We start from the raw sequence: 72089 nt of genomic DNA on the forward strand, positions 1-72089 counted from the left end.
TCATTAAACCTTTTTTATATTTTTAATTTTGTAAAAAAATTATATAAATATTATGAATTTATTTTTTAAAGAAAATATATAAATATTTTACAATTTGTAATATTATACAAATATATAATAAGGACAATTTGGTCAAATATACATTCCAATAATCTTTTATTCCTCTAACCAAACACGGTAATCTTAAATTCCTGCTAAACCAACCAATCACAAAATACAACATTCCCAATAATCCTATTCCCTGATAATCTTTTATTCCCACTGGTAATCTTACATTCCGTGAACCAAACACACCCTTAAAGATAAACTCGAGAAGTACTAAAAGTGTTCATGTCATGCTCAACCTAACTGATAAACTACAATAATCAGTATACTCGTATACTGCACTCTTTACTATATGGTAGACATCATGGTGCGACTGAGGATTTTACATCTTGAAGCTCACACGCCTCTCTATTCTACAAAGAATGAGGCCTATAATCTCTACATCAGACACAACACACTCGACTAATTCACCCCTCGCGAGTGTTGGGCCTCGACCCTAGTTAGTCGGTTTAAAGTGCCTCGCGCACTACCAAAGGATATTCAGACTGATTCTATACTTCGACACCAAAATCTTACTAAAGGAATTCAGGTGTCTTGATCGTTTCCCAAGCATCAATCAAGGCGAGTTTTATGTCCCCTAATTGATCTTGTTTCTAAATGTAATTTAAGCATCATTAATGTTCTCACTTGTAGCCTTATTTGATGATATACTGAAGTGTTGGGATACCTCAAGTCAAATCCCTTAAAAATTGGACTTTTTTGCCCAAAATAGATTGTTGGTATCGATATTGATCAGTATCGATACCCATGACAATAGTTTCGATACTTTATGTAAGTATCGATACTAAAAAGGCTATTGGAAAATGGGTCTCGATACCACTCCTCGGAGTCTCGAGCCCGTGACCCCGATATCAATATTCTTGAATGAGTATCGATACCACTGCACAGAAACTCATGATTTTGCCTAGAAAATGAAGAACATTCTCAATACTGGCCCTCCAGTATTGAGACCCAACCTGCAAAGTACACCATTTAAGCATGAAAACTCTATCTTCCTATCCCAAAGACCCTAAAGAGGTCCAAATCATAATTAATGTTTTATGTATGAAATAAGGATAATAAAGAAGACTTTATAACACACTTAAACCTCATAACTTGAATTCTACCATAATCATTGTCAACACACATTTTTCGTCCTACTAGGATTCGAACTCCTAAAAATAGGATATAATTTCAGGATTCAAACTCCTAAAAATAGGATGAAATTTTGTTAGGATTCAAACTCCTAAAAATATGATAGAGTTCTACTATTATTTAAATTCCTAAAGATAGGATCCACAAACACTATAAATAGCCATTGTAACTCACCATTGTAACAGAGGATTTACACACAAAACACAGAGGAAAGCACGGAAAATACAAAGGCAAAGCTATTGTAAACGATTCGAAAAGGAAATAAAAGGTAGCATCTTTTTTTCTTTTTTTTTGCATGTGCACGTTATTTTTTTGAGATTTGGTTCGAATAACCTAAAACGTGGGTTGCGCCGATGACCGAAAAGGGGTGGGGTTTCGAAGTTTCGAACCTAGATCTACTCCCGAGGCATATTCATTTTTTTTTAGTATTTAATATTCCCCCGATTACTTCGAAATTTGACCCCTGATTTTTTTTTGTTCCAATTTAATCCCTTCATGTTTTAATTCCTTTTATTGATTTCACATTTTTTTACCTATTATAATATATTTTATTTGTTATTACTTTCACTAACAATTATATCTATATATATTTTATATATTATTATTTGTTTCTTCCTCTTCTTTTTTATTCGTATATATATATTATGTACATATAACTACATATATGTATTTTAGTGTTTCATTCTAACATCTATTTACATATATTACCTTTTATCATTATTATATATATTATATTTATTGCTTCATTTTCTTTATGTGTATTTTATTTATTTATATATATTACCTTTTTTATTTTATATTTATACTATTATTTACTATCATTTTTCTATACTTTATTTATTTATTTATTATTTTATTTTATTTTATTTCTTTTTATTTTGGTTGAATTTTATTTATTTTATTTTTTTTATTTTTTTATATCTAACATGTTTCTCAACTCTTTAAGGGTACATTTTCAATCGAACATAGGTAAGTTTTGGATCGTTATTTTTACATTTTTAATTTAAAATTACAATTTTATTAATTAAGACAACTGAAAATTACATAGTACCGAAAGGGCGGTTCAAGGTTGCTAATTCTTCCTTGATCGTAACCGACTCCCGAGCCCGACATATTTCTGGAAAGACGCAAATCAGTTAAGAAATAAGGTATCCGATCAACCCATTTATTTTTAAATAAATGATCGGTGGCGACTCCAATCCATTTTCCTAAGTCGAAGCCCAATTCTAGGGCCCAACCGAAAGACGGTTGTGACAGCTTGGCGACTCCGCTGGGGACACATGTAAGTGAGTCAGGCTAAGGTAATTTTCAGTTGTCTTTTTAACGAAAAGGTTAAGTTTAAATTTTAAGGTAACATTTCGATCCTATTTGCTTACTTTTGATTATATTTCCGAGTAAATAGTTTTACTAACCGTTTTCTCAATGATTTCAGCATTTAAAGTCTTTTTCATCTAAGGCTCTATACCTGAGCTCCGAACCCTATTTAAGTGGGGGTGAAAACGACGCCTTCGTGTGAATTTATTCACAGTGCGGGCCTAGCAAGTAGCCTTCGGGATTCATATACCTTATGTCTTCGTGTGAATTTATTCTCCGTATGGGCATAAGGGAATGTTTCCTCTCGAGTTTAACTTAGTCCACACAAGCCTGTGATGGGTTTAGGACTAAGGGTCTGGTAAGCCTAAGGAGGCACCAGCAAGGAGAACTTGGGTACCGTTTTTTTAGAACCTAACTCGGGAGACTACAAGGAGTTAGAGCCTACCTCAAAACCTCATTTCAAACCCTAGGATGTCGGAATTATTTCCTGCTTTACTTTCTGTTCAAAGCATGCGAACTAGACAAATATGCGGTTAGGATTTGTGTGGAATTAGCATGCGGGATAGAGATCATGTCCGGGTAGGAATTAAAGCATGCGGGGTAGATATCATGTGGGGTAGGATTTTTCGTTTTTATTATTGTTTTGATTTATCTCACTAACTCTATTTTACTTTTGTTCTCTTTTATTTTGTTTTCATTATTTGCATCATTTAAAAGAGGTGTTGATCCACCAAAAACTTGTTTGTTAAAACATGAATAATCTGCATTAATGGACAAAGGGGTTGTAATACAAGAGATAAGAACACAGGGGTCCGGCTATGGTCCGAAAAGGCTCAGAAAGAAAATGAGGACAATTTGCAAGACAACTATGTGTCACATTCATGGTGCCCACAATCAAGTACATCAAAAGTTAACTTTTCAAAAATAGGTTGACAAAGGTGGCAGGGGCAAGACGAGAAAAAGGTTACTGACCTCGAGAGTCCATTCAAAGACAATAAGAACAAGATGGCAAGTCACTGTCGACAAATTCAAGAAACAAGCAAATGAACTTCGGATAATCCCTTTGATGGAGGATTTCAATGGAATTTCCGATTCAGCAAAGGATGAAAGCCAGAGATGAAGTCATTCGACACTTTTTGGGAACCAATACAAAAAACTCAACATTTTCACGGTTCATCCAGAGAGGTCGGAGCGGTTCGACAGGTTATTCAACCGGTGAAAGACGAAGGCAAATGATTAGTCAACGGGTTCCGGGCCTAGAGGATTTAGTCCGGATGTACCTTTAAATATGTTTATTGTCTCTTAAAAGATAAAACACTTTTGTCCCAATAAAGGTTATTTACAATAACAGACATGTTTTTGGATCAATGCCTCGAACATTTCATGCATTTTTGCATTTTGCATATATATTTCATTTTTTAAGTATTTTCATAAACATGAAATTTCTTCATGGAGAATTCGATGAAGTGGTTTTAACCACATGACACCACATGGAAGCAAGATTGTAACATCATAAAAAAACTATCACAATGAATGAGCCCAATCAGCTGGTTGTACGACTAAACCTGCCAAGATGATCTGAGAAAAAAATCCACATATGCTAAGGGCTACAATGTTGAAGCTATTTGTAGTTGCCACATAGGATGCTCCAAACATTCCTCTGAGAACTATAAGGCGCTGAAGCGCAAGATCCAAAACCTGATGGATTCAGGGGCATTGACAGCCGAAGAAGGGGGCATGGCATATACCATTTGCACTTAGAGGATTGTTTTGTTTGAACAGGTCACTGATATTTCATGTTCGCTTAATCTTTTAAACGATTGAATTTATGCTACTTTCTAAGGTGGAGCAATTAAACAAATTTTAATCTTTAGTTCTTCGAATATTAAATGAATTAAGGATTCTTTTAACTCTTCAAGAATTATAGATTTTTGACATATGACAAGATTAGACATTTCTTATCATGTCTCAAACCCCAAAATGAAATACCTTGATCATTACCAAAAAGACCAAATTTTGACATAACTTCCCTTTGAAATTCTTGAACATTATCTTTATCTTTTTGATACACTCATACCTTTCTTTGAGCCAAATAAAGTCACACCATTGTCTTTTTAGACTCAAAATTGACATTTTATACCCAAGGCATTGAGTTGTTCATTTGAACATGAGCATTCTTCTAAGACACAATTTGGGGCATCTCGCCGGGAGCCTAAACATTGAGATATGTTGGGAGCAAGGAGCAAAAAAACAATTTATTCGAAATAATTCTATCACGCATTAACTACACTGTTTTCATGTGAATGAAATTAATCCTGAAAATCTATCCCCCTGGGGATACCTCTTCTGTGAGGACTTCCATGTATGAAATGATGAACGACTTTCTTTCTTTATCCCTTTACAACAGGAGAAAATATATATCCCTTGTGTCCCCTTTTGAGCCTATAGTATTTTTCTTCTGATTCAACCCTAACCAAGGATCACCCTCCACATTGGAGGGCAAGGTGGAAGAAATCTGCTCACATGAGTGAAGACGTCAATCAAAAGGAGACACCAAAAGGTGGACCAAATGGCAAGTGCGAAGATCCAATCAAGAACAAAAAAGAAAAGAAGCAAAAAAGCAAAAAAAAACAAAGAAAAAGATAAACAAGAACAAAAGGAAAAAAGAGCAAAAATCAAAAAGAAAAAGGGACAAAAAGCACATGCAAAGATTCCCTAAAGACAAATGGCACATCAAGCTTCAAACTATGAGATTGATCAAGCACAATCATTCTCGAATCTCTGAATCACTTCACTCGAAGATCATGGAACATCCAGAGAAAATCCAGAGAAACACATATGAGCAGATCCAAATTGAGCAAGACAGGATTGAAGGCATCAGAATGAATTGATCCTTGGTTCAACACTCTGAAACACTTGTTTGGGCCTATTTATCCTTTTTTTTTCATAACCATGAGCCATGGCCTACATTACGTGCCTTAAAAGTCCCTTCTAATCATACATGGATTTCTAAACAGAAGAGACTATCTTCAGATTTCATCCCGCCCATCAGGATTAATCTTTGTTTGCAAAAAATAATGTAATTAATGCATGGTAGAAAAAATAACAAAGGGGGGTTCAAGACGTAAATCCTGAATAACTTCTTGAAACCAAAGGAGGGTTCGAGTTGAAAACCTGAAAAGACGGCTCGAATATAAAAATTGTGCAACTGAGGCGATCACACAAATTCCTTGATAAGGCATCGCACAATCTGTGTGTGACAACGAAGGTTGGGAGTCAGAGAACACTTCCAGCAGAGGAGCATGCAAGCTACCCCATCAATCCTTTGAGCATCAAATACCAAACCTTTGAGCATCAAATGCCAAACCCTTGACCAAACACAATAACATGAGACTTTTTATCTTTTCCTTACTTAACTATTTCCCAAAGATAGCTTTGATCTTGACACTTGTCAAATAGCTATAATTTATTGAAGGATTAACATTGTAATTAATTCTTTGATATCCGTTGAACTCTAGTTTTATGATTCGTCTCAATTGTAAAACCGTGAAAGTGACAATATTTTCAAAACTCTTTTAATTGATATTTTCATAACTTTGAAAATAGAAGAGAAAGAAAAACATTTTTTTTTCAAACAAGACAGTCTCTCTAGAGTGGATATTGGTAAATGACATGTGACTCTTAGACACAAAAATCATGCTCAGAATCAAGGCTGAAGTAAGAAATGAGGAACATTTGGGGCATCTTTGAAGATTCAACATCAAATATTGGGGCATTTTTGGATATTGAGGCATCTTTGGGGATTCAGCATCCTAATGCGAATTATCAGACCTTTTTCAGGAGATAAAATATAACCAATTCATGTTACATGCATCTTATGCATACATTTTAGAGCGTCATATCTATCATTTTCTTTCCACGTACATAATTTTTACAGCTTTAGAGTCAAGTTCGACTTCAAGACGAAGGATACTCGATTCAAAAGCACCTTTACAGATTGATGTCGGTTGCTTAGCTCAGCAGCAAGAAGCTACACTTCAACTAACTCGACAGATAGAAAGATCGACATTCATTTTCAGATTCGACATTTCCAATATAAATTCTGTCTCGCTTGAGACAGTCTCATTTAATGCAGATGATTATCTCACTTGAGATTGCTTTTTTAAAACAGACTTTGTCTCACTTGGGACTGTTTTACTCGAAAGAAGATTTATTTCACTCATGATTGTTTTTCTTAAAACAAGATTTGTCTCGCTTGAGACCGTTTTCACTAGAAGAGTTTTGTCTCTCTTGAGACAGTTTCCCTTGAAACAAATTTTGTCTCTCTTGAGACAGTTTCTCTTGAAACAAATTTCGTCTATCTTGAGACAGTTTCCCTTGAAATAAGTTTTGTCTCTCTTGAGACAGTTTCCCTTGAAACAAAATATTTGAATATGTTTTCTTTGAAACAAATTTCGTCTCCCTTGAGACAGTTTCTTTTGGAACTAAGTTTTGTCTCTCTTGAGACAGTTTCTCTTGAAACAATTTTCGTCTATCTTGAGACAGTTTCCCTTGAAACAAAATCTTTGAATTTATTTCCCCTAAAACAAATTTTGTCTCCCTTGAGACAGTTACTCTTGAAACACAAAATCTTCAAATTTATTTCCCTTAAAACATAATTTTGTTTCCCTTGAGACCGTTTCTCATGAAACAACATATATCTTTGAGATCGTTTCCCTTGAAACGAATTCTATCTCTTTCAAGACAACTTCTTTTGAAGCATCATCTGAACCGTTACACTCAGCTCAGGCACATACTTGAGATGGTCGAGAAGCATTTCTCAAATCAAAAATAGAATGTGCACATCAGATTTGAACATTTGAAGAATTCAAGATCAGGGATCAAAATTTGAAGATTCAAGAATCAAGATTCCAGACAGGCAACTGGAGATCGAGATTTCTCTCTAGAGCCCAAGATAACATATGTTGCATATGCATTTTAGGCACACCTAAGAGCATTGCATCCATAGCATCACATATATGCATAACTTTTTCAGGTTTTAGCTAGAGTCAATTTCAACTTCGCGGCGAAGGATATTGAACTCAAAGCGACACGATTTGCTCGAGAGTGGATTTCAACTTCACGACGAAGGATATCTAGCTCGAAGCCAAACTTCATAATAAATGGGTCTCCACGGTTTCAACTTCACGGCGAAGGGAATTGTGTCCACCCGCAACATACAATACTTGGATTTCAACTTCACGACGAAGGATATTCAAGTCAAGGCTCAACTTCACAACGAAGGGGCCATCCGCGATTTCAACTCCACGACGGAGGATATCGTGGCACTCGAGACAACACAAGTTCAACTTCACAACGAAGGGACGGCTAGTTGTCAACAAACAACTTCTCAATTTCAGAGCCAATTTCAACTTCACAACGAAGGATATTGGACTCCAGACAACGCAAGTTCAACTTCACGACGAAGGGACCGCTGCTTGTCAACAACAACTTCTCAATTTCAGAGCCAATTTCAACTTCACAACGAAGGATATTGGACTTCAGACAACGCAAGTTCAACTTCACGATGAAGGGACCGCTGCTTGTCAACAACAACTTCCCAATCTCAGAGCCAATTTCAACTTCACAACGAAGGATATTGGACTCCAGACAATGCAAGTTCAACTTCACGACGAAGGGACCGCTGCTTGTCAACAACAACTTCCCAATCTCAGAGCCAATTTCAACTTCACAACGAAGGATATTGGACTCCAGACAACGCAAGTTCAACTTCACGACGAAGGGACCGCTGCTTGTCAACAAAATTTCATTCAAATTTAATTTCAACTTCACAACGAAGGATATTGAACTCGAGACAACACAAGTTCAACTTCACAACGAAGGGACGGCTGGTTGTCAACAAACAATTTCCCGGTTCCAGAGCCAATTTCAACTTCACGACGGAGAATATTGGACTTGGAACAATGCTACCTACTTGGATTTCAACTTCACGACGAAGGATATCCAACTCAAAGAAGGATTATCTGCCATCAAAATTGTCGAGTTCAACTCTATTCAGCTCGATGACACATCAATCGCACTACTTTCCGGTTGTAGTCGAGGTTTTCAAGTCGAGAAGAGGACCTGGGTTAGCCGTGCCTTAGTGACAAGCAACCATTTTCAAACAGCATAGCTTAAGTCAAGAAAAAGCTATCTGTCAATGAAGATTTCTGAGTTCGATTCCGATCCAAGGTCTTTAAACCGAGAAGAAGACCGAAGGGTAACGGGAAGCCACGTGCTGATTCAAATTCCGAACTACGGCTTTAATTTCATATCATTTCAAGATGAACTCGACTTCACGATGGAGGAGTCATCCGTAACTCAATTCGACAGGGAGTTATTGAAACATCAGAGTTAATTTTCAACTCCACTGAACAAAAAGTATGTCTTTTAATCTTTACCCTATCCCCGTTACACGACTATGGGCAAAGAGGGGCAGCTGTCAACACACATTTTTCGTCCTACTAGGATTCGAACTCCTAAAAATAGGATATAATTTCAGGATTCAAACTCCTAAAAATAGGATGAAATTTTGTTAGGATTCAAACTCCTAAAAATATGATAGAGTTCTACTATTATTTAAATTCCTAAAGATAGGATCCACAAGCACTATAAATAACCATTGTAACTCACCATTGTAACAGAGGATTTACACACAAAACACAGAGGAAAGCACGGAAAATACAAAGGCAAAGCTATTGTAAATGATTCGAAAAGGAAATAAAAGGTAACATCTTTTTTTCTTTTTTTTTTTGCATGTGCACGTTATTTTTTTTTGAGATTTGGTTCGAATAACCTAAAACGTGGGTTGCGCCGATGATCGAAAAGGGGTGGGGTTTCGAAGTTTCGAACCTAGATCTACTCCCGAGACATATTCATTTTTTTAGTATTTAATATTCCCCCGATTACTTTGAAATTTGACCCCTGATTTTTTTTTGTTCCAATTTAATCCCTTCATGTTTTAATTCCTTTTATTGATTTCACATTTTTACCTATTATACTATATTTTATTTGTTATTACTTTCACTAACAATTATATCTATATATATTTTATATATTATTATTTGTTTCCTCCTCTTCTTTTTTATTCGTATATATATATTATGTACATATAACTACATATATGTATTTTAGTGTTTCATTCTAACATCTATTTACATATATTACCTTTTATCATTATTATATATATTTATTGCTTCATTTTCTTTATGTGTATTTATTTATTTATATATTACCTTTTTATTTTATATTTATACTATTATTTACTATCATTTTTCTATACTTTATTTATTTATTTATTTATTATATTATTTTATTTTATTTCTTTTTATTTTGGTTGAATTTATTTATTTATTTTTTATTTATTTTTTTTATATCTAACATGTTTCTCAACTCTTTAAGGGTACATTTTCAATCGAACATAGGTAAGTTTTGGATCGTTATTTTTACCTTTTAATTTAAAATTACAATTTTCTTAATTAAGACAACTGAAAATTACGTAGTACCGAAAGGGCGGTTCAAGGGTGCTAATTCTTCCTTGATCGTAACCGACTCCCGAGCCCGACATATTTCTGGAAAGACGCAGATCAGTTAAGAAATAAGGTATCCGATCAACCCATTTATTTTTAAATAAATGATCGGTGGCGACTCCAATCCATTTTCCTAAGTCGAAGCCAAATTCTGGGGCCCAACCGAAAGACGGTTGCGACAATCATGTTTTAATCTCAACTATTATGCCATCTTTTACTTTTAATGACTCATTAAAAGTATAAAAGAGTTGTGAATGTGTTACCTTGCTTCTTTGATAGCTAGACTCTTCCCAATCAACCAAGGGTCAATTTTTATTTTTCTCTAGCTTGAGAGCTTTCTCCTACCTCCTTCACTAAACAAAGGTGAGAAAATGGATTATCAATCCATCTAGGGGTTGGATACAATCTAAATAAACTCCCTATAACCCAAATCCACCCAAAACATAGAATCCATATATTCCCATAAACCTCTCAAAATGAAGCTAGAAGGATGGTGATTAATAATATTACCTTAGATTGACCCAACTAGGCTTGAATTTCTTTGAGTTTCTCACTTTAGGAAGGAAGAAGAAGATAGAAAGATGAGAAGATGGGAATAATATTTGGTAAGCTAAGCGAGGTGGTGGTTCATGTAAAATCATATTATACCATGGTTTTCAGAACCGGACCGGTTAGCGAACCGGCCATGCTATCGGTTCACTGGTTCAACCGGTCGAACCGGTCCGATCGATCGGAAGAACCGGACGACGTCATAATTATTTAAAAATTAAATAAAATACCAAAAATATTTAATAAAAAATAATTTTTTATATCACAATTCATATTCAAATCAAGTCATAACATATAAGTTAAAAACCATAAAATCAAGTGAAACAAAATGATTCAAATTAACTACAACATAATATTTAAGGTAAAACATATTAAATAATAAATATAATTATATAACTATAATTAAAAAATGAATTTGGGGCTAAAAATCATAACAAAATGATATTGTTTGGTTTAATTTTTTTTTAAACAATCTCACGTGACTAAGAAACATAGAAGATCATCCCAACTAACTTCTATAAATAATAGAGGTAATTTGACATTCAAAATCATAGAGCCTTTTGATGAGCATTGAGTGAACTATTCTTTCACTTCAATCAAGCTCGAATTTTAGGCTTCAATCGAGCTTCTAAATTTTTTTTGAGTTCAAGCCTTTTCGAGTTCAAGTTTCAATATTATATTTCGAGTTCGAGTTGAACTTGATAATTTTTAGCTCGTGAGCTTGAGTAGAGTTGAGCTTACTTTTAAAGTTTTCAAGTTCGAGTCGAGCTCAGCAATACTCGAGTTCGACTTTACTCGTTTAACAAACAACGTTGTTTGATTTAATTTTTTTAAAAACAAAATTGGCATTTTTCCCGGTTTTTTCCGGTTTTCAGCCGGTCCGGTTTGAACGGTTCAACGGTTTTGGCCGGTTCACTAGTAGCGGTTGAACCGGTCGGTCCGATTTTCAAGAAACTTAATTATATATAGGGGATTTTCAGCTTTCAAACTATAAAGGGGAAAATTACACTTTTAGTCCCTCAACTTTCTATTTCATAAAACATTCATCCTCCGACATAAAACTCTTGGGCCCAAACTCAAGCCGACAAACATTAAACTTGGTCCAACTATTTTAATGGGTCACTTGGCTCAACTTTATGGATCTTGGATTGACCCGAACTACTAATCCGAGATTCGGGACATTACATTTTTGGATTCAAAATTTGAGGGATGGTATTAACATTTGACAATTCATTCCTCTCATTACTAGTATTAGCCTAACAATATTTTAAAATTATATTATATACATATATATGAATTATATATATATATATATAAAGGATAGAAAACAACATCGTTTCCTGACTTACAACTTTAGGGTTTCTTCTCCTCGCTTATCAGCTTCAATCATATGTAAAACCGGCGGGTCCTTTAGTCTTCTCTCGCCTCTTCTTCCCCCAAGGCTAATTTGGCAAGACAGTCTGCGCATTTGTATATGAATAGTATGCTTGGTCTTTCCTTTGCTTTCTCATGATATTGAAAAATAATTCTATAAGACATTGATTGGCTTGGTTTTCAATGAAAATAGTTTGGTCATACATACATTTCCCTATTTTTGTTATGTCATATTCATATTTATATTTTTAGAACTCGTATTAATATAAAAACATGTAATTCAAAGGGTAATTTCTTTAATATATTTTAGTATAAGAGAGTGCTGAAATTCAAATCTAAGATTTGAAACGTGGAATCAATTTTATAATGGAAAATCAACTACTCTAATGATTATTGACTCTTAATTTTGAAAATAAAATTAACAATGTTATAATAATTCGAAGGCTGTTAGTTTAAATATATATTTAACAGTATAACATCAAATAGTTTGAGTAATTTAGAAAATGTATAATGTGAAATTTACACAAAGTTACCTAAAGAATACAAAATTCAAACTAAAATAAACATTTCTATTCTCAGTTAAAGTATTGTTGTTTAATGTTTACCCAACAAGCATAAATCGAGATAGACTGAGAGAAATGATTGGAATAGTCGTCTTAAATTTAAATTATCATATATTTAAAAAAAATTATATTTTTATAATAATATTTTTTATCTCCTAAAATTTTATTAGTTGATTCTCTTAACATAAAATTCTATACATATCTCATAAATATTAATAAATAATTAAAAATATTATTTACTTGGTTTTACTTTTTCTTGGCAAAGACATTGTGGTTTAGAAGCGAAGGTGCTCAATAAATGCAAGTTAATTATTTTGAAGTTTGGAAATTGGCTTAAATGCATATTTTCCCCTAACTATATTTAATCGAGTTGTCCCTTAAAATATTTTTTTATATCATTTTGCCTTCTTAATTAAAAGTAGTTATCTTTTTTATTCCAAATATGTAACACCGTTAAAAAATTTTAAACCAATCTAAACATGGTACATCATCATTTAATTTTTATTTTTTTATCTGAATAAATGAAAATTAATTAAAATAAAACAAATAGCATGCCTGCGACTTGTTAAATGGTTCCTGGGTGGTGGTCGCAGGCGATTCCCAAGCTCCATTTTTCGCCTCTCCGTGTGAATTTGACTTTGGGTCCCTAACCTAGAATTGATTTGTTCAAAAGGCAGACTGATTACAACATTTTTATTGATGAAACTGGTGTGACATTGGCTTTTGTTTGGTGCCTTATGTTGTGAATTTGACCAATTCCATGGAGCAAGACCTTGCTTTCGGTGATGTTGCGGTGAGTAGGGGTGTGCATTATTGGATATCGGATATTATCCGATCTGAATTTTCGGATATCTGAAAATTTTGAATACCTAAAGTAATGATTCGTATCCGATCCGAAAAAACCGAATATCCGAAATTTCGGATCGGATATCTAAATATCCGGATCCAAATTCAATTTTTGTTAGAACAAAAAAAAAAGAACAAATGATAAAGGGGGCATAATAAGTTTTTTATGAAGGGGAGATAAAAAAACATAATAGATTTGTATCCGGCTGAATTTCATTCTGAATATTTTAATATGTATATAAGAATTAAAGATAAAAAAAACATGGTTTTGACTCGTCATCTTCAAACGTTGAGAGGGAAAATCTGTAAAAATATGTGTAATTATGTTATTTGTGTTTATAGAAATTAAGAAGATGCATGGATTGTTCTTCCCATGTTCATTGCTTTTGAGTAAAGGTTAATAATATATTACACACTTACTTTGACCAAAGATTAAAGTTCCCTTCTTTGTGTTTTAGTTAAAATTAGTTAAAATTAAATTTTTCAAATAAAGGTTAATCATTCATGTAAGGCAAATAGTCAGGAGAAGGGAACGACGAAAATAAAAAAAAAAATGAAATGAGGGTTACTATGCACTTCACAGTCTAAAAGGAGGTGGAGCAGGCAAAGAGTTCAAGTTGGGTGATTGACACTCAAACAACTCTCTAACACAAATGAACTATCGCACTAGGGAAATTAACTTTGGCACAAAGTAATGCCCCTTCTCTAGATATGAAAGAACCCATACAGCCCAAACAACTCTTGGCTTGAAACCTACTAATATAATTCAAATTTTTTCGGGTTTTCGAATAATCTGAAATTAGATTTTTATCGATCCGTATATGATCCGAAAATCTGAGGGTGGTGTTGATGGTGGAGAAAGAAAAGAGGGGTAATTTTGGTAGTTTATTTATTTTATTTTATTAATTAATTTTAATTTATTTAGATAAAGAAAATAAAAAATAAAAGTTGATGTGGCGTATTCTAATTGGTCCATAAACTTTTTTAATATTGTTCACTATTTGGGGTGAGATAATAATTTTTAGTTAAGGGGACAAAACGGTATGAAAAATATTTTAAGGGTCAACTCGATAAAAAAAAAAGTGTAAAATTCAAGGGGAAATATGCATTTAAACCTTTGGATATTTCTATGGTCAATGCAGGCGTGGTACATAATTCTATTTTTTCTCTTCTGAAAAGACGTTTAGTTAAATTTGATGATTTTAAATATAAAATTAGTTATTGAATTAAGTCTAAATAATTTTTGACTCACAAAAATCATAATAAACATAGACTCGAATCTAAATAGATTACTTTAAATGATGGGAAGTCAAATTACTATTGAATTAGCACTTTCATTATTGTAATATCTTAAAATCTATGAGTTTGACTATACTTTCATTAAAGATTATATATAATTTAAACATTATAATTTATAAGTTCAAATAAAACCAAGTCTAATTATCGTTATTATAAATCATTTAAACTCTTAAAACGAAATTTTAATGGAAAAAAGTCTACGTCAGCTTAACCTAATAATTAATTTTTCTATAATTGGGGGAGGTAGGATGATAATCTTAGAGTTTAGAGGCAAACCTTCAACTTATTTGTTATTTTAATTTTCTTTTACAAGATATATATCATTTTTATATTATATTTAGAATATTAAAACTATTTCGTTTCATTTTATAAATAGCATATATCTGATAAAATGAAAATAACAAACAAATGAGGGTCCATTAAAGAGGGCAGGTAAACCATGTTTGAAAACCAGGCACATGGATGGAACGAGGAACCGCACCGTGGCGTGGAGGGTTTGGCAATGGAAAGTCAGGCTGTCAAAATTATTTTGCTAGTCAAACAGACTTCTTCAATCAGTTGGCTGCCTTTGTTATTTTTAGGGGTGGCAATGGGTCGAGTTTTTGGGTCGTCTGACCCGATCTAAATATATGACTTAGAAATTCGATCCGACTCGAAATAATAAAAAAATATTTTTATTCAATAAAAATAGTGACTTAATTGAAAAAAATTATATATAGAGGGGTAATATTATAATTATCCCTAATATATAGGGTAAAATTATATATTTTTTCGGGTCGGGTCGGGTTGGATTTTTTTCACCCTAAACCCGACCCGAACCCAATTTTTTTTTTAAAAAAATCTGACCTGATCGGGTTAGGTCGGAATCCGTCGGGTTCGGGTTGAGTTGACATCCCTAGTTATTTTAAACCCATCAATCATATCAGAACACGCAAAAAAAATATAGGGTAAACTAATTATTTAGTCATCTGCCTATCCTTGTAGTTTTATTTTGGTCACTTAATTATTGTTTTAAATTATATCTATGGTTACATGATGGTTTTGTTTTGATCATTCTGCGCTAAAAAATATTAGCGTGTTATCATAATGTATTATCATGTCATTATTAGAAAAATAAAAATTATTATAATATCAATTCTGTTAATTTTTAAGAGTTTGTAATTGAAACATAACAAAAATATAACATTACACATAATTTAAAAAAAATAATTAAGTGAGTAAAACATAACCTCAAAATAAGTGGATTGCTAAATATATAATTTACCCATAAATCTATAATCCCATATAATCATTATCCTATTGTATTTTATGTAAAATATATATAACTTGGATTTTATCGACACACTCCACATATACTCGGTCTTATCTGGTTGATGTGATGAGTTTGTGTTGGGAGATAGTCAAGATTCAACAGAGCGTCGGACTCCTTACATTAATGTAGTTCTATTCAACCACTTTATAATGGCTTCCAACTATACCAATTACCTTCAATCAAGTCTACCTTCTCATACCTAATCCTTTGCTTTTCATTGTTTTTAATCTAAACCCATCATTTCCTAATCACTGAATCTCCATAACCAGTTTCTTTGCAAGAATGAGCAGAAAAGGGAATGCCCAGAACAAGTTGGTGAAGTTCATCACGATTCCCTTCAGAGCCTTGGGAAAAGCGAAGGATCTTTATGTTAAAAGCCTGACGAGTTGCGCTGCGAGTGTGAGCTTCGGTCAAGGCTGCGGCGATTACGCGGGGCAGTACCGGGACTGCCGAGGAGCATTAGCGCGAGCTCCGTGGCATCTAGCCATGATAGCGAGGATCTTAGGGATCTCATCAGGGCTGCATCGGTTAGGAGCTGGGTCATAGGAACGAAGTGGAAATGTTGTTGCGAGAACAGCTGAAGCAGATGAGAGCAGCTAAAGGGTTGCCCAAGAGTTGCAGTGTTGGCATGGGAAGAATCGATGAAGATAAGCCTTTTGAAACCCAAGAAGAAGTTGAGAAACAGATTCTATGTTCACGAGAAGTAAAACCTACGGTGTCACGAAAAGAACTAGTGTTGCTTTTGATTCTTATTGATTTTTACGTCATCTTTTGTTGGCATGTGAAGGGAATTAAAACAAAGGAAAACTGTCTCTCTTGTGTTTTGAGAAGGTTTTATCCAACCAGTGTTTCCATGCTAACTGTTTTAAAGCATCATCTGCCATTTGGTCTTGGTTTTATCCTGTTGTGTGGTTGATATTTCCAGATTGAAAGCAAAGGATAGCATGCTTTCCTTGTTTTCTTCAACAAATCTATGAATATATTGACATTACTCTCTCTTGATACAAATTCAAGAACCCACACGTATACCGTAAATAATACTGTTGGCACTTGTCAGGGACTCGGGGGAGCTAACAACTTCCCTGCAAAATCATTGCAGTGACTAATCCAATATAAACATAATAAAATTTTTCTCTAATATAATTCATGCATGCTTTTTATTTAGGTTGTTACTCGTATTACTTAATTTATGATTTGGTCTTATTTTTTTCAAATCATAATTAATCTTACATTTTGGTTCTATTTTGATCACTAGCCGTTAAAAATTTAACGATGTTAACATGACCTTTTTTAATTATTTTTGAATCATGATATTGTATTATTTTATGATGATACATCAACATCACTGTTAAAATTTTAAAGATGAGTGATCAAAAACAGAACCAAAAAGTAAATGAAGTGTGATTTAAAATATATAGTAGTTATATGACCAAAATAAAAAGTAAATAATTTATGACTGACTCAATATTAATTTCCTCCTTTTTGCGCATTGGCGGGTAAGCTAGGCTTGGATCCGCACCTGCTCATTTGAATTAAATAGTTACGTCTGTCACAAGTGATAGATCCAAATATATATATATATATATATTTAAAATTGACACATATATATTAATAATAATTTTTTATAGGATAGACACAAATAAAATTTTATGTTATATATATATATATTATCAAATATATTGTGTATATCTTATATTTAAGTATGAATAACATATATTAATACATAGAATTTATATTCACTTATGGGAAAACGATGGTTTGTACATATAGTTAGTTTTATATATTTTAATGGGTCGTAGTCTCTTAGAAGATGATTTGCGATGTGTGAATAGAGATGGTAGAAAAGGAAATAATTTCAAGCTTTTTTTTCTCAATCATTTATGTTGAAATTTATATTAATCCTTAATGTGATGAATGAATTAGAACCACAATGATTACTCATAAGTTGACTGGACAAATGAATATAATTGTCTAATAATAAATTCGGCTCTAATATATTACATGAACTTGTGGAAAATATTTAGAATAGGTAATAAATATCTAAAATTTAAATATTATTTAATTATTTTTATTTTTATATTTATGCCACTTCTACAAATTTTCAATTGTAATAATATTGGTCTCTTTGATTTTGGTTGTCAGCTTAAAAAGCAGAAAACTTACTGGGATGATTAGCATTATAAATCAATGATAATATACAGGCATTATCAAAACATGTATATATTCAACAGCACGAACCATATATCTTAAAAGAATGATTATTTTTAGAGGTTTCGAATTTGAATGCTAAAAATTGTAACATGGTGATTGAGCGATCTTTGTAATCACTTAACTTAATATAAAATATTTATTATTTACCATACTGTCTTAACTTTTTTTCATATCAATACCCTTAGTAATAAACTTGAGTTCCAATTTCAGATTCATCACTATATCATTGATTAAATGCTTAAACTAATTTTAAACCCCAAGAATAACTATACTTAACACAATAATATAAGTATTTTTATTTGGGTCAATTATTATTTTCGCCGTTCACAAATATTTTTATTTTAGTATAAATAATATTAAATATTCTTCACTTTTGAATAAAGTGGGCGCTTGGTCTAGTGGTATGATTCTCGCTTTGGGTGCGAGAGGTCCCGAGTTCGATTCTCGGAGCGCCCCTTTCGATTTGAAATAAGTTTTCACTAGTGGCCATCACTTTCTCAAATCTTGTTCATCGACTCTTTCTTTGTTTCTTAGTTTTAAGGGTAAACTACAAAGATGACCCCTTTTTTCTGTCTTACTTTAAACATCAATTTTGAAAAAAATACGTTCTGATCATTTTTTATTTTCAATTTGGTTTATTTTGATCACGAGCCGTTAATTCTGGTTAGTTTGATGACACGGTACTTATTAAAAATGAGTAATTTTTAATTTGATCCCTAAATTTTATACAAATATTATTTTTAAACCATAAACTTTGGATAAATACTAATTTAACTCTTGAACTTTAAAATAAAATATCAATTGACTTATGAATCTATCAAAGTCCCCACCTCCGGCCGCAGCTCATTAACGTTGTTAATCAATTGATTGTCGTCAATGGTGATCATTGTACCACAAAATTTAAGTTCATTATTTTTTACCTCCTAAACACAATTTGATATTTGTTTCAATAAAAAATATCTCGAACTTTACAAACCTAATCTAGTACCTTCAAATTATTTTAAAAATAAATATATAATACATTTTATATTTTTAAAGCTTCTTACATTTTATTTTGTTTGTTAAAGATTAAATAAACCTTTGAACTTTTAATTAAAATCAATTATTTTTTCGAATTCAACAAAAAATCTACTAAGCCCTTTATCACATCATTAGTTACACATTGACTATCACATTAATATTGTAGTGATTAACATAGGTTAAAAATAAATTAATACAATTAAATGAGTTTGATGATAAAATTTATGCATTAAAAACTTGAAAATTAAGGACAGTTACCAATTTGAATTTAGGCAAAATATAAAAATGACATTTTTAATTTGTACCAAAATCAGGAGGACCACAGGTGTAATTAACCATTTTTATTTTGAAAGGCTGAATACCCATTAATTTGGATGATTTCACGTCTGATTACTCCTTTTTTTCTCAACTTCTCCTCCTCCTTCATCTTCAAATTTCTCAACCTAAAACCATCCAGGTGATAGCTTGTGGCCTTACAACCCTAGTTTATCAATTTGAAGGTAAGAATCTTAATCTTCAACTCCATAGCTTCAATTCAAGCCCAATCTCTCCATTTCTTCAAGTTAGCCAAAAGTGAGTTTAGTGGGGGTTAAGAAGCATAAGTGAAACTAGCTCGTTTTGGAAGATTCCAACCTCTAGAAACGTTTTAAATTCTTCCTAAGATTCCCAACAACGTTAGTAACCCTTGCATTGATTTCTTGCTTAGTGAGAGAAGTTAGGGAAAGCTCCAAGGCAAGAGGAAATGAGAAACTCACTCTTGGTGAGCTTTGGACGTCCACAAACAGCTTAGGAAGTAAATGTAACTCATTTCTAACTCAACTCTTCCACATGTAGCATTAGGTGTGTTTTGGTAGGTGCATAAGTCATAAAGCATGTGCATGGTAGATTTCAGTCTTTGGGTGTTTTCAACATGTTTATGGACTCTTTATAACCCTCATTATCAAACACAACACTTAACATCAGTTGGGAACCTCAAGGGTATTTCGGGTAGAAAGATAAGATTTTCGTGCCTAAAACAGGGCATCTCGAAGCACGAGTATCGATATGGAAGAACAATACTGATATTTTCTTCATCCAGGGTAAAAACAAGAGAGTTTTGAGAGGGAGTATCGATACTCGTTTAAGGAGTATCGATACTGCAGGCCCGATTTCGATACTATAGGGTAGTACGATACCGGGGGTACAAATTAGATTCTAGTAGTCATTTTTGGTATCAGTACTCAAGGGAGTATCGATACCCAGGGTAGAGTATCGATACTCCATACTCCCAAAAGGAGTATTGATACTGAGGTATTTTTCAAAACATCGAACCTTTTTAGTATGATACTCAGTCCAGTATTGATACCCAACCTCAGCGTATCGATATTCATCTAGGAGTATTGATAATACCTTACCCAATCGGCCCATATCAGCTAGTAGGTATCGATACCATAAGTGGGTATCGATACTCAGGGTTCAGTATCGATACTGAAAGTTCAGTATCGGTACCAACAGTCATTTGGATAAATAATCTAATAATTAAGGGAATTAGACTTGAAGGGCCCAAATATATCAGAAAAACAACAAATAAAACTATAAGGAACAAAAATTAATATCAGAACAATAGAAACAGTAAGCTAGGACTACATAAAACTAGCATTGGCTGACACTCGGGAAACAATTAGGACACCCGAGTCTCTCTAGAAAAATAAGACAGTCAGTTGTATCCAGTTAGTGCCAAGACACTTTAGTAGTCGACTGGTGCAAATACCCCAAGACTCGATGGAAAGTTGGCGGGTGTATTTTTCGATACAACTCCAAATCACCCAAATACTCGAGGGTATTTTAGAAAGGCTAGAGGGTATATGAGCTCCGAGATACAGAACTCTCTGCCTCACTATGATGCCTACTCAGCAGTTCATTGTCAGTAGTTCACATGTCATATACTTATTCCACTCGCATACTCATCTAGTGAATGCATGTAGTACAATACATTTATTAGTGTGGCACTGAGCTCGCAAGCTCAGCATATGAAATGTGTTTGTGCACATGTTCATAGGTGATATGTAGCAGGGCATTATCATCGACATCAGTTCCAGATCAGTCGAAGCACCCAGAGTACGTATTGGATTCTTAGAGGGCATGTACTGTTATATAGACCCTTGTATATTCAGTTGTAACTCTATTTTGTAAACTCAGTACATTATTATTTTTGATGTTTTGGGAGCTCCCCATATTTTGTAACTCAAATTATTATCACATTTATTTATTTACATGGATGGACTTTTATCAATTGTTTTATAATCAGATTTTAAAAGAATATTTTTGGGTTAGCCATTTCGGTAGTCCCGTGTGACGTCATGATCCAGTGATCTTCGTGTCGGACTGGATTAGGATGTTACACATTCCATCAACAAACAAATTATTCTTTAATTAATCACAATTATAATCTATACAAAACTCTAAAAAGAAAGAAATAGTATCACTCGCTTATAACCCATCTAGCGATTTAAGTGGTTAGGAGTATTATTTCCTTAGATATTATGAGTCAACTGCGTTTAGAGGTGTGTGTTGTCAATGACTAAGAAAAAATATGAATAAATACTATTTGTAATCGTCTCAATCTATTAAAAAATAATATCAGTCACAAATTCAGCAGAAACAACATAGATGCTCTTGTTCTCCGTCAATGTTTGCAGGGCAGGTAAGGCTAACAGAAATCGACATTGTCGTATAACCATATAAAGAATTGAATGTTGTAGCTTTGTAATTTATCCTACAATGTACCTCTGCTTATCTCATCATATCGGAATGTGTTGATAAACTATTGAACACAAATACGGTTGTTTAACAAATGCAAATGAGAATATAAAGTAATGCTTCTATCTTATAGAGTTTTGGTAAATTATAGTCCCCTGAAAGTCTAGTAATGTATACTTCAAAAGCTTTGCTCTTTCTATCTGTCATGCGCCAAAACCGAAGGTTTAGTCCACGTCTCGACCGTGGTCGGCAGTGATGGCAAAAACTAGCTTCTCCCCCCTAATTTCACCAGATTCCTTCCGGTCTAATCCCACCAGAGCTCGACACATTCCACGGCGACGGTGTCTGAACCTTGTGGCAACAAGGGGCATTTCAGCCACCCTGTTATCGTACACCCTCAGAGTGGCCACTGAAACCAGATCATCATTTTCCTCCAGAACCGCAGTATAGAATCCTTTGGAATCCAACCGTTTAAGCTTTGAGACTCGGTTGAATATCACGTCTTCGACTAAATCTCTCCCCGTCTCGACAGATTCGCTCGGTTCGAAACACTCATGCATCACTTCAAGCGCAGCTCTCAACCTACTCTGATTCTCTTTCTCTGCAGATGACTTCATGCCGTGCACATGAGCGTGATGATCAGATTTCAGCAATGTCCAAGTCAGATTGTTCCCAACTGGAAGTGGCTTCACTGTAAGTTTCTTCAATCCGTAAAAGATCCTTTCACAGTTCTGGCTACATAATAGTACCTTGTTTTTCTCGATTTTCGTCTCACTCGGTTTCTTGGAATTCAAGCAATCGACATGGAATTTAAGCTCGCACTGATGACAAGTAAGAAAAGTTCTATCCTTTACAGACCCGATGCCACAAGTTCCACAGCAGCAAGGACGGCAAGACCATTCGCCATTGGGGATTCCATTAAGCCAAGGCATTCATATGGAATGCTGAAGGGCAGCAATCACAGCAAATTAATTCTCCCCCATCTGAGCAAGCAGAGCAAACTCCATCGTACTCGTCTCGAACGAATAGGAAGGCTTCACAGTTTTGGGAATCTCTATAATAGAACGACTCATGGAATCACGAACTTGTCTTTGACAATAGGAAAGTGACCTGCCACTGCCATCGTCCAGGATTATGTTAGCGGCTGGCCAGTGATTGGTACTTCGAGCATGAGCTTCAAAGGCGGTTAGAGTGAAAACCTCGGAACAACGCGACACTGAATCCCATCACGAGTTACCCTCCCTTTCATCAATGGAGTCCCCGTCTTACTTCGATAATACACATTTCCCAGCATCGAAAACCCCTTGTTATCAATCAAGCACGAGAGAGAACGGTCCGAGGGTTAGCGTTAGAAACCGGACCCTCTCGCACTTTTTGCTAGATCTTACCACCCGGTTTTCCTTCTTCAGCAATTTTCTCCTTTTTGGCGGTTCTGATCGAACAGATTTCGACTTTGGCCGGATCTCCAGACCCAGCGGCTTTCTTTTTTTAGGTTGCTTGGGCTCCACGCTTCCCATCCTTGCTTGTCCAAAAGCTTGATCGATATAAGCTTTGCTAGCCATTTTGGGAGAAGAATAAACTTTTCCGGTGGGAGATTGATATCGGAGTTCTTGTTTTCCGCTTTTAGGGGGCATACCAGAAAACCCATCCCTTAGACGAAAGAAAGCTTTTAGCTTTGAAGGAAAGTTCACATGAGTTCTTGGGTCGACCTGAACCTCCACTTTGTTACCATTTCAGAACAGCTTCATCTTCATTTGCAAACATGGTCGATTTCTCCTCCATTGTTGATTTCTTGAAGCCAAAGAATTTTTTTTTGAATAACAGAATAATCTATAAATTTTGGGAATGTCGGTTTGCCTAGGGTTGCATTTATATTTTTCATTTGATTATTGTAAATTTGATATTTAATCAATTTTATAAAAAATAATTTGTCAAATTAAATTTCATGAACTTTTTTATTAATATATACAATATTTGAAACAATTTTTAACTTTTTTTAAAAAGATTTTTTAATAAATAATTTGAATAAAATGTGTACTCTAGCATTTTGACAAATATTAAATTTGTAAACTAATCCAAAATCATCATTTGAAATGAAACAGTTAGTTCAAAAATCAAAATGTACACACCAATCCTTAAAATATCAATCTCTTTAACCATGTATGATTCAAAACCAAGAAATTAAATGATGATAATTACTATGCTTATACGATAGTTCACGATGTTTATTTGACCATCTATAATGGTGATGTGGACTACTACATCAACATCATAACTGTCAATTTTTAGTTCCATTAGTTAAAGGTCAGATTGATTTTTTCTTTAGTTTAAAGATTATATTGAGTATTAAAAAAATTTAATGATTACCTATCGATACTGATTTGATATCAAATTAAGTTATTTAAAAATATTTATTTATTAACTCAATAGTTGATTTGACATCAAATTATTTTTATCGATGTGATATAATAACACATCATTGGTAAATATTTATTATTAGTTAATTAATAATTTTCATCTAAATAAAATGATTTATTGATCAAACGATAATACACCATTAGACCTTAATCTTAATAAAGAACTATTATTTTATCAATAGCATTAGTTATTTTCGGAATATTTATGGACTCTTATAACCCAATACACTACTTGGAAGTACCATGAACATGTTACCTCTAAAAATGATTAATATTTAACATACACTAAAAAATGTTTATTTTGGGAAAATATAGAATAAGAAAAAAAATATGACAGCGTGTCAATTATAAAATTATTACAATATATAACCTAAATTGTATAAATTTTGAGGTTTAATCCTTTTCTTAACATATCTGTGACGGAGAAAGATAGGCTTTGAAAGTTGTGAAATGTCATTAAACGTCATGGCTCACATAAGCCCACACATATTTGTTTCTGCTTTTCTGTCCTTTTACTTGGCCTTTCCAATTCAACCAATTACAGAGGTCTGTAAGTTTATTTAAATTGAAATGAATGTTTGAATATTCTCTCAATTCAGAATAAATATTGTTTTCTCAGAATATTATATTCAACATCACCATCTGTATTTTACGAAAATTCATAACCAGAAAAGGAGTTTCACCAACCTGAAGGGAATCAGAGAATGGAAACAAAGGCAATGGTTAAGAGTGTGTTGAGGTCCAAGTATGTGGTATGTCTGGTTTGTTCCATAGTTCTCAATCTGTTGCTTATCATCAATCTTTATGTGGGTGCTCAATGGAGCCTGACTCGGGGTTGGACCTCGAGAGCAGCGGCGGAAGCCGAAGCAGTGGCAGAAATAGTCTGTTCGGGCCACGGAAAAGCTTACTTGGATGGCTTCGTCGGCGATGGAAATGAACCGGTTTGTGAATGCAACACGTGCTATACAGGCCCCGACTGCTCTCGCTTTATCTCGCTGCGCGGCGAATGCCGACGGGTACCACTCTGCAACACATGATACGACCACAAACTCTTTAGGCCTTCTTTTTTTTTTATCTGTCAAATTTGATCTTTTAATTTAGGGTTCATATTTGATTCTTGGAAGACAAGTTACTGCTATTGCTCTGTTTTGATTTGAGAAGTTCTCATGTATATGCAGTGGAGATCCATTGTTTCTGGAACCCTTTTGGGTGCAGCATTCAACTAGTAGTGCACTGGTACTATCGGGGTGGAATCGAATGAGTTATACCTATAGTGATACCACTTTCTTCTCGCAACAACTTGAAAGCCTCATCCGCAAACTACACGCATTCGTCGGAATGCAATCACACGAAACAGATACATTGTTTTCGGCGCAGGTTCGACCCAAGTCCTTGGTGCGGCTGCTTATGCATTGTCTCTTCAAAATGCCTCCTCACAGTCGCCTACACGAGTTGTTGCTTCAATCCTACTACACAGTTTGTTCCAGAACCAGCACTTATTTTGTACTTTTAACTCATGTTGTCATTACTGTTGTCACTGATTGCATCCGAACATAACTTGGGCAGCTCTACAAGTACCAAGTCGAATATTTTAATTCGGAAAAGTTTAAGTTCGAAGGAGATGCTTATAAATGGAGGAATAGATCAGATGGCAGTGCAGATGTGATTGAGTTTGTAACTGCACCAAACAACCCTGATGGACGGTTAAACAAAGCGATTCTCGATGGCCCTAATGTGAAAACAATTTACGACCGAGCTTTTACTGGCCACATTTTACAACCGATTCCGGCTCCGGCAGATGAAGATCTCATGGTGTTTACACTTTCCAAACTTACTGGTCATGCTGGCAGCAGATTTGGGTAAATAAGATTAGCTTCCATATATGAAAGTAAATAGCATATTTGCATGAAGCAATTAACAAATTTTCTGTGTTATATTCACAGTTGGGCAGTGATAAAAGATGAAACTGTGTTTAACAGAATGGTAGCACACATGCAAATCCATGGGTGTTTCAAAAGATGCTCAGTTAAGAGCATTTAAGCTTCTGAAAGCAGTCCTAGAAGAAGGAACCGGAATATTTGACTTCGCATACCGGACGATGAAGATCAGATGGGAAAGATTGGCCACAACGTTATCCTCGTCGAACCGCTTCTCCCTTCAGAAAATCGATCCTCAATTCTGCTCTTTTTACACTGAAGTCAGAGAGTTTTCTCCAGGTACTTCAATCAACCTCAATTTAGACATGTTATTCAAGTCTTTATTATCTTTGCTATGCAACTATAAAGAATAGAATGTCTTTAACCTTGTCATGTTTATGGCAGCTTATGCATGGTTAAAATGTGAGCGAGAAGAAGATAAAGACTGTTATGCAGTTCTCAAGGCAGCTAATATCATTGGTCGTCAAGGAAACGTGTTTGGTTCGGAAGACCACTATGTTCGACTCAGCCTGGTCGAAGCCAAGATGATTTCGATATATTGATCGAACGTTTACAAAAATTCTCGAAGGAAGACCGATCCAGAACTATGTGAAGAATGAGATCAACATTTGTTGATCAAGAGCTTCCCTTCACACTTCCATAAATATTGCTTGTTTACAGAAACATGGATAGATGTCATGCAGGTCATCGACCTTATAGATACAGACATGCATATGCAGTTATCTAATACTTCAATAAATAAATCTTCAAAATCTAATCATGGTGCATGGGATGTATTGAGATACCTTATCTTACAAGAAAATTGGACAAAAAAAATCCTTGTTTCTACATTCGTGTTAGTAAATAATAAGTAATGCTTCTATTCTATCTTAAGAGTTTTTGGCAAATTATGGTCCCCTGGAAGTCTAGTAAAGTATACTGCAGAAGCTTTACTCTTTCATCATCTGGCATGCGGGAAAACCCGAAGTTATTCCATGTCTCAACTGTGGTAGCAGTGATGGCAAAACCAGCTTCTCCACCCCTAATTTCACCAGATTATTTTCAAGCTCATCCACCAAAACTCGACACATTCCACGGCGGCGGTGCCTGAATGTTGTGGCAACAAGGGGCATTTCAGCCACCCTGTTATCGTACACTCTCAGAGTGGCCACTGAAACTAGATCCTCATTTTCCTCCAGAACCATGGTATAGAATCCTCCGAAATTCAATCGTTTCAGCTTTGAGACTCGGCTGAATATCACGTCTTCAACAAAATCCCTCCCGGTCTCGACAGATTCGCTTGGCTCAACTCTCATGCATCACTTCAAGTGCAGCTCTCAGCTACTTTGATTCTCTTTATCTGCAGATTCATTCCGTGCACATGAACTCGTTTATCTGATTTGAGCAATGTCCAAGTCAGATTATTCCCCATGGAATTGGCCTCCCTGTAAGTTTTTGCAGGCCGTAAAAGATCTTTTCACAGTTCTGGCTACAATAGTACCTTGTTTTTCTCGATTTTCATCTCATTTGGTTTCTTGGAATTCAAGCAATTGATATGGAATTTAAGCTCGCATTGATGACACAAGAAGAGTTTTATCCTTTACACACCGATGCCACAAATTCCACAACAGCAAGGAGGGCAAAACCATTCGCCATTGGGGATTTCCTTTAAGCCAAGGCATTTCGTATGGAAAGCGAAGGGCAATATTCACAGCCAATTAAATCTCCTCCACTGCAGCAAGCAGAGCAAACTTCATCATTCTCGTGTTGAACGAATTGGATACCTTCACTGTTTTATGACTCGGATGAGTACTAGAAGTTGATATGATGACCTTCATAGAATCACGAGCTTGTCTTTGACAATCGGAAAGTGACCTTCCAGTGCCATCGTCCAGGATTATGTTAGCTGCTGGCCTGTGATTGGTACTTCCAGCATGATGTTCAAAGGCTGTGAGAGTGAAACCCTTGGAGCAACAGTTACATTGAATCCCATCACGAGTGATCCGACCTTTAATCATGGAGTCCCTGTCTTACTGCGATAATACACGTTTCCCAGATCCGTAACAAATTATTATCTATCAACCAAGACAGAACAGTTCGAGGGTTACGACTAGAAACCGGACCCTCACACATTTTACCATTCGTTTCTTTGGTTTCTTCAGCGTTCTTCCTCTTTTCAGCGATCCGGATCGAACAGATTCGGTAATGACTGATTCTCTAGACTCGAACACTTTCTTTTCCTACGTTGCTTGGGGTCCACGTTTCTGGTCCTTCTCTCTCCCAAACCTTGATCAATATAACTTTTGCAAGCCATCTCAGTGAACTATAGACTCTCCACGGGGAGACTGATATCGAAGCACTTCTTTCCATGTCGACATGCCGGAAAATCCATCCCTTAGTCGAAAGATATCTTTTAGCTCTCAATAAGAGTTCACCTGAGTTCGTCTCCGGTTGACCGAACCTCCATGGTAGTACCATTTCAGAACATCTTCTTCACATCCTTCACCACTTTCAACTGCAAACATCGAGGATTCGTTGTCCATGGCCGATTTTTCAAAGAAGAGACAACTAAATGTGATTTTTTGAAGAACAGAAACCAATAAAATCTAAAGAAAGGAGGAAGATAGGTTATGATAATAAGATAAATGTTTAATTAAATTTCGATTAAACAATGTAACAAATATTAGTATTTATGCATATTAGAAATAGTAGGAATTGTATTAAAACACAAATCCTTGTTCAATCTAACCTCTGCCTTTAAAAAAGAAGAATAAAAAAAATAAAAAAAAATCCCTTGTATTTTATACCTACAAGGAATAGGTCAAGACTAGGTCTAGAACTGGAAACTACAATCCGAAATTATCTCAAACTCGGCCTCTTCCAGTCCCTTGGATCACAAGTGTCTTTTTTTATTAATTTATCTCAATAATCGTTTTTTATTGTATACATTTTTTTAAAATATCATAGTATTTTAGAGTTAACTGCATCACAAGTCCTCAAATTGTTTCCCATTCTAAATTAGTCTCTAAACTTTTAAACATTCCAATTTCATCCTAAGCTATGGCTTTCATTCTAATTAGTCCTTAAACTTGTGAACATTTCAATTCCATCCCCAAACTATGACTTTCATCGCAAACTATTTGTATATACTAATCTCATCCCTTGTTAATAAAATAGTTAGCCCAAGTTATATTATTATACTTTTTAAAAAAATAAAATTTAAGTTAAACTATGATTGAAACTAATTACATATTTGGATGGATTTGGGGATGAAATTGGAAGATTCAAAAGTTTGGGGACATTTAAAATTAGGTCATAGTTTGGGATGAAATTGGAATGTTAAAAGGTTTAAGCACTAATTTGGAACGAGAGACATAATTTGGGGATGAAATTGAAATATTCAAATGTTTAAGGACCAATGTAAAATGAGAATCATAGTTTGAGGATATATAATGCAATTAACTCCATATTGTATGAATCAACGAATTATTTCTTTAATTTTTTCTTGCGTTTTTATTTTTTTTTGGAATTAGATCGTATCTTTAATGGATCAACCTAACATAGCTCTAGAGTGTGCAAGAAATTATTTTATAGCATTTAATACATAAATTGGTATTTATTATAACTTTTAATAATTTCCAAATTATTTATATTAAATTAAGTCTAAAACTCTATTAAAAAAAAATAGATAATTGGCCCGCTTCTCTGCTCCATGCATCTCTACGCCTCAACCCTCATGTGGCTAGTGGGTAGTGGCTGGAGAAGATGATGAAAGCGCTCTTGCCGGCCCGATTCATCGAATTGCTGGTTGTCATTATGGCCGCATCCGTTTGGCGATTGAATTGACTGTTTCGCATATCATCATCGAGAGGGACACTGCTAATCTTGTGTACCAACTGGTTCATCGTCGTATTGATCTTTCAGTGGTTAGTTTTCATCTTGTAGAAGTGCAACGCATACTCTGGCATAATGTGCTTCATCTACGCGTTCCTCTTTATATTTTCTTATGAATATTTGGACTATATTTCAACTATTGTATTGAGTGATGCCATTTTGGCTATGCATATATGTTGTAACTTAAAAAAAAATAGTATTTATTTGGATTTAGAAACTCTTTCGGTAATCTATCTGTACATATAAAAGTCGCTATTTCAGAATTAATAGACAATAGATATTCAAATCTCAATATCTCGGTAGTCAAAGAACTATTGTTATCTTTTAAGGCCGCAGATTCCAACACTATGTTTAAGGATATGAACGTTTATTGTCAAAGAAAAAAAATCTCAATGGATGACTTTTATTGTTAGTTACAAATCGATAAAGGGTACAGAGTAAAAATATCTAATATTTATGGTTACTAATAACATATTGATTTAGAGTGTTGGTAGAGATATATTTTATTTCCTACATTAAAATTGTATTGTTTAATTTATTAAAATTAAAAAATTTCTGATTTCCATAACACGTATTTTAGATTATGCTTATTCATGTTTTCGGATTGCTAGATGTACTTGCTGCTAGTTTGTACCTCCAATCCATCCAACTTTTAGGACATTGTAAATTAAACCGTAAAAATTATAATTAAGTCACTCTTTTATAATATGAATTACATAGCATTAAGATTTATATAATTATAAAAATATTTAATTACAATCATTATACGATAAAATACTGTAGCACAATAAAGCTAAAATACACAAATCGCAGATGTACTTGCTGCTAGTTTGTACCTCCAATCCATCCAACTTTTAGGACATTGTAAATTAAACCGTAAAAAATTATAATTAAGTCACTCTTTTATAATATGAATTACATAGCATTAAGATTTATATAAATTATAAAAATATTTAATTACAATCATTATACGATAAAATACTGTAGCACAATAAAGCTAAAATACACAAATCGCAATGCCGGGAAAACTATTCTCCGAAATCTGAATCAACCTTGAAAGGATGAAATTCGATAGGTGAAAAACTAAAACTTATCCAAAGTGAACGAGGTGATCTTACATGGAAAATTGTATTCTCAACTGCATGATGAAATAGATTTTAGAAAAGTTCTGTATAAAACAGGGTTCAAAAGGAAAAGGTATCTCTCTCTCTCTCTCCCCCTCATGTGTGTCTATAAACCAGTCAATCCAGAGAAGTTCTTATTCATGGCTCTATCCTTCCTGTAATTATTATGTCTCCCACCACCCCTTCTTCCCCTGCCCCTCTGATTTCCACCATTCCTCTCTTCGGATTCGGTGTTGTCGGGTGGGTTATCTTGCTCACCACGAGACTCTCTTTGTCTTCCTCTTCCCTGGAGTTCCTCGTATGCTCCCTCCCTCCCGTCTCAGAAATATCAGGCTGGCTGGTTTGCTCCTCACGATCCATCAGCTTCTTAACTGCACCAAGGGGAAGGTTGCCACCCCGTCCTAGGCCATGTATCATTTCCCCCTGAGCTTGAGTTACTAATGAAGCTTCATTGGCATTTGCAACTGCAACTGAACCTGCAACCTTATAACTGTAATTCTTACCGTCCTTGACATAGTATTGGGGTTTCTTTCTTATGCCCCACTTTGAATTAGGCGCAGATTGACCAGAACTTTCAGGTTGGGTTTTCCAAGTTGGAGCTGAGTTTGTCACTTAGCATCTCATTTTCCTCCAGCCCCGCTCCGCAACACTTAGACCTAGGTCATCGAAAGAGTCGTCATATTCATCTTCATACTCGTACTGAGAAATCAAAGCACTTTTCTTAGTGAATCATTCTCGTCCCCGGCATCAAGAGTAGCGGAATCAGGTGAGTCATCTTTAGACTTCCTAATAAATCTCCCAACTGTAGATGAGGATGACAGATGGAACTTCAACTGGTTGTCTGTTAACTACAGGTACAGTTGTAGTTGAAGATACGGGTACGGTGTCAACCATTTTCCCTTTACCTTTATCAGTATCAACCATTTTCCCTTTCCCTTTATCATTCCTGCTCAGGGTTGAAGCAGACTTGGGCTCCGGCATTGTCTCTAGGGAAGTGTCCAAGGCCTGAAAATCTCCATGAAGAGTACCCTCAAGAATCCTCTGAATAACCTCTTCTGGATTCTGGTTATAAACTTCTAGCATACAGCTATAAAGCCTTTGCCATAATCAGAAAGAGATCTTTAACTTGGCTGATTTTTGATTGCATAATTGCAGCATCTCATCCATGTACATCTTTGCTTGTCCAGAGGCTGGTATAGGGGGTTTAGGGGTTTGCTCTTTAGCAATGCCCTTTGTCAAATACATTGTAATCCCAGATAGATACTGAAACTGTTCATCCTCCATGAATAACCACCCTGCATGATAGTTGTTGAATACAAATTACTGAGCGAAAACACAATAATTATCAGAGAACAAGAACAATGAAAGATTGGTGAGCTATTGACTTCCTCCAATGCAGAAATTCAATGATTAGATGGCTTTGAAAAGAAGACCCAGTTTCACAAATATTACAGCAATACATCACTCTCCATGTATTAAGATACAATTGTCCCTCAAATAATTCTCCATGTATTAATAATATGTAATAATATATAATATTACAGCAATACATATCACTCTCCATGTATTAATAATATGTAACAAGAGATATAAACTACTACATCTCGACTGCACAAGTTATAACAGAAACTAGAAACCAAATAAATAATTCTCTAATAAAATTAGCATATTCACAGGAAATATATATGGTTTGATTCACCAAATACACCTTAGAGGTTGACAGCTAAGTGGTCTTCAGCAAGGTCGGTACCAGCCTTATGTGGATATCCACCTTACAGCTAAGTGGTCTTCAGCAAGGTCGGTACCAGCCTTATGTGGATATCCACCTTAGCCTATATTAAGTTCCTTCTCTCTTCCCCAGTATTCCCCATTATAGCATGTATAAACAAATTCACTATGAAATATAAATTGATTATAAAAGCAGTATCTCAATCTTTAAGTAAAGGGGCGGTTTAATCAATGCACTGACCAGTGTTCTGCAAATTCTCAAGTTTCCTCATTAGATTGCAATTCTTTTCAAGGTTCTTAAGGAAAGTATCATGTTTCTCGTTCTCCTGACATTGTAGTGAAACTCCATTTATCTCCCTAATTGTTTTGAACCAAAATATCTGCTCTTATAAATGGATCTTCCACCGTGCCCGGAAACATCTTTGTTGCAGTTGGGATGGGATGTGCATCCAAAAACACTTCATCACTGAGATAGCAAATATCTAATAGTTTCCAACCAAATTTGACTATTCTCAAAGATAACAATTTAAAGCTTATTGCAATATCTGTTAGCTTTGTGAATTCATGATTTAGAACTGCTTCGAAAACCCCGCTGCAAAGACGGAAGTAAATTATCGTGCAAACGTGAAAGAGTTGTGAGCAATTCTTCATTTCCATGACTGCATAGATGAAGAGATTTTTTAATAAATTGTAGCATAACTTCTATATAATTTGTGAGAGAAAAGGGAAAGAAGGGACACATCCACAAAGAAACCTCCCACACAACTAACAGATGAAAAATGTTAAAACAACATAAGTAGTTATGATCCCAATAAGTTTAGGTACCTCATTTCAACAGGGCAAGAGAAAAAAATAGCTGCAGGCCTGTATGCAGTAACAAAAGCATCCATAGCTACAATGGCATCATTAATAAAGTCCATCACCTGTCCAAAGAAGTAATTGAATAATTTTAAGGCTTCTCTTGCAGCAAAGAAATTTAACTTGAGATAGCACTAAGCCAATGATTTAGGAGGTCGTCCTATTATGCTACAATTCATGCTTTGGCTAACCCCCACCCCATCTTGACATAGGTCTGTTATAATCTGTATATTTATCTGTTTATTTATTCATATTGTTCATATTGAGATAAACCAATAAACATTTCCTACAAAATACACGTACTGCAATTCCTTTTTCTAGGTGAAAGTAATCCCTAAAACTGAAATACAATGACATAGTATCTTCCAACCATTCATTCAGTATGAGATAGAAATCAAAGAACCTTTCAAACACAGCTCCGCAGTGGCACCTATAAAACAAAACCACTGACAAAAACAAACAAACCTCTAAAAAGTCAGCATGTAGATGATCAAATCCATCATCTCCGTGATTTCCAGAAGACAGAAGGACCTATCCAGTTATTAACACATAAAAAAGCAATCATGAATGTCATGTCATAACTAAGCAAAACTACAGATGAAGAGAAATACTACATATCCAAAGAATGTCAAACATTTCACTCAGATAAGAAACACTAAAAAGATGTGTCAGATTCAAAGCGATTTACAAAGTACCTCCAAAGATGTGCTGCAGCGTTCATGCATTGTGTAAACAATACTCAAGAAATGAAACAACACCCCAGTCAGATTATCATGATTGTAGGCTGAGCTTTCAGAGCATTTGCAACCTGAAAATAAATCAGGTGTGAGAGAATTCTTTTCTTTTGTGTGTGTTTGTTTTTGTGGGTTGGGGGGGAGGGGGGAAGGCAGTTCACAAGAGGCATACGGAGAAGATATCTCCCAACTTACTCCATGAGACATAGAACACTAAGTTGACATAGAAGGGTATCAACATGAAGCACTTGATACATCCCAGTAGAATGCGTTTACAGTGGAAAAGTCCATGGCCCATTAACATTTTATCTATTTAATAGGATGCATAAATTAGAAACCATAGAAAGTTATTTCTGTAAGAAACTTCTTGATTGGCCTTATGCCCTTATCAGACTCAGTTAAGGTTTCATACAATTTGATTTCTAGAGTGACCGTTGGAGGAATTTCAAGGATAAATAAATTAAATATCTCCCTTTGACTAATGGATTTGATTTCTATAGGCTTTAAAGAGGATGAAGCCATGTGGAGAAAAGAAATAAAGTCTTCAATCACTTGTACAAAAGAATGCTTACCAGCAATTTGGTCAGATCACCATTTTCATGACCGTAGATAGCACAAATGTCCAACAACTTCGGCACGTCAAGCAACTTGTTCTCCTGCAAGATGACTACAGGAAGAATTAGTGAATAAAATGTGCATATAAAATACCCTATACGTCAAAATTTAACAACAAATTTGGGTATATAAGGTTGAGCAGCACCAAAATGTGTCCAGACTGAATCAATTAAGAGACAACCTACCGGCATGGTCATTGGCACTAAGACTATCGGCAGCTCGAGCACCAGGATCCCGATTTGAAGATCTACAATTGCGAGAAATGTCCACAGCAATGTACAAGATAAAATGGTGTTCATGTAGGAGAGTTATAAAACTTTAAACTTACATTCGATACAACAGCATGAAGACACGGCGGTTTAGTTCAAACTCTCCAATGATAACCCCCGCAACAATCCCTTTGACACCGCGATGAGGAAAATCATACCACCTGCTCCTAAATTGCAAGAAACTGTTGATAAATTCATGCAAAGAAGTGTCGCCAGCCACTGACAAGAAAGCACAATAAATGGGAATTCCAGAAAAAAGTTAAGTGCATTAAAAAAACAAAAACAATATCAAATATCAGTTTAAATACCTCGTTTCCAAAATTCTCTGGGACTGAGCTTGAGCAAGCGGGACAACTCTCTATTTAAGAGATCAACTACTCTCTGCGATTCCACTGGGTCCAATCCTCCGTCCCCGCGCTGAGGCCTGCCGCCACGGCTTCATCTTGAGGCAAGTAATTTACGAAATTCCCATTGGAGAGACTAGATGGAGTTGCTGTGTTTGGAACCCAATCCCCACTCTCTCCCATCCGAACACGGCTGCTGGTAGAGCCACCGGGTACGGCAGCGGTAGTGCTGGAAGCGGGGGCATCGTGCTGTTTGGGAAGGGATTGCCTGATGGAATTTGAAAGGGATGTCGGATTAGGGTTTTGCTTTTGGTTTTTTGGGATGAATTTCTTCTGGGATTTTTGGAAATTGTTTCTGATGTCGCCGTCTTGCCTATTGCCGTGTGTATTCATACGAGACATGGATTTGATTTTTCTCTTTAAAAAAGAAAAGAGAATAAAAATATCTTTCGTTTTTGCTTAGATAATCTCAGTGTTAGGGAGGAAGAAAGGAAGGCAGACTTCTCATATTTTTCCAATTTATAGGTGTAGCTGTCAAAGGACAAAAAAATTAAAAAAAAACCATTAATTTATTCGTTTAGTTAGTTAATTCATTATTCATAGTAGAACTCGTAGTATTAATAATAATAATAAAATATTATTTTTAAAAAATTTGAGTTCAAATTATTATTCTGTATAATATAATCTGTTATCAATATTAAATAAATCTACACTTTAATCCCTTCAAATTAAAAAAAAATTATTTACTCCATAATAAAAGATGTAGAAATCCATTCTTTAATAAAGATGAAAAAATAACCGACGACCAAAACTTATAAAGGTGGGAGAAGAAGGTAGATTTGGGTAAATTATTATTGGGAAAATGGTTAGGTATACCCTAGATTTTCTAGGGTTCACGTTTTGTTCCCCCAACTTTGTTTTGTGTTCAAATTCATTCTTAGTTTCCAATTTGGTCACTAAACCTTGAATTCATTCCATTTAATCCTTATTTATTCTAATTACAATTCAGTCGGATCCTCAAAATTTTCAATTACGACAATGAAGTCCTTTAAAATCCAATTTAAACGAAAATTTGATATGATTAGCCTTGAGGAAACTTCTAGGTCTAGATTTACGGGGTGAAAATCAGACCTGAGTTTGTTTTTGTATGCATGTTTGTTTTGATATTCAATTGTGTAAAACTCATAGAAAGACGTCATGTATTTGAGTCCTTTGTAACCATTTGAATTGTGTTTCAATATTTTATTTTGTTAATGCTTTAATTTTAAGCTTATGATATGTTTGAGTAGTTTAATATCGTCTGAGTGATGTTAGAAGATTGATACAAATATCGTAAATTATGATGAGATGTTAGAGTCTAGCTTAATATTTTCTTAATCCTTAAGTTATCTTTTTGTTTCTTTTACTTGTTTTAGCTCTTTAAATATTTAGATTTATTGAATAGATTCCTTTCAACTTGCATTTTGTGCTTTGTTTGATTGATTAATAAGTTTATTTGTTTCTTAGATATTAAGAATTGTTAATATGATAATTTGAGGTACTACTTTTGGAAACGTAGTAGTTGGTATTGATAAAATAATCGAAATGCCTTTTGAAAAATAATATAGGATGGTAGGTTTCAATACTCAGAGGATTGACATTGATACCTATAGAGCATTTTTGATATCAGTAGACCCATCATCTCTGAGATGTTAGTGGTTTAAACTAAGGGGTTTATAAATCTTCCCGACTGTAAAATTTGTTTCGAGTTGAAATTGATGGGTGGCTTACATTATATGCTTGTCTGAGTTGCTACCGAGGAACATGCATGGAAACATCTCCAGATTTTTCCTAATCGTAACCATGGATTCCGTTCTTGATGCAATAAATAGCTTAATTCCTATTAATTTCGCGCACGATCTTGTAGAAATAACAGCTCTTTAGTCCCTTTTGACTTCTATAGCATTCGTGACTGGTGTTCTTCACCTGCTGGAAATCCCATATCATACTCAACCTGCCCACGGTTGTAACTAGGTTATGCTCTTGTTTACCGTTCTCAGTGACCTAAACAGATTGTGAAACATTGAAGGCTGTTCAGGTATAACAAATATCGAAATATGTCAACAACAAATGCGAAGGTGGCGATGAATTTTCGAGCTGTGAACACCTCCATCGATTTTTTATTCGCTTTTGTTAAAGTCAAATTAATCGGGTGCATGATTCTTTGTATCTTCCCACACAGAATCATCTGCTACTTCTGGTTTCACCCACCCAATAAACTTCTTCCCAAAACCCTAAACTTTATTCTCCTCACTAGCTACCATGCCATAAACATTCTAGAAATTCATAGCTCCACAGGTGTAAGCTTTATATTTTGTTGAGGGAATCATGCCAAAGGAAGGTAAGATTTAACTCTAGAAATTCAAGAGCTTCATTATAGGCTCCACATCTTCCATGGAAGATGGTGTAGAGCAAGCTTAGAAGTTTATGGAGAGTTTTGATCTTTACAGTGATATGAGCTTCATTCAAACATTCATAAGCTCCAGATTTGATTCCATGATTCACGCAATCTTATGTTTGATTAGAAAAAGAAGTGGGAGAGTCATCTTGTGCAAGAGAAAAGGTAAAAAAAGCAAATAGCTTGTTGATTAATGCATGTTGAGTGCTTTGAGTTTCAAACATTCCCTTTGATGAAATTGATGTCTTTGTTAGTAAACATGTGGAAAAGTGGTGTTAAATGACTCTGTACTACCCCATAAGCTTTAGAAATAGAGAAGTGTGTTTGGAGACTAATATTTTGACTAGGAAGCCGTCGCCCGTCTTCCTTCTTTCTTTGACCGACGCCTCTCAGCCGCCATTCGCAGAGAAACGTTGAACCAAGTCGCTTCTTTTTATTGCTTCTTTTGACCCTTGTGCCCAATACCCCAACTCCAACTACTTGTACTTCTCTAATCTAATATTATATAGTCAACTAAAAGCTTTGCTTTCACAGCAGCTTCCTTTTTGGCTCCCCTTTTAAAACCCACCTTTCCTCACTCTCACGCTTCAACTCTCACAACTCCTCCCTTCTTCACTCTTCATTCAGTCCAATACTTTGAAAGTTTCTGCCTTTCTCAGTGTTGCAATCAGATGGGTTTAGAGGCTCTTAATTCCCCAACAACTGCTGCTGCTCCTTTTCACTCCCAGGATACTGCCAATCTACACTCCATCATCAAACGCAAACGTTCCAAGCGACCGCGAGTTGCCACCGAGGAAGAATACCTCGCTCTCTGCCTTATCATGCTTGCACGCGGCCGTGCTCCAGCCGCACCCCTTTCGACTGACAAAAAACGTACCTACAAATGCAGCGTTTGCAACAAGGCGTTTCATTCTTACCAGGCTTTGGGTGGCCACAAAGCCAGCCACCGTAAAGGCAACGCCAACGAGGAGCAATTATCAACGTCGATGACCACATCTGATTCCTCCGGTGCAGTTACGTACTCGGCCGCGTCGAACCCGAGTGGTAGGTCCCATGAGTGCTCGATATGCCACAAAAGCTTCCCATCAGGCCAGGCCTTGGGAGGCCACAAGCGACGCCACTACGAAGGTGGGGCCGTGAAAAGCGGTAGCGGCGTGACGACATCTGAAGGAGTGCGATCAACCTCGACAAATACCGTGAGCCACGGCAGCGAACGAGGGTTTGACCTGAACCTCCCGGCTTTGGCGGAATTCTCACCGGTTCATTTCTTTGTCTCCGGGGGTGATGACGAAGTGGAAAGCCACACCCTGATAAGAAACCATGTCCGTTGATCCGGATGCCATCCAAAATTGAAGTCAACTAAGGTTTTAGGCCAGATTCGATGTATTCTTTCTTGTACATAGCTCATGGACGACTCGTCAATTAGTTTATGGATTATGATCTGTCTGTTTTGGTTTCATTTTATGCATTTTTCACGTGGGGGAAGAAGCTATTAGGATTAAAGAGTGGCTTCTTATTCAATGGAGTTGATGTTTTACTCATTTAATTAATAGTCAGTGCTACTATAATAGTTTGATTCGGCAAGTCATCATTTTTTTTATTTGATTAATTTGTTCAATTCCATGTTTCTCCCTCAATACCTATTTTATTAACTAATCTAAAATTGATATTTTGAGCCTAAGTCTAGAATTCCAAAAAGATATTAATATTTACGACAATTGAATTAATATATAGAATAAAAGTCAAGAAGATTAATTTCTTGTTCGTTACCTTCCATACCTAACTAATTAGTTAGGTATTGATTTTATATATCTAATTTGAAATCCAAACATAATTTGAATTGTATATGACGATGTTGAGTGTGTGGTGACAATGTGTTATGTTGAACATTTGACCAATCTTCATTTCCCCTCAACGTCTCTGCATTTCGGTATTTGACCGTACGGAATGAAAAGCCTTCGTGTTTGGAGGCCGAAGGCAATTAAAAGTAAGCTGATTAAAGAAAGAAAGAAAAAAGGTAAAATGGGGTCATCCACCCATATTTATGAGGGTAAACTGTTCGAATATTATCTTATGTTTTTGATCCCATTGATATGAGTCATTAGTTTAAAAAAATACTTTTAGTTCTTTACTTTAACCCGTCCTAATTAGGGATGGTAAAAAAACCCGAACCGACAGGGAAAATCGAAAACGAATTAAACGGGTCGGGTTCGGGGATGATAAACGGGGACGGGGACGGGGAAAACCTATTTATTTTAAACGGGGACGGGGACGGGGACGGATTTGGTAATCCCCGCCCCGATTACCCGCCCTGATACCCAACCCGATAAATATTAAAAATAATTATATATATATATATATATATAATATTAATAAATTTAATTTAAATAAAAAATATATATTAATTTAAATATATATATATATACCCCCCCGATTCCCGGCCCAATACCGACCCAATACCCGACCCAATACCGTCCCAATACCCGTTTAAATAACTGTTTGTGCTAAACGGGGATACCCGTTTCCCCGCGGTTTTCCCCGATTACCCGACGAGGATCCCCGTTTAAATTCCCACGGTTTTTTAAACGGGGACGGGTACCAGTTTTTTAAATGGGGACGGGGACAGGGGACCAATACCCGGCCCGAACCCGGCTCGTTGCCATCCCTAATCCTAATTGATTTTATAATTGTCAATCAAAAACTTTAAACATCAAGATTTATTGTGACCACAAAAATCTTACAAAGATTTAAGAATCCAATTATTTGAATTTCTACATAGAAAGTAATGAAACAATGTCTTACATTAAAAATTAATCTCAAAATTATTCTAGAAAAAAATTGAAAATAATAAATTCAAAATTGAATAAAACTTATTGTTGGCATAAATTTCACTTGATTTTTTCTTAATATTTGTTTTGCTGATGTAGACATTCAATTTCGTCCGTAGTCACCTTAAGGATTCCTTTTATTTTTAATTATATATATATATATATATAGTTTTAAAAATTATATAAAATAGTTTTTGAATATATGTATAACATATTATATAGTTTTGGAGATATATAATATATGTTTTGAAATCTTGAAAAAATATAATGTATATTTATTAGGATTCAAACTCCTAAAAATATGATAGAATTTTGCTAGGATTCAAACTCTTAAAAATAGGATAGAGTTCTACTATGATTTAAACTCCTAAAGATATGATCCACAAGCACTATAAATAGCCATTGTAACAAACTATTGTAACACACGATTTACAGACAAAATACAGAGGAAAGCACGGAAAATACAAAGGCAAAACTATTGTAAACGATTCGAAAAGGAAATAAAAGGTAGCATTTTTTTCCGTTCATTTCTTGTATGTGCACGTTATTTTTCTTGAGATTTGGTTCGAATAACCCAAAATGTGGGTTGCGCCAACGACCAAAAATGGGCGGGGTTTCGAAGTTTCAAACCTAGATCTACCCCGAGGCGTGTTCATTTTTTATCCCCTAATGCGCAATATCGACGTTAATTGTCTTTCAAATTTAGCCACAATCTTTATTTTTCTTTATATTAGTCCTTTTATTTATTGTATAGATATTTTTATTTATTTATTATTTACATTATTGTCATTATATAAATATATATACGTATGTTTTTTTAAATGATTTTCAATTGATTTTTACACTATATATTATTATTATATATTATATTTTTTTATTATTCATTTGGTTATTTTTTAATACTATATTTATTATTTATATATATATCTTTTTTAAATATTTTATTTATAAGCGTATTATTACTATATATATATATTGTAATTATCTTATTTAATTTTTTTTACTTATCATTATACGTATATGTATGTTTTTAATAGTTTATTATAAACCAATTATCATTATATGTATACTTTTATATTTGGTTTATATATTTATTTGTTTTTGTTTTAAGTTTTTTTTTATTTGTTTATATTATATTTTCATATTACTATCATTAGTGTTATGATTATTATTTTTCTATTTTACTCATATATATATATAGATATATATAATTTCATTTATTTATTATTTATTTATTTATTTATTTTTTTACTTATTTTTATTCTTCATTTTTTTCATTTATTCATTTTTTCCCTCTAACACATCTTATGACTTTTTAAGGGTATTTTCGTCAATTAATCAGAGGTAAGTAATTCATGATCAAATTTTACCTTTTAATTTAAAATTACAATTTTCTTAATTAAAACAACTGGAAATTACGTAGTACCGAAAGGGCGGTTCAAGGGTGCTAATCCTTCCTTGACCGTAATCGACTCTAGAGCCCGACATATTTCTGGTAAGACGTAGATCAGGTAAGAAATAGGGTATCTGATCAACCCATTTGTTTTAAATAAATGATCGGTGGCGACTCCAATCCATATTTTTCAAGTCGAAGCCTAATTCCGGGGCCCACCCGAAAGACGATTGCGACAGCTTGGCGACTCTGCTGGGGACACATGTAAGTGAGTCAGGCTAAGGTAATTTTCAGTTGTCTTTTTAACGAAAATGGTAAGTTTAAATTTTAAGTTAACATTTCGATCCTTATTTCTTACTTTTGATTATATTTTTTCGAGTAAATAGTTGAACTGACCGTTTTCTCAATGATTTCAGCCTTCCAAACTTTTTCATCTAAAGGCTCTATACCTGAGCTCCGAACCCATTTTAAGTGGGGGTGAAAGCAACGCATTCGTGTGAATTTATTCATCGTATAGGCCTAGCAAGTAACCTTCGGGATTCTTATACCTTATGCCTTTATGTGAATTTATTCTTCGTATGGGCATAAGGGAATGTATCCTCCCGAGTTTAACTTAGTCCACACAAGCTTGTAATGGGCTTAGGACTAAGGGTCTGGTAAGCCCAAGGGGACACTAACAAGGAGAACTCGAGTACCATTTTTTTTAGAACCTAAACCAGGAGACTATGGAGAAATAGATCCTACCAAAAACCTTATTTCAAACCCTAAGATGCCAGAATTATTTCATGCTTTGCTTCCTGTTCAAAGCACGCGAACTAGACAAATATGCGGTTAGGATTTGTTTGAAATTAGCATGCGGGATAGAGATCATGTCCCAGTAGGAATACTAAGCATGTTCGGGTAGATATCATGTGGGGTAGGATTTTTCATTTTATTATTTTGATTTACCTTACTAACTCTTTTCATTTTTTTCTTTTATTTTATTTACATCATATGCATCATTTAAAAGAGGTGTTGATCCACCAAAAACGTGTTTGTTAAACATGAATAATCTGCATTAATGGACAAAGGGGTTGTAATACAAGAGATGAAAATAAAGAGGACAGCCTACAGGGTGACTATGTGTCACATTCAATCCAGAAGACGTGGTACCCGCAATCGAAGAATATGTCACTTTGTTACATTGTAAAGGACTCCGAATGGACCGGAATTTACACCGAGCACACTAAAGTCAAATTTTTGAGAGGCAAAGGTTGCAGGGGCAAGACGAGGAAAAAGTTACTGACCCGAAGATTCCTTTTAAAAAAAAAGAGAATTCCAGAAACAAGTTGATAAGCTTCGGATTGAGGACTTCAATGACACTTTCGTTAGAAACAAGCCTCGAAGAGAGAGGAGATGCAGTCATTCGAGATCTTTTTTTGGGGCAAACAGCTTGTCACTTGCACATTTTGGCCAAAGGAGCCTGAACGGTTTGACAGAGTATTCAACCGATGACAGACGAAGGCAGAAGACTAGTCAACATGTCAGAAGTTATCAGGATATTTTTGTCTCTTAAAAGATAAAACACTTTTGTCCCCAATAAGGATTATTCATAATAACAGACGTGTTTTTAGATCAATGCCTCGAACATTTCATGCATTTTGCATTTTGCATCTACATTTCATTTTTAAGCATTTTCATGAAATTAAGTCATGGAGGATTCGATGAAGTGGATTTAACCACATGGAAACAAGATTGTAACCTTAAAGAACAAATTGAAAACAATACAGTGAGAGCCTGATCAGCTGATTGTAGGACAAAGCCTGCCAGGATGATCTAAGAAAAGAATCCCCATATCCTGAGGGCTACGATGTTAAAGCTGTTAGCTGTTACCACATAAGAAGCCCCAAACATTCCTCTGAAAACTGTAAGGCGCTTGTCGAATAAGGAGGAATGGTATATACCATTTGCACTTAGAGGATTGTTTTGTTTGAACACGTCTTCGATCTTTCATGTTTGCTTAGTCTTTTAAAAGGATTGAATTTATGCTACTTTCTATGGTGGAGCAATTGAACAAATCTTAATCTTTAGTTCTTCGAATATTAAATGAATTAAGGATCATTTTAATTCTTCAAAAATTATAGATTTTTTACATATGGCAAGATTAGACCTTTCTTATCTTGTCTCAAACCCCAAGATAAAATACCACGATTCTTTACCCAAAATAACTCATGGTCATTACCAAAAAAACCAAATTTTGACATTACCTCTCTTTGAAATTCTTGAACATTGCCTTTATCTTTTTGATACACCCATACATCTCTTTGAGTCAAATAAAGTCACACCATTGTCTTTTTAGACTCAAAATTGACATTTTAATAGCATTAAAACCCAAGGCATTGAGTTGTTCATTTGAACAGAAGTATTCTTCTAACTTGGAGCGTTTCGCAGATAGCCTGAACATTGAGACATCTGGGGAGCAAAAAAAATCATTCGAAATAATTCTATCATGCATTAACTACATTATTTTCATGCGAATAGAATTAATCCTGAAAATCTATCCCCCTGGGGATACCTCTTCTGTGAAGACTTACATGTATGAAATGATGAACGACTTTCTTTCTTTATCCCTTCACAACAGGAGAAAATATATATCCCTTGTGTCCCCTTTTGAGCCTATAGTATTTTTCTTCTGATTCAACCCTAACCAAGGATCACCCTCCACACTAGGGGGAAAGGTGGAAAAAATCTGCTCACATGAGTAAAGGCATCAATCCAAAGGAGATACCAAAATGTGGACCAAGTGGCAAGTGCGAAGATCCAATCAAGAACAAAAAAGCAAAGAAGCAAAAAACAAATAAAAAAGAGAATCAAGAACAAAAAAGAAAAGAAGCAAAAATCAAAAGAAAAAGGGACAAAATGCACATGAAAAGATTCCCTAAAGACAAATGGCACATCAAGCTTCAAACTATAAGATTGATCAAGCACAAACATTCCCGAATCACTGAATCACTTCACTCGAAGATCATAGAACATCAAGAGAGAGACATTTTGAGCAAGATATGATTGAAGGCATCAGAATGAATTGATCCTTGGTTCAACACCCTGAAACACTTGTTTGGGCCTATTTATCATTTTCTTTCATAACCATGAACCTTGGCATACATTACGTGCCTTAAAAGTCCCTTCTAATCATACATGGATTTCTAAATAGAAGAGACTATCTTCAGATTTCATCCCGCCCATCAGGATTAATCTTTGTTTGCAAAAATAATGTAATTAATGCATGGTAGAGAAAAATAACAAAGGGGGGTTCAGACGTAAAATCCTGAATAACGTCTTGAACCAAAGGAGGGTTCGAGTTGAAAACCTGAAAAGGCGGCTCGAATATAAAAATTGTGCAACTGAGGCGATCACACAAATTCCTTGATACGACATCACACAACCCGAGTGTGACCACGAAGGTTGGGAGTCAGAGAACACTTCCAGTAGAGGAGCATGCAAGCTACCCCATCAAACCGTTGAGCATCAAATGCCAAACCTATGAGCATCAAATGCCAAACCTTTGACCAAACATAACCTGAGATTTTTTTATCCTTCCTTACTTAACCACTTCCCAAAAATAGCTTTGATCTTGGCACTTGTCAAATAGCTATAATTCATGAAGGATAACATTATAATTCTTTGATATCCGATGAACTCTAGTTGATTCGTCTCAATTGTAAAACCGTGAAAGTGACAATATTTTCAAAACTTTGGATCAAACATTTTCAAAACTCTTTTAATTGATATTTTCATAACTTTGAAAATAAAAAAGAGAAAGAAAAACATTTTTTTCAAACAAGACAGTCTCTCTAGAGTGGATCTTGGTAAATGACATGTGACTTTTAGACACAAAACTCATGCTCAGAATCAATGCTGAAGCAACAAATGAGAAACATTTGGGGCATCTTTGAAGATTCAACATCAAATATTGGGGTATTTTTTGATATTTGGGTATCATTTAGGGATTCAACATCCTAATGCAAATTATCAGACCTTTTTCAGGAGATAAAATATAACCAATTCATGTTACATTCATCTTATGCATACATTTTATAGCATCATATTTATCATTTTCCACATACATAATTTTTTGCAGCTTTTAGAGTCAAGTTTCGACTTCAAGACGAAGGATACTCGATTCAAAAGCACCTTTAAATATTCATGTTGGTTGCTTAACTCAGCAGCAAGAAGATACACTTCGACCAACTCGACAGATTGAAAGTTTCTCTCGAACTCACAATTTGCTCCAGGGTAGATTTCAACTTCACAACGAAGGATATCTAGCTCGAAGCCAAACATCCACGATTTCAAATCCACGACAAAGGATATCACGCCACTCAAGACAACACAAGTTCAACTTCACAACGAAGGGACTGCTGGTTGTCAACAATAATTTTCCAATTTCGGAGACAATTTCAACTTCACAGCGAAGGATATTGGACTCCAGACAACGCAAGTTCAACTTCACGACGAAGGGACCGCTGGTTGTCAATAAACAATTTCATTCAGAGTCAATTTCAACTTTACAACGAAGAATATTGGACTCCAGACAACACAAGTTCAACTTCACGACGAAGGGACCGCTGGTTGTCAATAAACAATTTCCCAATTTCAGAGCCAATTTCAACTTCACAGCGTAGGATATTGGACTCAAGACAACACAAGTTCAACTTCATGATGAAGGGACTGCTTTCAAAGCCAATTTCAACTTCACAGCGAAGGATATTGGACTCCAGACAACGCAAGTTCAACTTCACAACGAAGGGACCGCTGGTTGTCAACAAACAACTTCTCAATTTCAGAGCCAATTTCAACTTCACAACGAAGGATATTGGACTCCAGACAACGCAAGTTAAACTTCATGACGAAGGGACCGCTGGTTGTCAACAAACAATTTCCCAATTTTAGAGCCAATTTCAACTTCACAGCAAATGATATTGGACTCAAGACAACGCAAGTTCAACTTCACGGCGAAGGGACCGCTGGTTATCAATAAACAACTTCCCAATTTCAGAGTCAATTTCAACTTCACAGCGAAGGATATTGGACTCCAGACAACGCAAGTTCAACTTCACGACGAAGGGACCGCTGGTTGTCAACAAATAACTTCTCATTTTAGAGCCAATTTCAACTTCACAACGAAGGATATTGGACTCCAGACACGCAAGTTCAACTTCACGATGAGGGGACCGCTGGTTGTCAATAAACAATTTCCCAATTTCAGAGCCAATTTCAACTTCACAACGTAGGATATTGGACTCAAGACAACGCAAGTTCAACTTCACGACGAAGGGACCGCTGGTTGTCAATAAATACCTTCCCAATTTCAGAGTCAATTTCAACTTCTCAGCGAAGGATCTTGGACCCAAGACAACACAAGCTCAACTTCACGACGAAGGGGCGGCTGATTGTCAACAAAATTTCATTCAGAGTCAATTTCAACTTCACAGCGAAGGATATTGGACTCGAGACAACACAAGTTCAACTTCACAACGAAGGGACGGCTGGTTGTTTCAGAGTCAATTTCAACTTCACAGCGAAGGATATTGGACTCGAGACAACACAAGTTCAACTTCACAACGAAGGGACGGCTGGTTGTCAACAAATAATTTCCCGGTTCCAGAGCCAATTTCAACTTCACAACGGAGGATATTGGACTCGGAACAATGCTACTTACTTGGATTTCAACTTCACGACGAAGGATATCCAATTTCAGGCTCAACTTCACGACGAAAGGGCCACCCGCGATTTCAACTTCACGACGAAGGGAATCGTGCACACAAGCATCATCAATCTTTAGATTGGATTTCAACTTCACGACGAAGGATATCCAACTCAAAGAAGGAGTATCTGTCAACAAAGACCTTCGAGTTCGACTACACTCAGCTCCAAGGCACATCATTTACAGCGTAACTCAAGGCTAGAAGGGTTATCTGCCATCAAAATTATCGAGTTCGATTCCATTCAGCTCGATGACACATCAATCGCACTACTTTTCGGTTGCAGTCGAGGTTTTCAAGTCTAGAAGAGGACCTGGGTTAACCGTGCTTTAGTGACAAGCAACCATTTTCAAGTAAAAGCTATCTGTCAATGAAGATTTCTGAGTTCGATTCCGATCCAAGGTCTTTAAACCGAGAAGAAGACCGAAGGGCAACGAGAAGCCACGTGCTGATTCAAATTCCGAACTACGGCTTCAATTTCATATCATTTCAAGATGAACTCGGCTTCACGATGGAGGAGTCATCCGTAACTCAATTCGACATGGATTTATTGAAACATCAGAGTCAATTTTCAACTCCACCGAACGAAAAGTGTCTTTTAATCTTTGCCCTATCTACGTTACACGACTATGGGCAAAGAGGGACAACTGTCAACATACATTTTCGTCCTACTAGGATTCAAACTCCTAAAAATATGATAGAATTTTGCTAGGATTCAAACTCCTAAAAATAGGATAGAGTTCTACTATGATTTAAACTCCTAAAGATAGGATCCACAAGCACTATAAATAGCCATTGTAACTCACTATTGTAACACACGATTTACAGACAAAATACAGAGGAAAGCACGGAAAATACAAAGGCAAAACTATTGTAAACGATTCGAAAAGGAAATAAAATGTAGCATTTTTTTTCGTTCATTTCTTGCATGTGCACGTTAGTTTTCTTGAGATTTGGTTCGAATAACCCAAAACGTGGGTTGCGCCAACGACAAAAAATGGGTGGGGTTTCGAAGTTTCGAACCTAGATCTACCCCGAGGCGTGTTCATTTTTTATCCCCCTAATGCGCAATATCGACGTTAATTGTCTTTTAAATTTAGCCCCAATCTTTATTTTTCTTTATATTAATCATTTGATTTATTGTATAGATATTTTTATTTATTTATTATTTACATTATTGTCATTATATAAATATATATACGTATGTTTTTTTAAATGATTTTCAATTGATTTTTTACACTATATATTATTTATATACATATATTTTTTATTTATTTATATTCATTTGGTTATTTTTAATACTATATTATATATATATATTAAAATATTTTACTTATAAGCGTATTATTACTATATATATATATATATATATATATATATATATATATATATTAATTATTTATTTAGTTTTTTTTACTTTATCATTATACGTATATGTATGTTTTTAATAGTTTATTAATAAGCCAATTATCATTATATGTATACTTTTATATTTGGTTTATATATTTATTTATTTTTGTTTTTGGTTTTTTTATTTGTTTATATTATATTATATTTTCATATTACTATCATTATTGTTATGATTATTATTTTTCTATTTTACTCATTTATATATATATATATTTTAATATTTCATTTATTTATTTATTTATTTATTTTTCCTTTTATTTTATTTTTTTACTTATTTTTATTCTTTATTTTTTTCATTTATTCATTTTTCCCTCTAACACATCTTATGACTTTTTAAGGGTATTTTCGTCAATTAATCATAGGTAAGTAATTCATGATCAAATTTTACCTTTTAATTTAAAATTACAATTTTCTTAATTAAGACAACTGGAAATTACGTAGTACCGAAAGGGCGGTTCAAGAGTGCTAATCATTCCTTGACCGTAACCGACTCCCGAGCCTGACATATTTCTGGTAAGACGCAGATTATGTAAGAAAATAGGGTATCCGATCAACCCATTTGTTTTAAATAAATGATCGGTGGCGACTCCAATCCATATTTTTCAAGTCGAAATCCAATTCTAGGGCCCACCTGAAAGACGGTTGCGACAATGAGCATATTCGGGATCGAGGTGTTGAGAGATTTTGAAATGGGTATTTTTTTAGGGGTCTGGCGCCAGAGTGACGGTGAGGGCGACAAAGCTTCATCGGAGTGTGACCGAGTTTTCTTTTGGATGAGAGAGTTTGAGAGAAAAGATAGGGGAGTATTTTTGAGAGAGTGACTGAAATGAAAACAAAAATTGGTTTCGGGCAATTTATATATAGAGGACCAATGTGCAATTATATGTTTATTAAATTGTGGACTCACCCCCTGAAGGTTTGAAGTGTAGTTCAATATCGTCACATGTTGTAATTTTGCCACCAAATTTTTATTTAAAACAATTTAGTCCTAATTTTTTTAAATTTTATTTCATTTATTTATTTCCTTTCTAATTTATCTTTAAATTGATATATTGGCTTGTTTTTCTGTTTTGCAGTACGATTGATCCTATTTTTATTTCTTTTGATTTTATTATTACTAATTTTAAGTATACCCTTTTTTATCCCGAAAAATTTGGTCAAAGGTAAATAAATCTAAATCAATTTTAATTTTTTATTTAAAATTATTAATTTTTACAATTAAGACAATTGATAATTGAATGGTATTGAAAGAGTGATTTGGGGGTGATAATCATTCCCTGATCGTAATCGACTCTCAAATTCAACAATTCTCTAGTAAGACGCAGATCCGGTGAAATGGACAAAATCAAGGTGTTTGATCTACCTCATTCGAAACGATCGGTGGCGAATCCATCACGATTCCAAGTCGAAGCACAAACTCAGGGCCACTCGAAGGGTCGTTGCAACAACTGAATTTTTGGTACTTCCCTTGTATATAATAAGGATTAAATTCAAACGAAATCTACATCTTCTCGAAAAAAATAAGATTAAAATTTATCTTAAGATTATTATAAAAACCGTGTTAATCCGAGAATAATATAAAAAGTTATAATGATTAAAAATCATTATAATTCAAAGAGAAAGATTGAATTTAATCTGTTTTGAGATTGTTACTCAAAGTAACAATCTAAGACAAAAGTGAACGTGAGAAAATAAAGCAAAGAAGTTAAACTTCTTAAATCCAAGTCAAAAATAAATGGAAACAAAAATATTCCTTTTTCTTAATCTATCACTTGGAAACAATTGAAGCATGTAGTGAGACAATTTTTTAAGATAAATTTTCGGTCACTCTTTTGGTGCTCAAGTTCGTTGATCGTCTGTCTCCTAGAATAAAACAACTAGATGATCAACTACAGTAGTACAACTGCAGAGATTACGAACTATTCTTGCCTTGTCTATCATCGGAAAATTAGTGGAAAAAAACTTTTCTACTTTTGAACTTGTGAAAACTTGTTCAGAATTGTTCAAAAAAAAAACTTGTGTTTAACCTTTCAGGTTAACTCATTATTTATAAGGGATTTTCAAGATAGATTTAATCCAATCAAATATCTTTTAATATTCAAATTTAAACAAATAATATATATTTTAATTTGAAATATTCAAAAGATATAAACACACTTTACTATTTAAACTTAAATAGATATTATTTTAATTTTGAAATATTCAAAAGTATATAATCATTTTTAATATTTAAATTTAAATAAATAATAAATACCTTTTTATTTTGACATATCTAAAGAGTAATTATGCTATTAATATTCAAATTAAAAAATATTTTTAAATTTATAATAATCAAAATAAATATGAATTTAATTTAATTATTAAATCCACTAATAAAACTCACTCTTTTTTCAACAATAATGTCATAGCCTTGTGATTTATTTTGCAGATGCAAGCTATTAGGAGCTTGGAGTTTTACGTTTGGTATCAAGTATGCAAAAACAATGATGTGTACCAAACTTTCGACTTCATCGTGGCAATGCTCCGTACATGGCTCTCCTCCTCCAGTGCTTGCGTCGCCTGTTCGAAGAGAGAGATCCAGTCCAGAGACATAATTGACTCAAATATTTTCTCGCCATTGTAGCTGTTTGTTTGAGAACAGCTTACCATGTTAACACAGGAATTGAATGGGGAGTGATGGTTGGGAATTGGGACTGTATCGGCATTGCAGCAACATTTTGAACGCATTGGGACTTCGTTTATGACCACACAAAGCCTTTTGGGGTCTTGAATTGTTTCACTGTTTTCAGAAAACAGATTTGCCGGAACATGCACAGAACTAAAATTTCGATGACCTCAATTCCGAAAAAAGTATAAAGTTGCAAGAATAATGGAAGAATACCCTGCAAAGGTGATGGCGTAGGTTCCATATTAAGAAAAAGTGGTCCATTTTGGTTGTCATCTGCTTCAAGCTTTCAAAATTTGTCTGCTTCAGCGGATGCTCTGATGGAGCCGCACTGTTTCCAAGTAATGAAGGATCTATAGAATTTAAGAAGCCATGAAGAATCATGGCTTAAAGAATCAAACAACTGTAGACAGTTATAACCGACGAGCAAATTTGAATGGCTGATCACAGTTTTAATGACAGGGGAAGAAAAGGAAGAAGAGGAAGACACATAATTTTTTTTTAATCATCACCTGACAATTCCGTTGAAGAATTAACGTGAGTTGATGGATAAAGGATTAAAACCAAATAGACCGATATCATAAGAGACCAAAATCAAAATTTTTCATCAATAATCAAAATCGATCGAATCGAAAATATAAAGAACCATTATAAACCGGTCAGACTTTTGATCAGAAAGTTAATTTATTCCTGTCTATGAACCACTACCCTCTTTTCTCGATCCACTTCCCTCCCTCCCTCTCATTCTTAAATTTCGATCGTTTACTTCTCAGTGTTGTTTCTTAAATCTTATATTGAATTATTACACACACATATATGTATATATTCTGACACTGCAAGCTGAAGAATCCAGCGTTCACAGGACTAAATCAATCGTAATGGATCCTTCCATAGTGAAGTTCTCCGAAGAAGAAGAAGTTTCTCTTTATTTTTATTTTTTTCTATCAATGTTTATGGAATTCGTAATAACTTAAGATTATTCATTACATCTTCTGTTTTTTTTTCTTTTTTTTTTATTATTTTGGAACTGATAATACGACGAGCCTATGCATTCTGGAGCTGACGTTGAGGAGTTCCAGGCCACCTTGAATCGAGATATTGAAGGCGATGCATCCACTTCTCAGCCACCTGGTTCAAATACCGGTATCATTTTTTAAAAAAATTGCTTGGTTTTCCTTTTTGTTTTGCTGAAATTTGATTTCCGATTCGAAATGCACAGAATCTGAGTTTGATTTCACGAATAGTAACAACAGAGTTAAATTTAGTAATAATGTAGCCAGGATGGATTTTCCTCGTCTCTTATTCTGAATTTTTTGTTAAGAAAACGAAATTGCGAAAGACCATATGTTGAGGTTGGAAGTTAATAAGTTACTGGTGCAGGTAGCAAAAATGTCGTACGTTATTAAAGTAGCAACTTAGGCTTTAGTTAATATTCTTTTGTACGTCCGTCCCTGGTCTAAAATAATTTACAGTCTGTTTTCCAATATAAGCTGTATCTTTCTTGCTATTCCATGTTTTGGTGCAGTGGCCAGAAGTGGTTTGAAGAGAATATAAGCAATGATGTTGAACGATGCTTGTCCCTGGTTCTGGTGAGAGGCTGGCCCTTTTTCTGAATATCTACTGTGTGGAGGAAAGAATGCATGGACTGCTATCCAATTTAATCAGACTATCGGATTAGGTCAGCCTCGGTTGCTCCCAATTAACATGAATTTTCTTTTATAGCTTTCTAATTTGGAATGAATCTCTTCTAGTTGGTTGATGTTGACAAGTCTAGACACCGGACACTTATCACGTCTGACGTTTGACTGCAAATTACGATGATGAATCGAAATGCTAGGGAAGAATGGGAGAAAATGCAATCTGAGCCAGAGAATATCGACAGCTCCGACCATTGTATGTTCTTTGATCATCCTAATAATGGGGCAACTTATGGCTGAGCAAGCTTGCCAGAAACACGAAGGGGGGGGGGGGAGATGGATTCAGCATCTGATTGTTGTCAAGCAGGTATAGATGTGAACCGCACACCTCTATCTGCACCGGGAAAGAATACAAGGGACGATCTGATTCAGATAAGAGGGGCCCAGTCAGTCGTCCTGCATCTGGTAAGCTTGGTTCATGGCTAGATCTTTTGGTTCATATTAAATATGGTTGTAAAGTTATCATGCATACCGTTGCATTAGATGGAACTGTCATATTGATTGGTAGGTCGCAGGTTATGTGGTGTTCATGAAATTGATTCGATCCTCGAGCTATAAAAACTGTGCACGCAATGAACCTAACAGCACTAGGCTTTATATGCTAAGATATGCTTTTAGTAATTAGGGAACTTGATTTTTGATTCGAACAACCTATAGTCAAGGGACTATAATTTACCCTAAAGAAAAATACAGAATACTAAGACATTTTCATCCTAAGAAAAATACAAGATCATCCTGCTGTATTTACAAATTGATTGCGACATTATCCAATACCAAAATTCTTACAGATCACTACAGTTTCGACTTTATCTTCTAATTAGTTAGTCAAGTAAAACTATTACGGCTAGTCAAAAGTTCCGTCTTCAAGATAAATCATATCGGGAGATTTTATCTAGTTTACCCAGATTGGCTCGATATGGTGCAGCAGCCACAGTAGTTTTTACCCCTGGACCCTGAGAAAATTCACAGGCTTCAGCCATTGAAGCCAATCTTATTTCATCTGGAGGTATGAAACAGTCCGCAGACAGACCTGGAACGTTGAATGCCACTTCTTCAATTTCCCATGCTTCTTCCATCCTGGTGCGAGTGTGGTTCATCGCAGTATCACCGAACCGGAATAGGGTCACCACAGAGCGACCCGAGTGAGAAATCATTATTCCTTCAACAGGTCTGTAGTCCTCGAGAAATGAATTGATTGTAGTCTCCCAGTAGACAGCGTCTCCACCATTGTTTTGAATTCGAGTTAAATGCGAGTCTTCCAAATGCACAAGAAGGCCTGTTTTCTGGCTGAAGTAGCCGAATAAAACATGTCTAATGATCTCAGCAGGTCCTTCACTCCTGGCCTTCAACGTCGCAGGATCAGCACAAAGCTTGAGGATGAAACAGTCCTCCCCATTGATATTCTTTTCACCACTACATCTTGCATTTGTAAACATGCTTGCTGTTGTTCTTGGATCAAGACCCTGAACAAGGAATACAGTTGTGTACCATTGGATAAATGATTATGCATGGTCAGAGATAAATTTAGATGAGAGAAAAGTAAACAAGTAAAGACATTGAAGTTACTTGAAGTGCTCGACGGAGTGGCCTAACAGGTCCTCTAGCAGCATGTGCACCAAGCCAAGGAGTGTGCCGCCATACAAGCTTCCCATTGCAACCGGCCTGAACCTTGCTAGCACCAAGAGCAAGCTCAACATACCACATGTCAGGATTCATTTGCCACAAGACAAACCCACCAGATTCTGCAACTTTCGAAGAACTCCTGTTCTTGGTGACTTTGTTAGCGGTCTCGAACTCGGAAGCTACCATTCTCACCCTACCCATAGCATAAGCATTGTGGATGGAGTTTTGAAGCTTTTGCCCACCTGAAGCAGCAGTATACTGCTGCAATATGTACTGTGCAGATGAAGATTCCTGAAAAAATTAGAACATAAAACACATCACAGAAAATTCCTACCATGGAAATCTAGAGAAACAAATCAAATGCTTGAATTTAGCATTATTTCTCCTAAAATAACAACCCCTGGCATGCTTACAAAATTCAACAGCAGATCTAGATTGAAAAACACAACCCCATGTAGCCACCCACATCAAAATTCCTCCTTTCTTTTTCTTGATCAAACACTATGCAAATGAAATCATCTCATTGATTTCATTAAAAATTTTAGCGCATTCTCTGAAAATTTCACCTGACTTTAAAAAATTATAAATGAAGCTTTTAAAATCATTGGAATAAATGCAGCATTAGGGAAGAGAGAGAGAGAGAGAGAAGGCTCACAATAGGGGTGTCTTTAATGCTGAGGTGAGGAAATGGCTCCAACGCACTAACATGCACCGGCGCGAGCGGCGCACCTAAGACTCCAAGCAACAACCTCAGATCGGAGCGTTTACACGTCGAAGACGAAGCGGAAGGACCGCGTGACAGATGACCTTTCATCCACTGGGCCCACCCACCTTCTGTCCTAGAATCTTCGCCGTCCGTTCCATCCGGATCGGGACCTTCTCTCAATGGCGACAAAGCTTCGGCCGACCTCAACCCCCCCGACCTAAAGAAAAACGGCTCCGCGTGGTGGCTGTAGTTCTTCCTCCTCCGCCGCAATAAGCTCGACATTGGCGATGCATTCCTCGCCGGACTTTTAGCTCGCGACCGACCTGGGGACAACCCCTGTTTTCTCTCCATTTCGACGACGTAAACCCAAAATCGATAAGAGTTTATCGGTAAGCTTTGTCACCGTTTTCCCCTTTTCTGGTATTAAAGCGTGCGGAGTGATACTCCAGAAGTATAAAAGGGTTGCAGAAGAAGAAGAAAGATGGGAACAGGGAGAAGAATTGTACAGTGAAAAAGCAGCTAACGGTAATGAGAGAGAGAGAGAGTAAATAAAAAGAAAAACGAGAGAATGATGTTAATGGGAAGGAAATATGCTAAAACAGAAAGAAAGAAATAATAATAATAAAGCTAATTATTCCCGCGAGTCGAGGCTGGGTTAGGTAGGGGAATGTCTCAGGAAAGACGGGTTAATATACAGTTAATATATAGTATTATCAGATACATTAAAATGTATTTAATAAATTCGATTTAGCGGTACTTATTATGTTGACAACTAATAATGTTTTAGGTAGAAAATATGAAAAATTATTAAAAAATTTGGTAACCGGTAAACTTGGTTATCGTAAGTATTTATCCTTTTTATAAAAGTGTCCATACTTTTAACATATCAAGTAAATTTTACCGGTTTTGTCATAATGAATCTGGTTTTGTCATATTTTTACCTGTTATATTGTAAATTATCTATCCTTTTTATAAAAGTGTCCATACTTATTTCACTGTGAAAATATATTTATTATTATCTTTAGTTAATATTGTTTAAATTTAAAATCTAAATAATATTTTATAAAATATCAACAATCAAATAATTTTTTGTGTAAATGAAATTATTAATTAATATTGTAGGTGGAAAACATGAAACACTATTAAAAAAATTGAAACATAATTACATAACTTTTAAAAAGTATATATCATTTTATAAAAGTGTCCATACTTATTTCACTGTTGAAAACATATTTATTATTATATTTGGTTAATATTGTTAAATTTAAATTCTAAATAATATTTTATAAAATATCAAAACAATCAAATAAAATTTTGTGTAAATTAAATTATTAAATTAATATGTAGGTAGAAACATGAAACACTATTAATAATGAAACATAAATTACATAACTTTAAAAGCAGTTTTAAATCCTAAAAAGTGTCGATACTTTTAAAAATATATCGATCCAAAACGATATACCAGGTAAAATATGATAAACCGGTAACAAAATGATAAAACCGGTAAATTTAAAAGTGTCGATACGTTATATAAGGATCGACACTTTGTGAATTTAAAAGAGAAGCATTTATAGCGCCTATAATGTGTCGATACTTTAAAAAATATCGATCCACAACGATATAACAGGTAAAAATATGATAAAACCGGTATCAAAATGATAAAACCGGTAAAATGATACCGGATATATTGAAAGTGTCGATACTTTCGTAAGTACGTGTAATAAATTATCGACACTTTCAAAGAAATAGGTAATATCCTTTCGAAGTATCGACACCTGACATAAAAGTATCGACACTTTGTATTTGTATCGATTAAATATAATAACATATCCGATGAAAATAAAGGTCATAGCTAAATATCCTCTGAAAAAGATAGAACGGACGTTTTTGAAATCGAGAGTAATTGTTGCTGCATTTCAGAAGGCGTTTCAAAAGCGAAGTTTGTTTGTTTGTTTGTTGCTGCAGTCGAATCGAAAGTATGTTGTCGAAACCCTAATTTTTATTATTACAGTAATCGCGATAGGGTTTTTTATGTGTTGTTTGGGGTTTGGAGTAAGGAAGCATTTGGGACCGATGCAGTAGAAAATATTCAAGGAAAATATAAATGTCGATACTTTTATTAAATATTATAGGTAGAAAATGATATTATAGGTTGTATAAATGTGCCGACACATTTTGGTGTGGCCATTCAAATTCTTTTGAAGAAAACCGTTTTACCACAAGAGTAGTTATCTATATTTGTATATTGAAAGTGTATGTAACAAAATAATTTGATTTGCGTAAACTGATATATGAAGGAAAAATGGAGTCAATGGGTTGGAAAATTGTTGGTGAGCAGATGACTTTGAAATTGAGGCCGAGACTCGAAAGCAACCAAAGGGTGGATATATGTACTTCTAGTAAGTATCATGTCTTTTTGTTATTATTGTTGAAATGGTAATTGGATTAAAGTATCGATAAACTTTAAATTGATTACAAATTTTAAATGTTAACAGTATGGCCGAATGCAAAAGGATGAAGGGAGATGGCACACAGAGCGGTTCGGTATGTAAAATGAAATTGACATTGAGTAGTTATTAGTATTTAGTGTTAATGTATGATTAAGAAACGTTTAGTTTAATATTAGGTGAAAAAGATGTGAGGTCCAAATGGAATTCAATGAGTGATGCTGAAAAGGAACCTTACATCACACATCAAGGATGATAGTAAAGAATACAAAGAACGGAGGAAAGCACATGAAAATAAGGTATTCATTAAACTTGTAAATACGTTGATACAAAATATAAAAACTATAACATTATATATTGTTAAAAAATGTAGGAAGTGTCGACAAGATGCAGCATTAAAATGAATTATTAATTAAACACCTTAAGGAGAGGTCAGTTGAATGTGCTGGGAGAAATGGTTTTGGATCGTTGATCGGAGTAAGGGATCGACCTATTCGGAGGGAATTGTGTCGATCCTTGATGGCACAATTTGACGTCAGTCAATGTATGGCTAAGTATGGTGATTATTCATTTCCTCTGGGGGTATCGACTGCTGCAGCCGATTGGGGGTACAAAACAAAGGCAAAAGTGTTATAGAGTCTGTAGGAGTAGAACTGGAAAGCACTTGCCTCCAATATGGTTTGAATCATAAGGTGACATATGCTGAAGTTGAAGAGGATATCAAAAGTGGATCTTACTCGGGGATGAGCTGAAGGCCCGAGTTCTATTGTACCTTGTCGGGATATTTCTTTGTCCAACGGGTGATACGTCAACGAACAAGGATATGAAGCTCATTTGCGATGAAGGCTTGAAGGGTGAATTCAATTGGGCTGAATATATCCATTCGAGATTGATTGAATCAATAATCACCTTTAAAAAGGGCAGCCAGAGATACCTCAAAGGGTGCATAGCATCTTAGAGGTAAATGAGTTTGAATCACTTTTTGTGTTTTTATATAAAAATATAAATTTTATTATAAATGCAGGTTGCACTGTTCGATTTTTGGTCGGGCTGTGAGGCAGTGCCGGCTTATGAAAGAACCGGAGTGGCACGCATCCGTGCATGGGGAGGAAGAGTGGTTAGAGTGATGGTGAAGTTGAAGTTGGATAGAGGAAGAAGCAGAATGGTAATAAATGTAATTAAATAATATTAAGAATATAATCAATGTATTAATATTGTAATTTAATTTTGAAGGTTATTGGCAAGGATGTAGAGGAGGCAGTGGAGGCAGAGGAGAAGAAAGGAGGGATGGTTGTATTGGGGGATGACAGTGAGTGGGACGACGGTGAAGCAAAACATAGTAACTTCGACATTTGATTCTGAATTGGCTGATATCAAAAAAATCCAATTTGAAATCATGCAAGACAATCAAGAGTCGAAGAGAAACTTGATCAAGTCGTAGAGAAACTCGAGAGAGTCGAAGATACACTCGAGAGGCAAGGGGGTAGTGGAAGGAAAAATAGATGGAGTGGTGAAAGAAGTAGAGGTGTTGAGGGGTGAAGTGGTGAAAGAAGTTGGGGTGTTAAGGGGTGATATTAAGATGGTGACGGGAGAAAAATTTGAGGGAGTGGTGAAGGAGGTTGTGGATTTGAGGAGTGAACTTACAGGGGTAAGGGGTGGTTGATAATACTCGGATGAAGGAGCTCAATTGAAGGGTGAAATAAAAGAGATGAAGAGCTATGTAGAAAAAAAGTACGATGAACTGAAAAATATGAAGAAGAAAAGAGGGAGGAGGAAGAAGAAGATGGAAGAAATGAGGAGGAAGGAAGTCGATGTCATTTATACACCGGAGAGTGTTATAGCAGCAGTTTGGATTCGGAATGTCCTGCACCCCAGAAGAAGAAGCAGAAGGTAAGTTTAATAAAAGAATACTTAATTTGATTTTATTATGTTGTTGTGACAAAAATTTGTATGCAAAATTGTAGTTGAAAAAGCGGATATTCGAAGCGGAATTGATGACATCGAGCTGCAATTTGTGATTATTTATGGAATAGCGAGTTAGAATCGGGGTAAGTGAAATATATTGTTTTGTGAGTGATATTTAAATATTTCATGACAACATATTAATCCTAATGATTCATACAGATATTGTAATCTCAATGGGAAATCAATCGCTACTGTATACGACGTTGCAACGTTGAAGCCTACGGAATGGGTTGGCGGTGTGGTAAGTAGAAAGTAGAAAATGTTAAAACTTATTGAATATGTTCTGATTGTGTAATAATTTTGTTAGGTTATCGATTTGCTCGCCTGGACCATATACGATTCTCAAAAGTCACTCCGGAGGATTGGCTACCTTCCATACCTCTTAGTGGTGAGTTAATTAATAATATTGAAAAGTAGTGTTATAGACGGTAAATTAATAAGTTTGTTGCGTAATTACAGCACAGGCGTTGGAAGCCAACAACAAAGAAGTGTTGAGAGTATTTCTACCTTCTGGTGTCATATTGGATAACTATGTGAAATTCACCGCTGTGAGAAGGTAAGACACCATACCAATTGCAAATGTGTTTTCGGATATAGAATGTTGAATTTTGTCAAATTGGTGTGAAATTTGTTGCAGATCATGATCACATAAACTACCATAATTCACATTGGTATCTGTGGTGTTGGATATGGTATATCATGTTGTAACAATATATGATAGTATGTTTACAACTGAAGCAGCTAAACAGAGAGTGAAGGATGCTAAGAGATTGGTATGTATGTATGAAAGGACATTATGTAATTATAATGCATAATCTTTTTGGTGCTAACTTCTTCTATTTTAATGCAGATTAAATATTAGATTCTTATAATAAGACACATTTGGGTTGAGTCCTGTGGATCTCTAGGAAAGTATCCCTTGAAAAATTTCAAATTTGTGAGCATAAGAAGAATAAGCGCATTGAATGGGTATGAGATGTTATCACAAATAAAGCTTAATTTATGCAGTATTCATCATAATTGACATGTGTGGTTTTCAAATTTTGTAACAGATATGATGCGGCATGTATGTGATGATGTGGTTGGAATCGATCGGTTCTACAGGGGCAACTGTGATTTTGTGTAAAATTGTTAAAAGTCGTAGATTGAATGTTGTAGTGACAATACTTAACGTTCTGACAATTTGAATATAGGTTGTTGGAGACTGGAATCGATCGCGAGTATTAAACGATCTCGTAAGCCAATCAAATGAACGAAGACAGGAGATAACAAAAGCTGCAATATTACATAAGAATAACAAAAGGATGCAATGATGTAAATGTAGGGTTAATTTTGTATAAGATTTATAATTTTGTATACGATTTATATTTTTGTATGTGAATATAATTATGAATGAGATGAGAAAAGTTAGCAGTATGTTATTGTACATGTTTCTTATACACATTAAGGGTCATGTTGATACTTGGAAGTAAAAGGCAAATTTACAATATGGCCAACAGGGTGCACCATAAAGTGTCGATCCATATATAAAAAGTGTCAATCCCAAAAACATCGAAAACCAAAAGTATAATGTAATATGTAATTTTCAATCTAACCGGTACAATTATACCGGTTTTATGAGAGAATATGTCTAAATAATGTGTCGACACTAATATAGTTTGTGTCGATATTTTTTTTCCAGAATGAATGGAAAACAGGGTGCACCCATAAAGTGTCGATCCATATATAAAAAGTGTCGATCCCAAAATCATCGAACCCAAAAGTATAATGTAATATGTAATTTTTCAATCTAACCGGTATAATTATACCGGTTTTATGAGAGAATATGTCTAAATAATGTGTCGACACTAATATAGTTTGTGTCGATATTTATTTCCAGAATGAATGGAAAACAGGGTGCACCCATAAAGTGTCGATCCATATATAAAAAGTGTCGATCCCAAAATCATCGAACCCAAAAGTATAATGTAATATGTAATTTTTCAATCTAACCGGTACAATTATACCGGTTTTATGAGAGAATATGTCTAAATAATGTGTCGACACTAATATAGTTTGTGTCGATATTTATTTCCAGAATGAATGGAAAACAGTGTGCACCCATAAAGTGTCGATCCATATATAAAAAGTGTCGATCCCAAAATCATCGAACCCAAAAGTATAATGTAATATGTAATTTTTCAATCTAACCTGTACAATTATACGGTTTTATGTGAGAATATGTCTAAAATGTGTCGACACTAATATAGTTTGTGTCGATATTTTTTCCAGAATGAATGGAAAACAGGGTGCACCCATAAAGTGTCGATCCTATATAAAAAGTGTCGATCCCAAAATCATCGAACCCAAAAGTATAATGTAATATGTAATTTTTCAATCTAACCGGTACAATTATACCGGTTTTATGAGAGAATATGTCTAAATAATGTGTCGACATTAATAGAGTTTGTGTCGATACTAATTTAAATATCAAGTGTTTTCCACCGTTTACGATATATAGTACTCTTAATCGAGAAACCCTAAACATAAAGGCAAGCAGGCAGATCTTCCTCTTTCTTCTACCGTTATCATAAGTGACGATCAGATATTCAGGTAAATTTATCGATATTTATGGGTTTGATTGATTTCTATTGGAGTTTTATCCTGAATGTGTTGTGTTCCATTGTAATAGGGGGTAGCATCCAACCAAAATGGCTCCAAAACGTCAGCGTCAGAAGCGAGGTCTTTCTCAAAGCTCTTCTCAACCCAGTTCTTCTCAACCACCTCCTTCTGTAACAAACGATTCTTCTGAGGAAATCAGGTCCTTCGAAACTCTGAACTTTAGATCCGACATGGAGAAACAAAGATGGCAGACGAGTTTTAAAGTAAGGAAGATTCGTCCCGAACGTGTCATTGACCTGGGTTTCTTGTTTGATGATAAATATGCATTTAGTTTTAAATCCACATTTACATCTTGGGGTTGGCTTGAATTCCTTGGTGTAGAACCAAGATATTATCCCAACCTAGTTAGAGTCTTCTACAACAATGCTTCCTTACAGCACGAGCCTAATAAGACTAATATAATAGGAATTAATACACATGTCATGGGGAAGGATATATATATATCTCCAGAAACTATTGCGGAGGGTTTAGGTGTAGCGAATACAGGGGATTCAGATGAAAATGGTGTAGATTGGTTACAATTAAACGGGGTTACTAGAAATAGCCCAATTCACCTCGATGTAGAGTCGAGAGTGTTTCACAAAATGCTCATGGTATATCCGGCCTAGTGGGGAAAACATTCAACGCTTCGAGACAGCGATTATTGGTGGATAGCAAAGTATAAATCCAAAACGGCTCCAAACATTGCAAAACTCATATTTAATACAATTGTATATATGGTCACAAAGGGAGCAACAATTTCAACTACACTACCATATGGATGTGTCATCACCCATCTGTTGAAGAAGAAGGAAGTTGATTTTTCGCATGACGCCCTGTTCGATTAACCCGCAAGATTGACATGGTATTTATTAAAAAAGCGGGATATGATTTGTTGAAAAACTCGGTTGGAAGCGTGTCAAGGAGGTCGGATTAGATCAAGAGAGGAGGAAAGGGACCCCGTTGGCCATGAAGAAGAGCAACCAAGTGGAGACGCAATGATGGAAGAAGCTCCAGTTGCAGAGGATGTCACAATTAAGACCGTGATGGAATACATGGTCAATTTTCGGGAGCATATTGATTCCCTTGTGAGTGGAATGCGATCCGATATTTCATCATTGCAACGTGAAGTCTCCTGTTGCGTAACGAATTACGTCAACGACATCAAACGAGTTAGGTAATTCATTATCTATGTTTCTTAACATTTACACGTTCTGAACTTTATTATTTTTTTAACAGATGTGGACAACCAAGCGGGCGCAGAAGATGAAGCTGACGATGAAGATGACGATGATGATGACGATGAAGCTGGCGATGAAGATGATGACGATGATGATGATGATGAAGATGATGATCCAAACAAGTATATCGTGTCTGCAACGCCGCCTTTAAGAAAACTTTTAATTTTTGATCTCAATGGTGTCCTTGCCTACATCCCAAGACTGCCGGCAGGTTTTAATTCTATTCTTTGTATCCATTATTTTAACATATAAGCGTAGAACTTTAATCTCATTTTCTTCATGTTGTAGATGTTGTCCTCAGAAGAGGATTATTTGAATTTATGCAATTTTGTGTCGACAATTTTGTTGTTGCCCTTTGGTCTTCAAAGATGAGGTTAGAACATGTTTGAGGCAATTGAATTACTGTAGTCAAAATCGTTAATATACATTTGAATGTTAACATTCAAACTTGATTACAATCTCAGGCATAACGTCGACCTTGTACTTGAGAAACTACCTGTATTTTCCGAGCATTTCTATTCGTGTGGGTAAAGATGAATGTCATTACAGTTTGCTGACTTTTCGTTGTCTATGATTCCTACATATTATGTTCGACTGTTTGTGAACAGGATCAAAAAAAATGCAAACATACGATTCTGTTACCTACTGTAAAGATCTCAATGATGTTTGGAACGCGTGTCCAGATTTTAACGAGCTAAATACACTTTTGGTCGATGATTCAGCGGAAAAAATGATTTATAATCCGGTAAGTTGCATTTATGCAATGTTTTTCCAGTTGAACAAGTGTTCAGACATTGATTATTTTAACAACTTATGTGTTTATATAGAAATACAATTACATATGTCCACATACCTTTGACGCTGCTTCCCATTCGAACGACAAAGCTCTAGGTATGACACAAATTTATTCATGCTTATGCGAATTTAATTTATTGTTAGTAAATTGCACCTCATTAGTTTGATAATTGAAATTATTTATGTATGTCATCAGAAAAAGGCGGAAACATACGAGAGTATTTGGAAAATTTGTTGAAGGCCTCTAATGTTCCGGACTTCGTTAGAAACAACCCTTTTTCATCGGATTAATTTGTTTGTCGGTACATTATTTGAACATTCTTGTGTATTTATATTTTAGTGTGATTATATGGTGTGTATTTTCATTAATTATTCCATATTGCTTCTATGTGTACATATACATTTGAGTGTCTATACTTTTTTAATATATATTTGCTTCTATGTGTACATATACATTTGAGTGTCTATACTTTTTAATATATTGTAAAGTATCTATCCTTTTATAAAAGTGTCTATACTTTTTCCACTGTGGAAACATTAATTTAAGGTTATCTTTTGAGTGAGTTTTAAGATATTAATTTAGTATTATAGGCGTTTAATGATTTATTTTTTACGTTACGGTATATTATTATTAAATTAAAAATTCTTAATATTATTTTAAAATATCAAACAATCAACTAATTTTTTGTGCAAATGAAATTATTAAATTAATATTGTAGGTGGAAAACATGAAACATACTTAAAAAATATTGAAACATAAATTACATATCTTTAAAAAAAGTATCGATCCTTTTTATAAAAAGTATGGACACTTTTAACATATATAATAAATAGGTAAATTTGCAATATAACCGGTATAAATATACCGGTTTTATGCGCGAATAGGTGTACAACTATATCGACACTTTTTAATATTGTGTCGGTACTTTATGTCCATATTGGAAGAAAAATGTGTCGATACGATTTAAAAAAGTGTCGACATTTACACATCGGAACCCATAATTATAATGTATAGATAATTTTGTAATATAACCGGTCTAAATATACCGGTTTTATGCGCGAATAGGTCTACAACCTATATCGACACTTTTTAACATTGTGTCGGTACTTTATGTCCATATTGGAAGAAAATGTGTCGATACGATTTAAAAAAGTATCGACATTTACACATCGGAACCCAGATTTATAATGTATAGATAATTTTGTAATATAACCGGTATAAATATACCGGTTTTATGAGCGAATAGGTCTACAACCTATCTCGACACTTTATAATATTGTGTCGGTACTTTATGTCCAGATTGGAAGAAAAATGTGTCGATACCATTTAAAAAAGTGTCGGTAATTTTAAGTAAGCGCGTTTTTCTTCCTTCATTCAAATATTTATATGTACATACAATAGGAGTCATGTTGATACTTACGATATATTATATGGAGATCGTTATCATTCCATTCCGCTTCGAAAAAATCAGTTGATGTAGGCTGTGTGCTTGTACTCAAACTGAGCTTGACTTGAGGACATGTTAGTTTGTTATGCCCCTCACCGTTGCAGTACCCACATCGCCTAATTTTCTTCTCGACCTTGTTTTCGGCACTTCTTTTCGCTTGCGTTGTTTCGTTGAGGGTCACGAACATTGTTTACTACATGGTTGACTGAATGATTCAACCAAACGAGTTTTCTAATTCTTCTATTAGTTTTTTTCATCTCATCTCTTGCGTTTGAAAGACTCGTCTGTCTTTGATGCAATGTAGCATAACCTACTTGACGTTGAACGTAGAGCAGCGAACCTTGCCATTTGCATCACTTCTGGAGACACATTCAAATCAACATAGCTGGGTGCAGAAGCCTTCGCATCATTAGTCCACCTACTTTGAATCAAAGTCCCGGGCAAATATGTGTAGTCCAATTGCTTCAAAATGTGAAGTTGATGGCGACACGGAAGTCCAACGGTCTCGAATTTTTTGCAGGAGCAAATTAGAGTTTTCGTACGAGAATCAAAACTAATTTCAAATTTCCTATTTTTTTCTGTGTACTTTGACAAAATAATGTTGACATTCATCTGATAAGGACTTAATCTCTGCCTCAATCCGGTACAATGTCTCCCGTATAAGTTCATCTTGGAACAGACGAAAAGATTCGCGGGTAAAAATCGCAGCGGCATGGCTTTCAAGGTCGACCAGTTTTGTGATCTGGAAGGGCTTCGTATGGGAACTTAAGTAATCCGCTTTCAACTCGTTCATACGCATTCTACTAATTCCATCTTCAATTGCACGAACAACATCTAAATATGTCTTCTTGTGTTTCAGTGCAATAGCTAGTGAAGCATTCATAGACTCGCACCTTTGTGTTGAGCGAATATTGGCAAAGAAATGACCGGTTAGATATGCTTGTGCCCATAAGTGTCGTGTATTTCCCTTCTCAATCACCCATGGATGCTTTTGGACGTTGAATTCTGAAACATCGAACACCATTGAATATCAATTCCTTGGTTGTCCACCAGGAAGCCATGCATTTTGAGAATGCTGCTGTAAACTTTGGGTCACCAATGTTAGCTTGTGCATTGCGAGAAAGATGCCAAACATAATCTGTGCTTCGCATAGGGATAACAGATTTGATAGCCCTCTGCATTGCCCTATCCCCATCGGTTATAACAGAAATAGGTGATTTATTCATCATGGCTTCTAAAAAATCTGTAGCACCCACTCGAAAGATTGAGACGTCTCGTCAGCGATTATGGCAGTGGCAAACACAATTGTGTTATGGTGATGATTGACACCAACAATAGGCATAATTGGTCGACCATACAAATTATCTTTGTACGTTGTGTCGAACGCAATTACATCACCGAAGCATGTGTAATCCGATCTCGATGTAGAATCCGACCAAATAAGATTATACAATGCCCCCGATTCGTCTACCGAGTATGTCATAAAAACCCGGGATCATCATGTTTCTTATAATCAAAGTAGGCAATAAGCGCATTCACATCCCCATCGACGATTTCCTTTGCTTTACCTCTTTGAAGTGCATTGTAGAGGTCTTTATGTGTAAATCCAACATTATGATAGCCCACTGCCTGCTGCGTTAAATAGTTCATTACTTGTGACGTGCCAACACCGACCTATTTCAATGTTGTTGCCTCATCGATATCAGCCTTACTTACAGCTCTATTAGAACGCATAAATGGTGTCATAGCAGATGTGCACAATGCATGATTATGTTTCTGATCAGACTTACTTATAACCCACTGATCGTTTGTATTTGTTGCTGTAACTACGACTCTAGCCTTACATCCTGTTCTTGTGACTGGCGTATGAGCACGTTGACGATCAACAGTATTGACTTTTGATACTCGAAACCCTTCTTTGGAACAACAAAATTCTTGTGTCTTCACATTCCCTTCCACGTCAAGCCGTGTTGTTCCCTTACGTGCACTAAACCCATGTTCCCGTGCGAATCCCTTGTAAAAGTGCCAAGCTTGATCACGTGAACAGAAGAGCTGACCAACCAATCTGTCAGATTCATCAACATTATGTACTTCATGGCATTCCTCGGTTGGCTTAACATTGTCTACATCAGTATTATCCATGGCAAAAATTTTGTTGTGCAAGTTCAGTGCTCCAGGAGTGATGGAGATGTAACAAGGTTCATTTTGAACATGTTTCTGTCGTGCTGCTTTCAATAGGATGTGGCATTGGTAGTGGTAGTTAAAGGGTGGGTACAACATTAAATTCGCAGTACATATTTAGGTATGTACAATAACTACAAGTATATTATCATTAAATTTAGGTATGTACAATAACTACATATTTAGGTATGTTTGTTAACTACATATTTAGGTATATACATCTTTTGAGTGAGTTTTAAGATATTAATTTAGTAATTATAGGCGTCTAATGATTTATATTTTACGTTACGGTATATATTATTATTAAATTAAAAACAATAAACATATATATTACATATTTATTATTATCTTTGGTTAATGTTGTTAAATTTAATTCTAAATAATATTTTATAAATATCAAAACAATCAAATAATTTTTTGTGTAAATGAAATTATTAAATTAATATTGTAGGTGGAAAACATGAAACACTGTTAAAAAAATTGAAACATAAATTACATAACTTTTAAAAAAAAGTATCGATCCTTTTTATAAAAAGTATGTACACTTTCAATATAATAGGTAAACATATGATGTAATAGGTAGCCCTTATATAATGTAATAGGTATCGTTTATATAATGTAATAGGTAGTGGTTATATTGTAAAGTGTCTATCCTTTTTATAAAAGTGTCCATACTTTTTCACTGTGGAAAACATTAATTTAAGGTTATCTTTTGAGTGAGTTTTAAGATATTAATTTAGTAATTATAGGCGTCTAATGATTTATTTTTTACGTTACGATATATATTATTATTAAATTAAAAATTCTAAATATTATTTATAAAAATATCAAAACAATCAAATAATTTTTTGTGCAAATGAAATTATTAAATTAATATGTAGGTGGAAAACATGAAACACTATTAAAAAAATTGAAACATAAATTACATAACTTTAAAAGAAGTATCGATCCTTTTTATAAAAAGTATGGACACTTTCAATATAATATAATGTAATAGGTAAATTTGCAATGCTCACTGTGGAAAACATTAATTTAAGGTTATCTTTTGAGTGAGTTTTAAGATATTAATTTAGTAATTATAGGCGTCTAATGATTTATTTTTTACGTTACGATATATATTATATTAAATTAAAAATTCTAAATAATATTTTTAAAATATCAAAACAATCAAATAATTTTTTGTGCAAATGAAATTATTAAATTAATATTGTAGGTGGAAAACATGAAACACTATTAAAAAAATTGAAACATAAATTACATAACTTTAAAAGAAATATCGATCCTTTTATAAAAAGTATGGACACTTTCAATATAATATAATGTAATAGGTAAATTTGCAATGCTATCGGTATAAATATACCGGTTTACTTATAAAATAGGTAAATATAAGCGCTACCTATTACATTATATAAGCGCTACCTAGTATGTTATTGTACTTTATAATATTTCCGGTTAAATAATATAACATAACCGGTCTAAATTTTAACCGGTCACTTGTTTAACCGGTCACGCCGTATATTAGCCGTTTTTTAGGCGCCGCACCGCAGAACTACCCTTAGGTAGGCCTATCATGCAACGGCTTATGATTTTTTATTTTAATCTTGATAAAAGATAATATATATTTAAATTTATTATTAATTATTTTAGCTTTAACGTTCACATTTTTATATTTTTTATGTTCGAATATAAATTTCTAAAAGATAATAATATTTTTTTTATTATTAAGATCATACCACGAATTACGATTCAAATCAATGATCTACGTGCAAATATATTTATATATATGAATTACAATAGTGTAAAAATTTCTAAATTATATATATATATATATATATATATATATATATAAAATTGTTAAATTAAATAAATTTGATAATTGTGATTAAATTTTTCAAATGAATTTTGAGAAATAATTCCATTTTTTGGTAGATGTCTTAATTATTAGCGTAAGTCTTTTGATGAGTGTATTGGTATTATTTTAATGTATAATTTGTGTAGTGTAATTGTGTTTCATATCAGATTTTAATTGATTTTGTATTTTTATGATAATGAAATTGTGAAGGGTCAGACAAATGATTAAAACTAGAAGAAGAAAAGGATTAATAATAATAATCAATTGTGAGCATGCTAAGCGTGCGAGGCTGGAGTCTTCATAACGTTGATATAGGTTGTGATTACTACGCTTTTCCTTTTTTTTTATTTCTTTCTTAAAACAAATTTCTTTAGTCTAAGCAACTTAGTTTTTTTTTTAAAAATAGTTTTTTATTGGTAAGAAACATATGGGAATATGATGAGGAGTGAGCCACACCTTAGTGAGGATAGGCAGATGTTCCTCTTAAAATTTGATTTGTTTCGATTGATTATTTATTTTATTGATAATATTCACTCTATAATTTTGTTTCATCATGAATCTGAGTTGTTTTTTTAATTAGTTGTTTATTTTACGAATAGGCTCACACTAAAATTTTATTTATATTATTAACATATAAATCTACCCTGAAAAATATTTATAGATCTACAAACGGTGAGCCATAGCCATTAATGAATGGTTATATGTAAAATGCAACCGCTTAATTAGACCTTTCGTAGCCACTCGCACTGATTATGATTTGCCTAAACAAGCATACTTGATACACTTGCATCCATTGCAATCATGTTCATTTCTCTATTTTATTATTGCTTTTCATTTCGTGCATTCAATATATATATATTAGCAATAAATTGAAGCACGGTATTTCGAAAATATAAAACACCAACAAAATATTAATGTTATATGATATGAGAATTTGGATTCGATTTTTAATAATTTTGCTCTTCAATAATCAAAATAATAATGGGTATAAGAAAAAAATGAAAAATAGTATGAGTTACTTACCATTGTAATACTTGTTGTATGTGGACCCAACAATATGAAATGAAGGATGTCAAGTATCTCT

The 72089-nt window shown here is 34.6% G+C and overlaps 2 protein-coding genes, 1 non-coding gene and 2 pseudogenes across 3 annotated transcripts; 3 read left to right on the top strand and 2 right to left on the bottom strand.

Annotated features, from left to right (window-relative positions):
* Positions 1–18659: 18659 nt before the first annotated feature.
* Positions 18660–18731, top strand: TRNAP-UGG. The gene has a single exon. It is a non-coding gene; the product is annotated as a tRNA-Pro (tRNA).
* A 6417-nt stretch (positions 18732–25148) lies between these two features.
* On the top strand, positions 25149–27086 carry LOC120153656 (annotated as a pseudogene).
* Positions 27087–31271: 4185 nt separating this feature from the next.
* On the bottom strand, positions 31272–36408 carry LOC120156383 (annotated as a pseudogene).
* A 2495-nt stretch (positions 36409–38903) lies between these two features.
* Positions 38904–39945, top strand: LOC120156392 (zinc finger protein ZAT10-like). The gene has a single exon (XM_039167710.1). It carries the CDS (start codon positions 39042–39044, stop codon positions 39699–39701), a length of 660 nt encoding a protein of 219 aa, XP_039023641.1. The 5' UTR covers positions 38904–39041; the 3' UTR covers positions 39702–39945.
* A 14883-nt stretch (positions 39946–54828) lies between these two features.
* Positions 54829–56952, bottom strand: LOC120156403. Its single transcript, XM_039167718.1, has 3 exons — positions 56386–56952; positions 55674–56021; positions 54829–55570 (listed from the first exon to the last, which is right to left on the bottom strand). Exons 1-3 carry the CDS (start codon positions 56785–56787, stop codon positions 54971–54973), a joined length of 1350 nt encoding a protein of 449 aa, XP_039023649.1. The 5' UTR covers positions 56788–56952; the 3' UTR covers positions 54829–54970.
* Positions 56953–72089: the final 15137 nt, after the last annotated feature.

Source organism: Hibiscus syriacus, unplaced genomic scaffold, assembly GCF_006381635.1.
Source record: "Hibiscus syriacus cultivar Baekdansim isolate YM2019G1 unplaced genomic scaffold, ASM638163v2 tig00002840_pilon, whole genome shotgun sequence".
NCBI classification, from domain to species: domain Eukaryota; kingdom Viridiplantae; phylum Streptophyta; class Magnoliopsida; order Malvales; family Malvaceae; genus Hibiscus; species Hibiscus syriacus.

What these genes read in the sequence shown, in the direction of transcription:
- LOC120156403 (XM_039167718.1), bottom strand. Translation starts at nt 56,787, where the DNA reads ATGGAGAGAAAACAGGGGTTGTCCCCAGGTCGGTCGCGAGCTAAAAGT. An exon ending in GCATTAAAGACACCCCTATT is followed by an intron (nt 56,022 to 56,385) that starts GTGAGCCTTCTC and finishes TAATTTTTTCAG; the next exon opens with GAATCTTCATCTGCACAGTA. An exon ending in CACTCCGTCGAGCACTTCAA is followed by an intron (nt 55,571 to 55,673) that starts GTAACTTCAATG and finishes TTCCTTGTTCAG; the next exon opens with GGTCTTGATCCAAGAACAAC.
- LOC120156392 (XM_039167710.1), top strand. Translation starts at nt 39,042, where the DNA reads ATGGGTTTAGAGGCTCTTAATTCCCCAACAACTGCTGCTGCTCCTTTT.